The sequence below is a fragment of the Gorilla gorilla genome, chromosome 18 (assembly GCF_029281585.2).
Source record: "Gorilla gorilla gorilla isolate KB3781 chromosome 18, NHGRI_mGorGor1-v2.1_pri, whole genome shotgun sequence".
Lineage (NCBI taxonomy): Eukaryota > Metazoa > Chordata > Mammalia > Primates > Hominidae > Gorilla > Gorilla gorilla.
Window position 1 is genome coordinate 84717208 of NC_073242.2, and position 69303 is coordinate 84786510.

Below are 69303 nucleotides of genomic sequence, written 5' to 3' on the forward strand. Positions count from 1 at the left end.
GGTAGTGACGTCCAGTCTGCAGTTTGATAAAGGCACGTGAAGTTCAGGGGAGCAGCCCAGGGAGAGGATGTGAATGTGAAGTCAGGAGGCAACAGATGCTCTTTAATGCCAGTGCCTGAATATGGTCAGCTGGGCTAGGAATTAAGAGAAAAATCTAAGGACTGAGCCACACCACACAGATCGGAAGTCTCAGGTATCCCAAGGGCACTTTAGTGGGTGGTGTCCTGAAGGAGGCGGATTTCAGTTCATGGAGGTCTTATGCTATTTGTAAATCCAGCACAACTTATGCCAATGATGAATGAATTCAGGGCAGGTCAGCTGCAGTGTAACATAGGCCTATTGCCCCCTGATCAAGACAGAAAGACAGAACGAAAAGGAAGAAGGAAGGAAGGAAGGGAGGGAGGGAGGGAAAAAAGAGGAAGGAAAGAAATCAGGGAGAGAAAGAAGGAAAGGAAGGAAGGAAGGTGGGAAAGGAGAGAGAAAGAAACGGAGGAAAGGAGAAAGAAAAAAGGAAGAAATAAAATAGAAAGAGAAAGAAAAGAAAGAAGGAAGGAAGGAAGGAAAGAAAAGAGGGAGGGAGGAAACAAATATGTAGGCAAACCTCTCCTCCTTTTTTTCCTTAGTTTCCTCATTGATGCCATGGAGGTGTAGGTTCTGATAGCGTCCTCAGCGGACACAGGCCCTTGGATTCTAAATGTGTCCCAGCCCAGCTGTTGTGTGTCAGGGCCCCAGTGTCTGTGGGGAGATGGCCAGAGATGGACTCACAGCATCAGCCATTGCCTTTTACCCCATGGCCTGTGTCACCAAGTGCCATGGTAAGTGGAAGTGATGGCTCCCCAGAGATCACATTAGCTCTGATAATGCTCCAGCCTCCCGTGCAAAACTTGCCCTCAGGCCACCTGGCTGGGCAGGAAGAAGGGCTCCCAGAGAAGCCACATGGCCCCATGGCAGTGAGTCTGGGCCAGAGGTGGAGAGAGACGCCTTCCCTTTTAGCCCAGTCCCAGCCTAGTGTCCTCACTGCTGACCCCCGGTAGTCTCTGAAACCACAGATGGAGCTCCCAGACTTGCTGATTGGCCCCCGTGATGGCGTGCACATTAGGAGGAAATGCCTTCCTCCACCCTTGTAGCAAACACTTCCAGCTCCATGCCTATACCCCTTATCATCCACTGTTCCTGCCAGTGCAGACCCAACCCAATGGCTTCCTGCTGCCAGTACCTGGGGCTCTGCTGGTAGCCTTTCTCTGGCAGCAGGACAGGCTCATCCCTCTCATCAGACAGGCTGGACTTGCTGGGAAGTTGACACTCTGGGGGCGGCCTTCACGGGTAAATCTCTAGTTTTCTTGCCCCTCAAGTGAGACAACCCCAAGGTGTGCTCTATGCAGTCTCCCGAGGCCCCCACCAGGGCTGAGCACCAGTTTCCCCAGAAGCAAGTGCTCCTTAATCTACTTTCTCTTGGTTTCCTTCCCTTTGCTGTCTCACTTCTCCTCTCCCCAACGATTGCTTCCAGGATTATCTCCTAAATAAATTACTTGTATTCTAATCTTTGTTTCCAGTTGTTTCTTGAGGAATCCAATACAAAATGAAACCAATCAAAGACACCAAACCCAACAAAAGAAAGAGCACTCTTCTAGTTCTGGTGTTGTACATGTTTCTGGAGCACCATTTAAGTAACAGAATACATCACACACTGTCCTTGACGCTGGTAGGGAGGTCTCACAAATAACTGTACAGGCAAATAAACAGCAGTATAAAAGAGGAGTTTGACTCTGTTGTAGGAGGTGGTTATCAGGGAAGGCTTCACAGTGAGGGTGACTGGAGGTTTTGGAGGATGGATAGGAGTTCTCCAGGTAGAAAAAAGAATGATGGAAACAGCATATTAAAAAACCCAGAAGTGTAAAAAAGCACAAGGTATTCAGGGAACCACTAGTAGTTTAGTATCTCTCATACTACTGGAGAATAAAGCATATTTTGGAGGTGATAAAGGATTTGTAGGAAAAATGAGGAGAGAATTAGAATAGCAGGAGGTGTGGTTAAATAGCCAGAGTCTTGTCTATACTCCTCAAAGTGTTTAGGCATTATCTTGGAAAGGTTGGAGGATTTTTTAAAATTGTGGGTTATCTTTTTCTGATTGCATAAATATCAAATGCTCATTGTGGAAAAGTTGGCATATACAGAGAAGTATAGAGAAGAAAATAAAATTACCTCAAATCCAGAGTTAATTAAATCACATTTATGTGTTGGTGTGTTTCAGAGGAGTTTCAGGCAGAGGAGTGAGGTGGTCACACTTGAGTTCTAGGTAGAGCTCTGGCAGCTAGTGACGATCATGCAGCTGGAAAGATACTGAACGTGGGGTGACCAGCTAGGAGGCTGCTGCAGTGAGGGGTGATGAGGGTCCTCTGTTGTGGCTTTGCAGGGTGTTTCAGAGGTGGGATTCTCAGCACTTGAAAACTAGTTGGATGGGGTGTGGGGTAGAGGAGAGAAGGGGACCATGACTACTAGAGAGATTCTGAGTGTCTCCACTATGACTTGGTGGAGGGAACAGAGGCTGGAGGCCAGGAGACTTGGGTTCCCATTTCCACTCTGTGACTTCCAATCTGTGGGACCTTGGACAAGTCCCTTTAGCCCACAGAGCCACAGTTTCCTGACCTGATAAGTGGAAAGATGATTCTCTTCCTGCTTTCCTTACAGGATTGTCATGATGGTCCAATAGATCAAAGGAGATAAACACCTTTCATGTGTGGAAACCTACAGTTCTGAGCTCTTGTCCTCAAACGTCTGCTCAATCTTTTCCCTCACCTGCCTTCTGTCATCTTCCCCAGAAGCCAGGGGAACCCATACCCCTCTAGGTTTCCCTTCCTCTCCCCTCTGCATCCTGCCCAGAGGACATTTGTCATGATTGTCCCTCTGGTACAGATGCTCTAAACACCGCCATGCACCACCATTCTTTCATTCATTAACTCATTCACTTCACAGGCTGGTTGATGCTCTAGTACGTTCCAGGTGCCAGAACACGTGCTGTAAAAGACAGACAAGGTCCCTGTGCTCATGGAGCTCACATACCGCCCAAGGGGGGACATAAAATTAAACAACTAGGACAAATTCGGATAGCGATGTAACAAATGAATAAATAGGGTGATAAGATAGAGTGAACGTGTATTTTCAATTTGAGTGGTCGGGAAGGGACCTCTGGATTGAGACCTGAACAACTCAGGCAGAGAAAACAGCAAGTGTAAAGGTCTTGGGGTGGGTTTGAGCTTAGGATGTTTACAGAATGGAAAGGTCAGTGTGGCTGGGCTGATCCAAGCCCCACCCATCCCACTTAGCACGGCCACCTCTCTGAAGCCTCCTTGGATCAACAGGATGCTTCCCTTGCTGATTCAACTCCACCCTACTTCCACACATCTGTCGTCACAACACATCCTGACCACACTGGGTTGTGATAGACTCTATACACTGGTCTGGGAGCTCCTTGAAGGCAGGGGCTATCTCCTCTCTAGCCAGCACTGTTCACGCACACAGCAGATGATCAACATCTGCTAAAGGGATTAATACATTAATCAATAGATGAGTGAATGAATGAGAAAACGACTCTCAGGTCCAAATGGCTCACTCCTTTGCTTGTCTAATTGTTACCTTCTCAAATTCCCTGACCCCGTATGCAAACTGCAGCCCCACTGTCCCCCCATTCCCTCACCCATCATATAACGTGTGTATTTATTATGTTTCCCGTTTCCTCTGTCTCTGCCAGCAGAATGTAAACTCCATGAGGTCAGGAATCTCCGAGTTATGTTGTGCCAGTGTAATCCAAGAGCCCGGAACAGTGCCTGGCACACAGCGGGCATATGGAAGAACAAATGTGTGAAGATGTGAATGATTGAATAATTGAAAGAATAAATAGTAGTTCTCAGCCTCATAGAACACGGGTCACAACCTCAAATGACCTGCTACCCTGCCCATAAATAACAGAGATGCAGGAGTAAGTGCTGGGCTGTGACCTGTCAACATGCTAAGCCGCTCAAACAAAACTGCTCAACAGCCCGCTGGCCGCCTATTTGCAGCACTGGGCCCTGAGCCGCACATTCCCATTTCGTTGATAAAGAAACTGACCAGATAGTTTAAGTGGCCTGCTGCGGAAGACAGAGCTGGTGCTGCACCGGTCGCTGCTTCCCCAGTCCTTTTTTGGCCTCCTCTCTGACGCGACGCAGACCCCAGTTCTGGAGAGTCTGTCACTCGCTCCCCGTGGTGGGAGATCAGAGGCCTGGTGTCCTTGGGAGCGGCGAGCGGTGCTCGGCGCAGGATAGAAAGGGAGTGCGCGCCCGAGTCCCCCAGATCCCTGGGAACCCGCGCCACCCTCCCGCCCCTGCCCATCCCCGACCGCGCTGTCAGTCTCCATTAGCGCTAACAGGCTCCAGACGGAGCGGGCCGGGCGCTGGGTTAATGCAATCGGCGCGTTACCTGGGGCGCAGGCTACATTACCAGCCCGGCTCCCGCCAGGCACGGCCAGAACCAGTCAGCCCGCGCCCTGCCGGCCGCCCCGCGCCTCCAGCTCTTCCCCGGCCCCGCCCGAACGCCACACGGAGGAGCCCAGCCCCAGCCCGCGCCCTAGAGCCTGCCAAGGCGCCGCCGGTCGGGGGCCGGCAGGGCGCAAGGCACCAGGGATCCCCTCGCCGCTGGACACGTGAGTGCGCCCTGAGCGCGGGACAGGGCTAGGTCTCTGCCTGGGAGGCCCGGGCCGAGACGCGCCAGCAGAGGGCTAGCGAGTTTGTAGTGCAGTGACGTTAAGTGTCCGAGAAGGCTCCTGTGGCTGTTGAAGTGTCGCGGACCCGAGCTGGGGAGGGGGTCGGCACGCTGCCCTCAGCCTCGGTGAGTTCAATCCCAGCCATTTGGGGCAGGCGAGAGTGGGTGAACGAGGAAAAGTGCTGCAGGGTCTTCAGCCGCCCCCAGAGGGCTGTCAGAAGTGTCCAACTCTTGAGTTCCGGCGTGCCCCAACCTCTGTTTCCAAATTTTTCCAGCGGACGCGCGCCCTTTTCTGGGAACCCTGCGTCCGCTCAGCGCGCGCTCATCCCAGTGTCTAAGGCGCTCCCGGGTGGTCTTGGGAGTTGCAAGTAGGGAGGAACGGCCCGGTAACCACCTCTTTTCCCTTTATCCAAGCAGAGCCTCGGCGTGCCCCCAGGACCGGTAAAGTTCCTCTCACCAGCCGCATCCATGCTTCTGGCGCGGATGAACCCGCAGGTGCAGCCCGAGAACAACGGGGCGGACGCGGGTCCAGAGCAGCCCCTTCGGGCGCGCAAAACTGCGGAGCTGCTGGTGGTGAAGGAGCGCAACGGCGTCCAGTGCCTGCTGGCGCCCCGCGACGGCGACGCGCAGCCCCGGGAGACCTGGGGCAAGAAGATCGACTTCCTGCTGTCCGTAGTCGGCTTCGCAGTGGACCTGGCCAACGTGTGGCGCTTCCCCTACCTCTGCTACAAGAACGGCGGCGGTGAGCGCGGGGTCGGGCTGGGAATTTGAATCTGGGAGGTCCACTGTCTGCAGCGGTGGCTGGGACAGGAGCTGGAATACACACGGAAGGGAGGCGAGGAGACAGGGGCAAATCTGGGGCGCAGAAAGAACTGGACAGGGCTAACGGGGAAAAAAAAAAGATTGGAGTCCTCTGGAAGGTCATTTTCCCAGGCTCTTTGCGGAGTACCTCGAGCTCATTCCAGCGGAAGTGTCAGGGTTGGGCACCCTGGAAGCAAAACAGCAGAAGAGTGAAATCGAGTCATGACCCTAAAGTCATGATAGGGGTATGGATGGAAAGGACAGAATCTGGGGTGCCAGGTTGGGTGGGGGAGCCTGACCTTTTGATGGTCTGCTGGAAGGGAGGTGGAGGTTCCAAGAGCTCTTGAAGGGGCACCAGAAGCGGGTGGGATTTGACAACCAGGCCCACAGCGACCCTAAATCTAGCACTCCGAGCCTGAGGGCAGGAACCTTTGGGCCAGGAGCAGTGGGAATACTTCGGTTTTCTGAAGGCACCTGGGGAGGCCCTGTGGTCTTGGGGATAGAAACACACAAGAAGAAGCCAGTATCAGAAATAATGCCATTCTCAGGGAGCACAGCCCAGGTGGAATCAGGCCAGTAGGTGCCAAGAACTGGCCTGGTCCTCAAGGCAGGAGGCCCAGATGATTGGGGTGAAACCTCTACCTCCTCAAGTTCCAGCCGCATTGCAGGGAGGAGTGGGAGAGGGGCCTGAAGAAGACTCCAGTGGAACAGCCGCACTCTCTCCCCCTTCTGCTGGGTGGTCCAACTGGCCATCTGCCTGAAAATGAGAGCCTAGAGATCACCTACAGCCAATCCAGGAAGAATAACATAGAACCCCAGGCCAGGGAAGCGGCCTGGGAGTCAGGGTGCTGGCCCCTACCCCGTAGCTCCTTCCTGAGGGGCTTTTCTCCTGGGGTGCCCAGTCCTGCCACTTTTGCTGGGATGAGCTCAGAGGTACCCTGCAAAGAGTGTGGGAAAATAGACCTTTTGAGGAAGAAATGGGAGAAGCGGGACCCAGCTCTGAAAGCCTCTCTCTCTCCACTGGGCTGCACTGCTTGGCGGTAGCTGTGACTCTGGACTTAAGGGAGGTCAGAGGGAGGAAGGGCAAGAATTTGGAGCTGGGTAGAGGGAAAGCTCATGACCTGTTCACAGGCTCTAGGACTTACAACTCTGCTTCTATGTGTACTCTGGACACTTGCTTTGGGACGGGCAATACTTGGTGTTTGCAAAAAAGGAGTGGGGCCGGGCATGGTGGCTCATGCCTATAATCCTAGCACTTTGGAAGGACAAAGTGGGCAGATTGCCTGAGCTCAGGAGTTCGAGACCAGCCTGGGCAACATGGTGAGACCTCGTCTCTACTAAAAATACAAAAACTTAGCTGGGCGTAGTGGTGCACGCCTGTAATCCCAGCTACGCAGGAGGCTGAGGCAGGAGAATCACTTGAACCCGGGATGTGGAGGTTGCAGTGAGCCAAGATCACGCCACTGCACTCCAGCCTGGACCATGGATGACAGAGCAAGACTCTGTCTCAAAAAAAAGGAGTGGGATCACCATAGAGCACAGGTGGCTCAGAGCAGAGGATGCTGAGTAAGAAAGCAGTTAGCTCTTCCAACGAGAAAGTTAACCCAAGGTTGGAGCTGACAGATGGAGGTTTGCGTCCACGGTCTCCCCGACACCTCCTGAGATGGGTCCGTCATTGTCAGATACTCTGAGACCAGATAGCTGGGACAGCAGTCCTGAGCTTCAGGAGCATCTGAGGTCTGGGGCCTGATCCCTGGGGGAACAACTTGTGACTCTGCAGGCTCAATGTTTGTGTCTGGCCCTGGGATGGTCATGGGCAGAGAGAGAAAGGTGAGAAAAGGAGAAGCTAATCCAGAGGTGAAACTTTCCCACCTTTGGCGGCTGCAGCCTCTCAAGCGTTACTGGGCAGGTTTAAGCATGGCTGTTTGGGCCCAGGAAGGGAGAAAATGCAGATTCTCTGTATTTTTTAAGAGGCAGGGAGATGATGAATGAGAGACCTTAAGACCCGCCATCCCGCCTGTCCTCAGTGACCGCCCCGGCCTGCTTGTCTCTAGACAGTGGAAGGCTCTGTCATTAATCAGTAATATTTTTCTGGTTCCTCTTGGTGTGAGGCACAATGCTAGGCTCTGCAGGGGTCACGGTCACCAAGAGGCATGAACCACCACTTCTGCCTGCCAGGAGCTTTAATCACCCGAGTCTTTATTGTCATGCTGCTAGAAGTTCTTCCTATTGCTCTATGTGTTTGTTGAAACTAAAAGCATCCAGATGGCCAATTTGACAAGTCAGCTAGATGGATATTCCAGGGCTTTCATTGACACTGTGTGCTCTTTAGTCATTGCCAGCAAAATAAAGAGCACCTGTTGTATGCAGGGTACTATAAACCAGGTTCTTAGGATGCAAAATGGAGCAAACTTGTCACGAGTTCCAGTCTTTAGGTGAAGCTGACCGAGGGCACTTTCTCCCGGGCTTGCTATCTCAAAACACAGCTCACTCCAAGTTGTTTGGTGGTTTGTCTCTTTGTGGGTCTGTCTCCCAAACAGGAAAAGGCACAATGAGGGCAGAGACTGTGACTTTTTAATCTCTGTGTTTCTAATGCCCAAGATAAGGCCTAGATCACAGGAATGTGGTAGAAGGTGCCCAAGAAACTGCTGTTGAATAAGCTAATGAAATGCTCCAAGCCCTCAGAGACCTCCAACCGTATTCAGAAACAACAACAGAAACACTCAGTGGTAACTAATAAAGTGAAGCCGCATACAACAGTGGGGCAGGGGCAGCCTATTCATTAGTGGTCTTAGCTGTGGAGTCCTGGGTTCCAGTTTCTAGCTGTAAGGCTTTGGCAAGTCTCCAAGCCTCAGTTTCCTCACTTGTCAAATGGAAATAATGGTGCTCAGCTCAGAACATTGTTGTGGGGACCAAATATAATAACTCATGGAGAGCCTGGCATGGATTGTGGCCTTAGGAAAGGTGGCTGCTGATTTTTGTTAATGTCATTATGATGATGTATGAAATGGATGGAGAGACAAGTGCTTTAGACAAATGCTCTAAAGGCCTGAGGAAGGGCTGCTTAGGAAGGGCTGGGAGGAGGTGGGCTGTGGTTGAAGCTCAGCTGCTCTGGATGGGGAAGGTGCAGACAAGCGGTGAGAAGGGAGGAGATCTCCAGCTGTGTACCTGGGGCAGGAATGTACATGGAATCATCTCAGAGAACAGGAGTGCAGGCTGGCTGCAGGGCAAGCCAGGAGAGATAAGGGTGCAGGGGCAAGTTGGGGCCAGGCTGCAGAGGCCTTGAAAGCCAGGCAAAGGGGTGGGGATATTATACCAGTGAATTTTCATTTCTGGTTAGGATGTTCACAGTTGGTGTCAGAGAGCAGTGCAGCCCTCCATCTCAGACTATGAGGTAACTCCTTCTCTCACTTACCCCTCATCCCTTCAGACATGCTCAGCTAGCCCCCTCTGGGCTTTATCTCTGCGGAGGCCTCCTGGCTTCTCTGTCTTTTTGTGGATCAATTCTCATCCAGTAATTCCCAGATTAGCCCCAGAGATGAGAGTGAGTGGTCAGGAAGGTGGGTCTTTGCAGTTGCAGAAGCAGCCGTTTAAGACTGGAGTTTGAATCTGAGCTCTGCCTCTCACTGTGTGACCTCGGGCATAGTACAGCCCCTCTCTGAGCCTCAAGTTCCCAGCCATAGGTGAACATGACCTGAGATAACACCACAAGATTTATTCCTTTCCAATGCCCTGGCTCAGGGTTACACCGAAGCCAGGACTCACCCGGTCTGTTATTTAACAGCCCTCAGTGTGCTCTTCTGGTGCCAGTATTAACACTGTAACCTCTGCAATTCTGACTGTTCATGCTGGCCCAGAATGGAGGATATTTTGAAATGATGACGGTGGCAATGGTTTAGGCCCCTGGCTAATGTTTTCTGAATGAATTACTGGAAAAGATCAGCCTGTCTGAACATCTTCCCCATGGCCAGCTGCTGGGATGCACGGGCTGTAGGAGGCTCTGGGAGGGGAAAGCCACTCTCAGAAATTCCGGAGCTTTGTTCAGAACCTTCTCAAACAGCTGGTCTCCATGAGGAGGCAGTATCAGGCGGTGATTCTAGAGTTTCCCTTTGCACCTGTGATCCTGGTCTGTGCTGGTCCCTGGGGAAGAGCAGGAAGATTGACTGGGTGCTCATGTTTGCCTTTCTTCCAGGGAAGTGGCCACTGTGAATTAACCTTTGCACATGGCTACTTCTGTTTGAGTCCTGTCCTGAGGCCAGCTTAGAGCTGTGCATTGTAGAGAAATATAGTCTTTAGGTTCAGGGTCTGAGTCTAACTTTTGCTAGAAAGGTAACGACAGACAAATCACTCACCTTTGCTGATCTGAGCTTCAGTTTCCTTACACAGAAGAGGAGAATAACCACAGCACCTTCTTGCAGGGTGAGATGGCATCAGAGACAATATATGTAAACTCCTTGAAATGATGTCACATAATAGGGGCTCCATAAATGTAGTCATTAGTATTTTGTTATTGTTCAATGATATTAACTGCATGCTAGACTTAGGAGTGGGGCAGGATCCTGATTTTGGAAGTAGCAGAATTCATCCTAAGATGAAATTGATAAAAGGAAATAAGGCTGGAAAATAGTCCCACTTGGGTCTGGAGCCCAAGCATGATAGACTCAGGAATCAGGGGTTGGGCTTTGCTCCATTTCCTGACAGCCTAACCTTATCTCAAAATAGATTCCTCACCTGGAAAATGGGGTTTATAATTCCTGCATGGGGTCCCATGACCTTCTGTGATTCTGCGTCCCCAGCGGACTCTCTCCTCTCCCCAAGGAAGCTCAGAGTCTTAGGGACCCCCAGCCCTTTGGGAGCCCTTGTGGCCAAAATATCTGGGATCCTTAATACCGAGTATGAAGCAGTAGCTGCTACAGAGGTCAGGAGTCTGCAAACTCAGTGCTCTTACATCTGGCCTGGCTGCAGGGGGCTATCTACACCCCAGGCTTGCCAAGCCAGACACTGATTGTCAGCTCAGATGCACAATGAGCCAGCCAGCTGGTGTGGCACTCAGCTGACAAGTCTGTACATCCCTTGGCAGAAATGTGGTGCTCATCTGGGACCCTGATCTGAGGTCACTGGCATGATTTGGCTTGTTACTCCAAGCTTGTCAAAAGGATCTGAAAGGGGCTGTTCCTGACAAGATTGGGATTTAATAGGGATAAATGTTATATCCTGCCCTGCAGTCCCAAACCTAACTGCCTAAGTAAGGATTAGGCCACAGCACAAGTGGAGAAAGTCCCCGGGGCTTTCATTAGCTGCATCCTTCATGTGAGTCACTGCTGAGATCCATTATTTAGCCAGAAAAAATTTACTAAATGCCTATCATATGCCAGGAATATGGAGATGAGCGAAAGAAAATCCTTGCCTTTAAGGGGCTCATGATCTGCTGCAGATCTCCTAAAAGTTTGTCATTTTCCATTCCAATATTGGAGGTATTAATCCCAAATGGGGGAGGTGAGGTCCTGCTCTGTTATTTGTGGGTCATATTTCCCTCTGTGATGTAGTTCTGAGCAACCCAAACACCCTCTGATGTGTTTCTCTTAAAGAGACTAAGATGGAGGAAATGGAAACCAGAATCTTCACAGAGATTTTACTAAAGCCACAGCTTTATTAGGAAAAATCAAGTCCAGATCCTCCAAAGTGACCAGCAGATGGAGAATTACCACATGAGGAGGGGTAGCCCGGCGCCAGTTTCCCTGAATTCCACACCCATTTTTCTACTTAGAGCAGCTGGGTTTAATCCATCAGGCGAGTGGGTGTGTTCCCTCAGTGGGCCTGTTTCCAGGTCTTTCACTCAACGACAACAATCAACACAGAAGACGTCTGTGACCACATGTTTGGGGGTTTCTCCCAGCACATCAGGCAAGTAATCAAGTCTGCAGCAGACACCAGCTGAGTGCCTCCGATTCAATTCAATTCTGGTGCTGTCTACCTGGAGATAGCATCAGATCCCACAGGTTGAGGCATTCCCACAAGAATGCCCCTCACTTTGTGTTCCTATAATGAGCCCCAGGTTGTTTTACTGTGCTTCTGACCCACTGTCTATAAATCAGGGTTCCCCCCACCCCTTGCTTGGGTTTGATTAATTTGCTAGAGTGGCTCACAGAACTCAGAGGAACACTTTATTACATTTTCTGCTGTGGTTTAGATATGGTTTGTTTGTCTCCACTAAAACTCCTGTTGAAGTTTGAACCCCAGTGTGGGAGTGTTGGGAGGAGGGGCCTAGTGAGAGGTGTTTGGGTCATGAGAGTGGATCCCTTATAAATGGATTAATGTCCTTTGGAGAGGGTAAGTGAGTTCTTGCCCCACCCTCTTGGTTCCCCTCTTGCCATGTGATCTCTGTACCCCTGCTCCCCTTTCCTTTTCTGCCATGAGTGGAAGCAGCCAGAGGCCCCCACCAGATACAGCTGCCCAACCTTGAACTTTCCAGCCACCAGAATCATGAGACATATAAACCTCTTTTCTTTATAGATTCCCTAGCCTCAGGTATTCTGTTACAGCAATGCTAAACAGACCAAGGCACTCCCTCACCTTCACCTTGGGTCCCTCCAGCTGAGGTCTTACCATAGCTCTGTGTACTACTATGATACCTATCTGTCTATCTATCTATCCATCTGTCTATCTATTGATCTATTCCTGGCTCAAAATACCAATAGCCCTTGTTGTAACGTTGGGGCACTTTAGGCCTCAGAAAGCAGAACCTCTCTCTCTTTGACCTTCTCCTGCCCTCCTTCCATCTGCTCCCTTATCTCTCCAAGGTAGGATTTTTCCCTGGCTTTTCTTTCTTGGAGCTGGCAGTAACAAAATTCTCTGACCCACTTTCTAATTGTGAGTCATAAAACCCCCATTTCAGAAGGAGTCCTGCCCCAGGCCCTGGGGGAAGGAATGCTGCACAGGGAGACTGAGAAGAATCTGAACAGACAGGCCTTGCTGGGCTTTCCCACTCAGCTTATTAGTATTACATCATACTCCATTCAATCATGGTGGCCAAACCTGCCTATCCAATGACATCTCCATAGAAGGCCCAAGAGGACAGGGTTCAGGAGCTTCAGGAGAGCCAAACACATGGAGGTTCCTGAGTAGGAAATGTCTGAGGGGCCATCTCAGCTTCAGAACTCTTCTAGGGTCAGCTAAGGTTTGGCCTGGCATATCCTGTCCCCCACTCTGGCCGGTGCTTCCATTCCCTAAATCTCTTCACTGCATGCATCCCCCTCCCACTACCTTCATGCTATCCTTCATGCAGCACTACAGGGCATTCTTTCTAGGTAATGGGGCTGGCTGTGGCCTGGGGGCATCCTTTGTCCTGCATTTGCTCATGGTCAGCACTCTTGTTTGCACACAAGAGTAGAGTAGCCAGCACCACTTGGGACAGGGACATGAGGATCCCAGAGCACTGCCGCAGAGTCCTGTGTGTGGCCTCCAGCCGGCGTTCATGCTGTGCTCCACAAAGGGCCCAGCCACCCTCCACCACACAAGACAGCCTTTACTTCCTGTTTGCAGTGGACAGAGCTGCTGCACATCTGCTCTTGAGTATAATGACAAGACATGAGTCCCATTTATGGAGCACCCACTAAGTGCCTGGCACTTCACCTCTGTCATCTCTGATTATCACAGCAAACCAGTGACACAGGTATTATTATCGCATTTACAAAGGGGGAGCTAAGGCTCAGAGAAGGCACATTTAGACAAGGTCACATAGCTATACATAGCAGGGCTGAGGGACAGGATTATTTTTAGGTCCAGGCATGAAGGCCTGCCCTACCTCCATGCTTCAGAGAGCACAACTCTGCCCCCTGTCCATCTCATGGGAGCCAAGTGTGCCTGCCCACCCAGCACACTCCCCATCCGAATACCCCACCACCCTCCAATACCCGGACGGTGGAATTCCCTGCCCAAACAGCCTCAGGCACCCTTCTGGGTCTACATGAACCTCTTGCTGGGTTCCCTCTTCTGTGGTGTGGGCTGTGCTGCGGGAGGTGGGGGTGTCTGCAAGGCGGGTGGACATAGCTTGGGCACCTATGTGCAAGAGCCCTGACATGGCTAGACTGAGCTGGGAGGAAGTAGGGGCAGGGCAAACGGGTCTTCCCCTGTACCTCCACATTCCAGCCTGGAGCTCCAAGAGCTGAGAATTCCAACCTTGAACTTTATAATAGAACTATTACAAAGGTCTCTTCGTCAAAGTAGGAAGACAGAACATGTTTTATTTAACAGTTGTTGATTTGTCACCTTTAAATGTGTCGAAGTGTGAGCAGCCCTGTCTCCTGACTAAAGTTTCACCTTCTCCTGCATCCTGATGCCTATTGTGCTGTTAGGGCACCCTTGGGGTGTTGGGGAAGAGGGACAAATCTAGCTTCCCTAAGCGTGGACCAAGGTTTTCTTGGGGGCTCTGGTGCATGACACCAGCAGTGACAGCCTGTAGCTGAGCTGTGTGTATCAAGGGAACTATTCTGTGGACTGGCACTTCTTGCATATATCAGGGTGTGGCCAGAATTCACAGTTTGAGGAATCCTGTCCTCAACAAACTAGGTGTCAGGGGAGCCTCTCTCCTTCCTGAAGCTCCTCTTTGACCACACTCCCTCCACCTCCCCCGAGATCCCCAGCAGGTCTTGGCCACTGCACCCCTCACTGAACCCTTCCTCCAGGCTTTCCAGCCCTCTACCTGGGGTCCTCCTCACCTGCTGGGGGCTGCTCCAGCACATCCCACTCTAAACCTAATGACCCCGGGCTTCCCATCCTGGGTACTTGGCATTTGCACAGAGGCTTCCAGAGCCCTTCTGTACCCAGAAGAGTTTCTCTCTAACAGTGGGATGGGAGGCAGTGTGGTTGGGCCAGAGGTGATGGGACTAATGCTTTTCTTACTAAATTCATCCAAAGGCCACTGCTCAGAGTTTCTTTCATGGTCGACAGTTCTTTTTCTCATGTGGTTGTGTGAGTGTGTTGACATGCAAAAGTGTGTGTCCATTTGCATGAGTATGCACAGGTGTGCATTTGTGTGCATGCATATGGTTTTTGGAGACTCCCAGGCACTGGGCACTGAGCCCCTCATGAGGCATGCCCTGCCTGTGTTTTTCCAGGTCTGCCCTCACCAGCCCAGCACCCATGCAGCCAGGGCATTCCAAGATAAGATTCTGGCCTTGCAGTTCTGAGACTCTCGGACCCTGTGTGAGGCTGGTTGCAGCTGGCACTGCCACACATGGAGATGGAGCAGGACCACACGAGTATGGCAGTTACAAGCCTTGCAGAGCAGTAATTTTTAGGGGGTTTGCAACCAGCCTCGGTTTCCGGAGAACCACTGCAGAGCTGTTTATAAAAGAGGCAACTTCAGTTGACTTCACTCATCCCTGGAGCTCCTTCCTGACTCTTCAACCTGAAGAGTTTACTTCTGCAAGAGGAGAAGGAAACTCTCCCAGGTTTCCTTCTGCAAGAGTCCTTGGGCAAGCTAGCTGTCCTCTTTTAGAATAAGGCACTGGCCACGGGTAGCTGGCTGTTTTTTCATTCCTACTTAGCCATTTCACCACTCTTTGGTCTTCTTAATCTGTTTCCACCTGAATGAAGCTTTGGCTGGCCCACATCAAATGCACTCACAGAGAAGAGCCGCAGGCACATGCAGACCCATCATCTTCCCTCCTTTTCTCATGTTACTGTGCCTCCCGCCAGCAGAGGAAGAATAACTCCAAACTGGGCAGTTTACCTATGTGTTGGCAGTGTCACCCAGAGGTTTAGAGTTGAGGAAACTGGCCAAAGTGAGATGCCTGGTTAACTGTCTGATGCTGCTTTTCCCCTTCCTTGGCCATGCAGCAGAGTATTGAGTCGATGGGGGCAACCCACAGTGGCGAGGTCTGAGCAGCGACTCCTAGCTTTTTCCTTCCCCACATTCCCTTGGGCCACTGACTTCCATCTTCAGGCCTATCAAAGATTTTTTGTTTATTTGTTTGTTTTGTTTTCTTCTCTCTTTCTCTCTCTCTCTAAATTTTTTTTTTTTGAGTCAGCATCTCACTCTCACCCAGGCTGCAGGGCAGTGGCATGATCATAGCTCACTGAGCCTCAAACTCTGATGCCCAGGCTGTTCTTGAGTTCCTGGGCTCAAGTAAGCCTCCTGCCTTGGCCTCCCTAAGTGCTGGGACTACAGGCATGAGCCACTGTGCCTGGCCCTATTAAACAGTTTAATACACCTATCTAACTGCCCCTTGCCCTGGCTCTAGATCCTCAAGGGGAGTAGTAGTTGGCCACAAGGCAGAGTGGGGCTGAGCCAGATCCAGGTTTGAAGCCAAGCTTCATACTTGCTAGTTGGACAAGCAACTTAACCTTTCTAAGCCTCAGTTTCCTCATCTGTAAAAGGGATTGTGGTAATTCTCTCTCAGGGGTGGTTTTAAATAAATAATTATGTAAAAACTTGTGTGCAGCTTGGCATATAACAGGTGCTCAATAAACGGTACTTGTTACTTTCACCAGCCCCACTGCCTACCTCCATCTACATTAGCACACCAGCACCACCATTACTGTCAGCAATGTACATAGGGACATGGGTCAGGTGGCAAACCAGCCCTCTCTATGTGGGAGAGGGAGAAAGGAAGAGAATGAAAGGAAGAAATGAGGAAGGGGAGAAGTAGCACATGGCCACTCCAGAGACTTCCAGCCTGGAGCAGTGGCTGTAGCATTGGGCCAGCCTATGACCAATAGACCACATGGCTTAGCTGGTCCCAGATCCCCCATTTCAGAACAACCTACCCTCTGATCCTATTCAGACTCATGTCCTTCATCTAGGCTGGAATGTTCCAGAATCTGTGGGGCATGTTGGAAACAGCTCTGGAGCTCTTGAGCCAGGCAGACCTGGACCCAAATCCTAGATCCACAACTTACCAGCAGGATAAGTTCGGTCAGGTCATTTAATTTCTCCACCCCTCAGTTTCCTCATCTGAAAAATGGATATGGCCATTGCTATGTCAGAGGGTTTCTGGGTAGTGTAAGTGGGATCAAGCCCAGGTCCTGCTTGATACACAGGAGATGTTCATTTCCCAGTAGTTTTACCTTTTCCCCCTTTCTGCCCTGCCCCCCACCACTGATCCATCTTCTACTCACAAGGGACTAGGTCTCTCAGCATTAGGGCCCACACTTCATGCTTCCTACTTAGGAGAGGCACCCTGAGAAACAAGTGGAGACTAATAGTCTGAGTAGCTGAGTGAGTTTGACCCTAGGTATCATGTGACTTTGCCACAGTTCTTTGCTATCTTGAAACCTTAGTTTCCATATCTGTAAAATGGAAATAATAATGATCTTTGATCTTTGTGGTGAGGATTGAATGAAAGTGCTTGGAGCTCAGAAGGGGACGAGCAAGTGTGAGCTGCTGGTATCTATTGTTAATATTGCTAATGTTAGCATTGTTAAAGTATTTCCTGTTTTCTTGATGTGGGTAGGTCAGAGAGTATTTGGTTTCCAGGGTTACAACACCTTAGCTAAAGGCCAGTGGTAACAGGAGTTTGGATCTGGCCTGGCCACCTCCAGCTGCGCGTGGAAAGGAGCTGGTGTGTTGCTTTGGGCACACTTGCAAGCTGGGGCTCATATGACATGTGTCCCAGTGAGTCACCTTGCAGAGTCAGAATCCACTAAGCACATCCCGGACTGCCAGGGTGTACTGAGAATTGTCTCTGCAACTCAGACGCGTCTAAGTCCACCAGGAATTCTCCCAGGAATTAATTGCTGCCTGGTGCCCAGGGACCCCATCAAGTTTCTGTGATGTTCTGGGTGGGTAACTTCCCTGGTCAGAGACTTGAACCTCTGCCCCTTTGCTTCAGCCGCCTGTAACAGTGGGGACCTAGTGGGTCGCAAGGCCGGAATGTGAATCTGGCTTCCATCACCTACCAGCAGCACCAAAAGGAGCCTTTAGACTCCCTTCTCTGCCCCTCAGTTTGCCCTGGGGGTACGTAATGACCCTGACTGGTTATTATGTTTGCAGGCTGTTGTGAAACTCTAAGAAGAATCCAGTGAGATCATGTTTGGGAAAGCCACATATACCCCTATGTGATAGGATACCAGCAAAATTAGAAACTCCGTCATGTAAATTTAGGCACTGTCTCTTTTTCTCTCGTCTCAATTTTCTTGCCTGTAAAAGGAAGGGTTTGGGTTAGATTGGCATTCCCAGAGTGATGATTCATAAAAGAAAAAGTTCAGTGTTTAAATAAATCTGGTAAAGGCTACACCTGTGATCCCCCTCCTGGCACATCACAGCATGCACTTGTGTATCAAAGGCTAGGAGAAGCCTGCAAGAAGCAAAACTATTTTGTTTTGCTTAACCTAGATTTTACTAATTTGACCACAGAACCTCACTATTATGGTTATGATTATTACTACCACAAATATTCTTACTCTTATGATAATTAGTATTGATTGCTGCGCATCACCTTTGGAAACAGCCAGCTGGCAGATGCCCGGGATCTTTGCAGCTCTTGCAGACACGGATCCAAGACTGGGAGGGGCAGGGGTCTGTCAGGTCACACTCTGCCCCTGTGTCCTCCAGGTGCCTTCTTGATCCCGTACACACTGTTCCTTATCATCGCGGGGATGCCCCTGTTCTACATGGAGCTGGCTCTGGGACAGTACAACCGGGAGGGGGCTGCCACCGTTTGGAAAATCTGCCCATTCTTCAAAGGTAAAGAAGTGGTGGGAGAAAGTTTCACGGTTGTTCATAAAGGCTTCCCTGTTGCCCTTGGGGAATCTGCTCCAGTGGTGAGATCTAAGGTAGACCTCCTGTCATGTGGGATTCATAGGTATTGACAAGGTCAACAGTGTCCCCCATTCCAAGTTACATGGAGAGCATTCAGTGTGTTGGGAATAGCATTAGCATAGAAATTCTGGAAACCTGGGTTCTAATCCAGCTTAACTGCTGAGTACCCAGAGAATCTATTTCCTGTATGGGAAATTTTTACGTAAGTATCAGAAGTACCCAGCACATACACCACTACTCTCTCCTTTTGCTCCCATGGCAGGCGTTAGAAGTTGATCATGGATCTTTTTGAGCCCAGCCGGAAAGCTGATTCAAAATCCTTAGTACAATAGCCACAACTAGTTGATTGCAGCTGAAATATAACATGAAGCCTACTTGCATTTGGGACTAAGAACACATCTGCAGAAAGTAGCCAGAGCAACTGCTATTTCCTGGCCCCTATACAGCTGGGAGAAGGGCATGGAGGAAGAGTTAGTCTCTCCCAAGCACTGGTTGGAGAACTGGGCACAGATGGCAACGAGGGCCAGTGTGACTCCCATGAGCCTCTTCTCCGCTGGCACATGCCTCCTGAGTACCTCCTGTGTACTCAGTCCTGTGGGAGATACAGCTGGTGCAAGAGTCTTAGAAGACATATGCATTCGTTACTTTTTTTGTTGTTAATTGTCAGAAATTCAACTCAAACTGGCTTCAGTATAAAAGAGAATTGACTTCTGTTACAGTAAAGTCCGGGGATTGGCTTCAGGTATAGATAGATCCAGATGCCCAAATAATGTTGTCTGGAATCTATCGCTCTTTTTTGTGTTTCAGATCTGTTGTTTTCTGTTAGCATCAGTCTCAGGTAAATTCTTCTCAAGTACCTGCAAAGATGGCCATCAGCAACCCCAGGCTTAAATTTTACCAAGTTTAAATTTTACCAAAAGCAAACAAGTAAACAAACAAAAACCCTTATAGAGTCATAGCTTCCTTAAAGGTCCCAGAGAAGATTCTCATTGGTTTAACTTGAGTCATATGCCCATCTAGTAACCAATCACTGTGGCTGTGAGGAAGCAGTGCTCTGATTGGCCAGGCATACATCTCGCGATGGAGGAAGAGTGGGGAGTAGCCTCACCAACACCTCACAGGCTAATCATAGCTTAAGGCTAATTCCTTGAAAAGCAATGTTGGGCAGGTAAACAATACATCTACCCTAGAAAAAAGCTATGGAACTACCCCTAAAGGAGCTTGTGATACATTGAGGAACACTATACTGGCACCCGAAGCAGGTGGTTGAGAGTAGGACCCAGAAAGCACACAGGGCTGAAGTTCCAATCAGGGAGTGCTTGCTTGGGTTTCCCTAGAAGCAGTTCGGAGACAAGGATATAAGTGTAAAGAGTTAGTGCGGGAAGTGATCCTTAGGGAGCAGCAACTGGGGATAGGGAAGGGGAGGCAGCCACAAAGGGTGTGCACCAAGTCAGTGCCACTCTGGGCAGGGAGCTCAGTCCCATCAGGGGAGAATGTGAACACCTGTCAGTGTTATCCTGCCCAGGGGGCGAGGGAGCTGGATACTCACGATCCAGCTCCTAACGTGGCTGCCCACTGGGAGCAAGCAGGTGGTGAGTGGGCAGGGGAGCTCCAGTGGAAAGAGAGAGCTCTCGGGCAAAGAGATGGCAGGGGCCTATGGACTCTGGCAATCTGCTATAGCACTTTTCCTCAATCCCCGGGCCACGGACCAATAACCGTGCAGTCGGTGGCCTGTTAGGAACCGGGCCACACAGCAGGAGGTGAGCAGCGGGTAAGTGAAGCTTCATCTGTATTTACAGCTGCTCCCCATCGCTCGCATGACCGCCTGAGCTCCGCCTCCTGTCAGATCAGCCGCTGCACTAGATTCTCATATGAGCGCAACCCCTACTGTGAACTGCGCATGCGAGGGATCTAGGTTGTGTGACTCTTATGGGAATCTAACTAACGCCTGATGACCTGAGGTGGAACGGTTTCCTCTTGAAACTACCCCCACCCCAAAATCTGTGGAAAAATTGTCTTCCATGCGACAGGTCACTGGTGCTGAAAAGGTTGGGGACCGCTGTTCTGCAGGAAACGAGAGACAGAGGGAATGGGAGTGCAGTGGTGGAGCCACACCCAAGGAGAGGTGGCTGTGGGGCTGGGCCTGGGAGACTCCTACCTTACCCCCTGTCCCCGCCCAGGCGTTGGCTATGCTGTCATCCTGATCGCCCTGTACGTTGGCTTCTACTACAACGTCATCATCGCCTGGTCACTCTACTACCTCTTCTCCTCCTTCACCCTCAACCTGCCCTGGACCGACTGTGGCCACACCTGGAACAGCCCCAACTGTACCGACCCCAAGCTCCTCAATGGCTCCGTGCTTGGCAACCACACCAAGTACTCCAAGTACAAGTTCACGCCGGCAGCCGAGTTTTATGAGTAAGTCACAGACCCCTTGTGCTGGGCCTGTTGAGGCCAGTGCTTGGTATGACCTGAGCCAAATACTAAGGAAAGTCACAGACCAAGGAGACGCATGCCGTCAGGATATTAATGTTTACTGAGCAGCCACTGGCCTGATGCTGGGTGAGGGGCTGAGGACACAGCCACGGTCGAGGTAGTTGGAGAAGCTTGCGTTCTGGGGCAGGGAAGTGGAGGCGGGCAAGATAATACACAAATAAACAGGTAAGGGAGTGAGAATGTTTTAGAGTGTGTATGCACTTCAGGGAATGCAACACTTTCTGGGGTGTGTAACTGCTCTTAAAGAACTGAAACCAGGTATGTGGGAAAAATCAATCATGGAGGGAAAATGACGGTTGCGTGGGTAGTCAGGAAAGGCCTCTCTGAGGAGGTGACATAGGAACTGATGATGTCAGAGAAGGGAAGAGCTGGGGCTCCAGGGCAGGCGATGAGCTGCAGGTTGAACCCAAGTTGATTTGACCCTGAAGCTGTAGTCTGACTCACCCTGGGCTGCTGTCCTTCTGGAGTTCCCATGGGGGAACATAATCAGAGCTTGGAGAAAATTCAAGAAGTGGGAAGCAGGCCAGCTGTATGCAGCTCTGAGAAATTATTTGGACCGTGTGTGCACGAGAAGCACTGGCCATTGGTGCAAGACAGAATATCATTTAAAAAAAGAAACTTTTATGTTGAAATACCGTTATACATTAAAAGTAGTAAAAATAGTTCATATACCCATCACCCAGTTTCCCCTAATGTTGACAACTTACATAACCATGGTCCAAGTTTGAAACCAGAAAATTAACATTGATACACTGTTAGCTAACAAGCTGCAGGCCTTACTTGAATTTCACCAGTTTTCCCACTCATGTTCTTTTCAGGTATTTAGTTGCCATGTTTCTTTAATCTTCTCCAATCTTTGCTCTTCCTTGATTTTCATGACCTTGACACTTGAAAAGTACGGCCAGTTACTTTGTGAAATATTGATTTGAGTTTGTTTGTTGTTTTCTCATAATTAAACTGTGGTTATGCATTTTGGCGAGATTACCCTAGGAATGATGCTGTGCCCTCCTCAGTGCATTCCATCAGGGGGTGGGGAGACATGCTGTCAATATCTTGTTACTCGTGATGTTAACCTTGCACACTTGGTTAAGGTGGAGACTGCCAGCTTCCTCCTGTGTAGAGAAAGTTATTTTCCTTTTTCAAGTAATGTGTCTTTTAAGGACATACACTGAGTTTATGCAAATGTCTTGATTCTCATCATACTTTTGTCCACATTTCTTAGCATTCGTTGATGATTCTTGCAAGTAAGGACTATTACCATGATGTTTATCTAGTTATAATTTCCTATTTCCATCATTTCTTCTATTTTATTTTATTTTTTTTTGTTTTTTGAGACAGAGTCTCGGTCTGTTGCCCAGGCTGGAGTGCAGTGGCACCATCTCAGCTCACTGCAACTTCCACTTCCCACATTTAAGTGATTCTCCTGCCTCAGCCTCCTGAGTAGCCGGGATTACAAGTGTGCACCACCATGCCTGGCTAATTTTTGTATTTTTAATAGAGATGGGGTTTCACCATGTTGGCCAGGCTGGTCTCAAACTCCTGGCCTCAGGTGATCCACCCATTTTGGCCTCCCAAAGTGCTGGGATTACAGGCGTGAGCCACCACCCCAGCTTATCATTCCTTCTAGATTAATTGGAATTCTTCTTTAAGGAAGAATTGTCCCTTCTCCCCTGTTTATTTATTTTTTCAGTTATTCATTTATATCAGTATGGGCTCCTGGATATTTATTTTATTCTGTAGTCTTAATTCATAACTATTGTTGTTGTTATTATTATTATTTATTTCAACTTTCATTTTAGATTTGGGGGTACACAAGTAGGTTGTTACATGGGTACATTGCATGATGCTGAGGTTTGGGGTGTGATTGAACCTGCCACCCAGGTAATGAGCATAGTACCCAATAGGTACTTTCTCAACTCTTGTCCCCTCCCCTCACTCCTCACTCTTGTTGTCCCCATTGTGTACTGTTCCTTTCTTTATGTCCATGTGTACTCAATATTTAGCTTCCACTTATAAGCAAGAACATGCAGTATTTGGTTTTCTGTTCCTGGATTAATTTACTTAGGATAATGGCCTCCAGCTACATCCATGTCCCTGCAAAGGACATGATTTTGTCCTTTTTGTGGCTGCATATTATTCCATGGTATATATGTACCACACTTTCTTTTTCTTTTTCTTTTTTTTTTTGAGACCGAGTCTCTCTCTGTCACTCAGGCTGGAGTGCAGTGGTGTGATCTCGGCTCACTGCAACCTCTGTGTCCCAGGTTCAAGTGATTCTCCTGCCTCAGCCTCCTGAGTAGCTGGGATTACAGGCACCCACCACCACGCCTGGCTAATTTTTGAATTTTTAGTAGAGACAGGGTTTCACCATGTTGGCTAGGCTGGTGTCAAACTCCTGACCTCAGGTGATCCACCTGCCTCGGCCTCCCAAAGTGCTGGGATTACAGGCATGAGCCATCGCACCCAGCCACCACATTTTCTTTATCCAATCCATCATTGATGGGCACCTAGGTTGATGACATGTCTTTGCTATTTTGAGTAGGGCTGCAATGAACATCCACGTGCAGGTGTCTTTTTGGTAGAATGATTCATCTTCCTTTGGGTAGATGCCCAGTAGTGGGATTGCTGGGTCGAATGGTGGTTCTATTTTTAGTTCTTAGAGAAATCTCCAAACTGCTTTCCACATTGGCTTAACTAATTTGCATTCCCACCAACAGTGTATAAGCATTCCCTTTTCTTGGCAGCCTTGCCAGCATCTGTTATTTTTTGATTTTTTAAATAATAGCCATTCTGTTGGGTGTGAGCTTATAACCATCACTATTTAATTTGTGGCTTCCCTGAATCCTCTCAGCCTCTACTTCATCCATTTATGTCCTTGAGGAGGGCGATGACTGACTTGTTTTCAGCCACCTGATTTAAAATGTTTGCATAGCACTCTGTTCACAATGTAGTATCCATTGTCTTCATCCCTCAGGCGTGGGTCAGTTCCATTTTATCATTCCCTACACAAACATGCTAGCAGGTAAGCAGAAAGTACCTGATACAACTTGTGGGGCAGACAGGATAGATTCCACCTGAACTCCACCCTCAGGGCATTCATGGTCTAGAGCAGAGGTCCCCAAACTTTTCTGCTTAAGATCATAGAGTAAATATTGCAGAATTTGCAGACCACATATGTTCCTGTTGCATGTTCTTTGTTTTATTTTACCTCTGGAAATTAAAACCATTCTTAGCTCACAAGTCGTACCTAAACAGTCCATAGCTCAGATTTGGCCTGGGGGCCGTGGTGTGCTGATTCCTGGCCTAGTGCAAGATTTCCCAATAAAACTTCCCGCCATGATAGAAATGGTCTATATCTGTGCAATCCACCAGAGTACCCACTTGCCACAGGTGGTTACCGAGCAGTTGAAATGTGGCTAGTATGACTGATGAGCTATATTTCTAATTTAATTTTAATTTATTTACCTTTAAATAGACATATGTGGCCAGTTGCTACTGTATTGGGCAGTGCAAAAAAGAGTGGGGAAAAAAAAAACATATTCACAAACAACAAAACTTTAGGGCCCCTCTCCTTCAGTCCTATGGATTCCCCAAGCCCAGAACCTGGGAATGAGTCCAGATTATCTTGAGATTGGGGTTATCCTGGGACCAACTCTTTCCCTGCCATCTTGGTGCAGCAGGGCCAGGGGGATTTAGTTTGGTTGAAAGAGACCTCTGGAAAGTCTACTGCCTCCTGGGGCTCAGGGGAGTCAGTGTTCTCAGGATCCAGGAAATACCCTCAATGGTTCACTGCAGAGAATTTGCTAAGGGTCCTGTACCTGCATCCACCTGTCTCCACCCATGATTCCCATGGACTTCTAACAGGCATATGTAAAAATTATGTGTTTTAGAATTTTTCTTGGAGAGGGTCTGCAGTTGTCATCAAATTCTCAAATACCTCTCCAGCCCTCCCAGAGGGTCTGAATCACTGCTGTCGCTGAACGTCAGCATCTGCTGTAAGAAACCTGTCTTCCTCACCATCACATTAATAGCTAACCTCTTACCATGTGTATAAGGTTTTCTGCTAACTTCCTCCTATGTATTATTTTGATTTAAGCCTCACCCACCTAATGAGGTTTTTGTAACTCTTATCCTCATCACACTCTTGGGGAGGCTTCATTTCACAGTTGAGACAGTACAGTCCACAACCACACAACTATTACTGCACAGAGCCAAGATTTGGACCCAGCCAGTGTGCATTTGCAAGACCCTGAGAATGCGCATCTCCCATTTTGCACTGTAGGGGCTTACTACAGTGCAAACACTGTAACCCCAGCCCTGCCTGGCAGGGAAACTTCACAGCATGCACCCTTAACCTCTGTGTTATATTGGCCTCTACCCATTATACATGTTTGTTATTATGCAGAAATATTGTCATGGTCACACATCACATTTACCCAGCTTGGATTGTATTCCAGCCATAGTTCAAAGCACCCTTTCTATACTACATTTTAGTCCTGACCACTGTGGTCTAAAATTATTTTTATGAATGGGAAAACAGGCACAAATCAGTAAGTGACTTGTCCGAGCTCATAGAGTTTATAAGTGGCATTAAAAGTCGGTTTGGATCCAGGCAGTCTATCTCCAAAGCCCAAGCTCTTAGCCCAGGGTTCAAAACCTTGACTGCACATCAGAATCACCTGAAGAGCATGGATGCCTGGATTCTACATCCAGAGATTCTGATTTCATTGGTCCGGGTACAACCAGGGCACAGAAATTTCCATCAATAGCTCCCCCTGCAATTCTAACATCCAGCCAACGTTGGAAGCCCTTGTTTACACACTGCGCTCTTCTGTCTTGGAGTAGGACTCCTGCTGGAGTCAGGCTGACATCTCTATAGTCTCATGTCATGGAAAATCTAGGGCCTCCTTCACTCTTCTGAGGAGGAGTATGGCCTCAGAAAATTCCCGAACCATCAGAGAGCTTGCAGGTGGGGGTTTTAGGCCTTTCTGTCTTATGAACATGCTTTGGAGGGGAAGGTGGTAAAGATAGTGGAGCAGAGTGCTGCCGACACATGTGATTGGTTGCACCCTCTCCCCCTCATCCTCCCATAAAGGAAAAAGCGTGATTTTTCTTTTTGCTCTTGGCAACCCTTGTTTTACAAATTAAAATGGGAAATGATAGCTTTGCCTCTAGTCCAGTTAGCATTTGATTCCTCTGCTGATGTCTTCATGGCTAGTATGTTGGCCCCAGCAGAGACACCCAGCCAGAGGGGGAGGTGAGATAGGTTTTGAGACCCTACTTACTTTAATTACAGCCCTAAGCTTCCTCCAGGCTCAGCTATAAGGAGAGTGGTGGGAAAAGATGGCATCCTCAGGCTGAAATGGTTGGGGGATGCAGGTAGAACTGAATGCAGAGTTGTTTTTTGTTGGTTTGTTTGTTTGTTTTAAAAAAGACGGGGTCTTGCTCTGTCACCCAGTGGCACAGTCTCGGCTCAATGCAGCCTTGACCTCCCGGGCTCAAGTAATCCTCCCACCTCAGCATCCCAAGTAGCTGGGACTATAAGCATGTACCACCATGCCTGGCTAACTTTTTATATTTTTTGTAGAGATGGGGTTTCATCATGTTTCACAGGCTGGTCTTGAACTCCTGGGCTCAGGTGATCCGCCCACCTCCACCTCCCAAAGTGAGGGGATTACAGGTGTGAGCCACCTCACCCGGCCTACAGGGCTTATTTTGGGAGGCTTCTGCCCTACAGATCTTCCCTCTTTTTTCCTCTCCTTAACCTTCCCTCCACTAACCATGCAAACCTTCATTGCTACTGTCAGCCAAGCACTGAGGATCTCCTCACATCCAAATCCCATTTAATCTTCACAGTTCACGGAGGTGGAAATTATTCCCATTTTACAGATAAGAGAGTGGAGGCTCGGGTTTTAGGTAAGTGGCAGAGCTGGGAGTGCAGGGGCCTCTGCAAGTAGACAGGAGTTCTTCTCACGCCGCCCTTGCCCTTTCTTGCCTGGAGCCTGCCTCTGTGCTTTGTAATGCACAGCACTGTCATCAGCTGCCTCTGGACTTTTTTTTTTAGTGGCATGCTGCCCTTTTGTCTAAATGTTTCTGCTTGAAAAACATCCCCTCAACTCAGTTTGGGGACCCACTGAGTGGGACTCCTAGTGCCAACCCTGAAGAAACAAAATTTTTTCTCTTTCTGCCAACCTCCTGGCCAATTTTGTTACCATCCCATACTCATTTAGGCTGACGGACTGAGCATATCATTCAAGGGAACAAAACTGCTATTCTCCCCAGGCTCCAGGCCTGAAGCCAAGCAGCCCCACAGCTAAAAGAAACTCTGCAGCTCTGTAACATTATCTGTAAAAGGCCACCTTTGGTGAACATGTGCCTGGCAATAGAAAACTTCCACCCCATGCCGGTCCCTGGTGAGGAAGAAAAGTCTCCCTCCAGCCTAGTATTAATCATCTGTGCTAAATATCAAGTGAGAAATTGAGCTTTTTTCGTGTGTAGACTTCGGAAAGCCTGGACAGTACACTTAACGATGATTCATTTTCATTAAACTTCTGGAAAACTAAAACTGACGTAAGTTTCTTGTACTAAACCCCAAGGCTTGGGCCTGCTGGGGGAAGGAGGCTGCATTCTCATTGATTTTCTTGGGTGTAAGCTTGGGAGTCCAGATCTTTTCACTGATGAAATACCTAGACAACCTCTGCAACCCTGAAAGTGGACTTTGAATGCATGGGACATCAGCTGGGCCTGTTGGGGGGCATTTCAACCATGAGATTGGACACCAGAGGCATTTTGGCAAGTTTCAGGGCAAGGATGATTGGTTCCATGCCTTTTTATTCCCATTATTTGGATAGTCAAGTCAACCAAATGACAATTGACACAATTCAACACCTGTCCCAGAAAGGCACAGGAAGAAGCGGAATTAAGCATCAGATAGGGTCAGTACATGCCTCTGGTTTTCTATTTTTTTTTTTTTTTGGTGGGGGCAGATTCTCACTCTGTCACCCAGGCTGGAGGGCAGTGGCTCAATCTTGGCTATTGCAATCTCCACCTCCCGGGTTCAAGTGATTCTCCTGCCTCAGCCTCCCAAGTAGCTGGGACTACAGGGGTGTGCCACCACACCCAGCTAATTTTTGTATTTTTAGCAGAGAGGCGGTTTCACCATGTTGACCAGACTGATCTGGGACTCCTGATCTCAAGTGATCTACCCGCCTTGGCCTCCCAACATGCTGGGATTGAAGGCATGAGCCACCACACCCAGCCTGGTCCTCTGTCTTTTTAAATATGCGTACGCCTCTTCTTTTTCTCTCTCTCTTAGGACATAGCAGAGGGGTCTAAGTCAGGGGATCGTTTTGAGTTAGGACTAACAGGATGAGAAGTTAGCCAGACAGACAAGTTGAGCTCGGACGTGTGTTCTGGCTGAAGGAACAGAAGGTGCCAAGGCCCAGAGCCATGGATGCACCCTATAACTGGGGACTGACAAGTAGCTTGCTGCTGCTGGAGTGAAAGGCAGGGTGTGGCAAGGCCAGGGATGAACTTGGCACGGGATGGACTGTGGAAGGCCTCAGATTCTGAGAGACTTTCATTGTTATCCTCCGGACCTCGATGCTTTCGACTTTTTCGGTTGGATGATTCTTTGTTGGGGGACAGGGGTGCACACTGTCTTGTGTATCTGTGATGTTTAGCAGCATCCCTGGCCTCTACCCTCTAGATACCAGCAGCATCTCCCTCCTCTCCAGATGTAACAACCAAAAATATCTCTCTAGACATGCCAAATGTCTCTGGAAGGCAGGGGCAAAGTTGCCTCCAGTGAGAACCACTGTTTTAGGTGCTAAGAAGCCTCTGAGGCTTTGGAGGCAGGAGAGTGGCAAGGTTAGAACAGCACTTTGGATGGATGGTTCTGCAGTGGCACAGACAGTGGATTTAAGGGGGCTGACAGGAGGCAGAGAGACTGGGTTTGGGAGAGGGTGGGAGTCATTTACAGTAGCTCTGGAAGGACAGTGTATTAGTAAGGGTTCTCTAGAGGGACAGACTAATGATATAGATCTCATATGAGTTTATTAAGGAGTATCGACTCACACAATAACAAGGTGATGTCCCACAATAGGCTGTCTGCAAGCTGAGGAGCAAGGAAGCCAGTCCAAGTCCCGAAGCTGAAGAACTTGGAATCCGATGTTCGAGGGTAGCAAGCATCCAGCATGGGAGTAAGATGCAGGCCAGAAGACTAAACCAGTCTAGTCTTTCCATGTTCTTCTGCCTGCTTTTGTTCTGGCTTCACTGGCAGCTGACTAGATGGTGCCCACCCAGACTGAGGGTGGGCCTGCCTTTCCAGGTTCACTGACTTAAATGTTAATGTCCTTTGGCAACACACTCCCAGACACACCCAGGAACAGTACTTTGCATCCTTCAATCCAATCAAGTTGACACTCAATATTATCCATCACAGACAGAATGTGGGTCTGGCCTGGGATGGGTACCATGGGGGTGGGGGTGGAGGGAGCAACCAAGAGACAGGATTAGCGGGGACCAGACACGGCAACTGATTGCATGGGGAAGATGATGCAGGGTGAGAGTTTAAGGCCACAACAGCTGGCCTGGGAGCTGCAGGGATGGGAGCCATTCTGGGGAGGGGGCATTGGTCTGGGTAGACCTTGATGACCCACCCAAGTCTGCTCATTCATTCACGCATGCTCACATCCCCTCTCCCCATTGCTCCCTCCCCTACACCTGTGCACCTCCTGTCAGCTTTCTGGCCAGCAGAGAAGGCACCTGCCACCTTCACAGCGGAGTCTCCCCAGCCGACCCCCTCTACTGAGTTTTCTGGGTACCCTTGACTCTCTTGCTGACACCTGCTGCTCCTTGAAGCCTAGGACTCAAACATAATGATCATTATAATTACCATTTATTGAGCATTTCCTGGGTATTATTATCTGATATTCTGTAACTCAGCCCTCATCACAGCCCTTTCACTGAAAAGAGAAATACTCAGTGATGGGAAATGCTTACACGCACTACTGTCCCCTTGCCTGTGATCCCCAGGGGGCTGGAGCCATCACCTGCTTCTCCACAGCCATGCCACCAGCCCCCGGCACACTGCCTGGCTCAGAGCAGAGGTGCAGAGAGAGTTTGTGGAATCGATGAAAGGATTCGGGTCACACAGGAGCTGGTGGTAAGGGCTAGGATGGGAAGCCAGGTCTGTCTGACCCCAGAGCTCAGACAATTTCTGTGCCACATTTTTATGTTTTCCTTCATATTCTTTCAAATAACATACATCTATTTTGAGTGGATAAATGATGAAAGAGTGAATGAAACAGCATCGCTGGTGGTCTTCAGCCTTTCTTTCACCTGCCTGGAAACAAATTTTAATTCCTACCCAAGGGTAAGCTAAGTAAGTTTCCAGACTCAGAGTATATGTTTTCCTTACAAGCCTGGAATCTTCCTGCATCATTCAGGATGATTCCAGCAAGGGCTGTCTGTCATCTGCCTCTGGCAGACAGACAATTGATCTTATCCCCTGCAGGTGTGTACAATGTTGCCATTAATGTGTGTTTTGGAATTAAAGCCACCTTCCAGGGAAGGACGATATATTAAGCTGTTTGCCTTTAACACTTTAGTGTAAATTTGTTTTGTTTTGTTTTGTTTTTGAGATGGAGTCTCGCTCTGTTGCCCAGGCTGGAGTGCAGTGACAAGATCTCCGCTCACTGCAATCTCCATCTCCCAGGTTCAAGCAATTCTCATGCTTCAATCTCCCAAGTAGCTGGGATTACAGGCATGCACTACCACACCCAGCTAATTTTTGTATTTTTAGTAGAGACAGGGTTTCGCCATGTTGACCAGGCCGGTCTCGAACTCCTGACCTCAGGTGATCTGCCTGCCTTGGCCTCCCAAAGTGCTGGAATTATAGACATGAGCCACCATGCCTGGCTATATAAATCTATTAAGCAGCTGCTTTCTGAATGGACCTCTAGTTGAGCGCAAATGCCTATAGAATGAGACAGGGAAGTTTCCATATGGGAAAATGTGTGGTGCCCTGGGCAGTATGAAAGATCTGGGCAAAAGGGTTAGAAATTTGCCACAAGTGATGGGAGGAGTTGCTAAGAGAAAGATTGAGAGTGTGTGGGAGACTGACCCTCTTTCCTTACTCGTTCTCCTTGGGGTGATCCTCGGATCTCATTTTCTATAGTAGAGGGATTGTTGGGTTTAGCAAGAAAGGCTGGGAGCATTTATCTGTTTCTAATCCTATGATCTCTCATGAGCTAACAGGTCTAACTGCCAGTTCTGGGCTTAGCACTGGGGACCAGGAATGGTTAATTCACCTCCTCATCCTGGGAGACCCTTGTATATAGTTAGCCCTGACCTTGCAGGAACAGGCAGGCTCTCCTTGCAACTGATTCAAGAGCCACAGGAACTGGAAGAGTTGAAAGATGCCTATCAAGGATGATTGGGGGGCCTCCCAGGAGAGGCGACACTGGATCTGGGCTTTGAAGGGTGTTGGGCAATGTGCAGCTGACTGTTGCCTCTGAGTGTGAGGCACAGAGAAGAACCCAGTGGGAACTCGTTTTGGGGGCCCCTGCAGCTCCCTTGAACCTCCCAACATGTGTCATGCTTTACTGTGAATTTGAGTGCAGTGTTGCCTCCCATGCTACAATACAAGCCCACCAAGGCAGAGTCAGGACGGTGCACGAGCAGTTCCTGTGTGTGTCCGAGGCCCAGATGGGCTGGCTCACAGCGGGCCTTCAGTGACAAATGAACGATTAGGGTGCAGAGCAAATACCACACCAAGTTGTTCCCATTTCTGCTTGCTTTGCCTTGCAAGGGTGCAGAGTGGTCAGGGGAATCCTTCTCTCCTGGGACCTGCTGTACTGTTTCAGCAGTCAGTCTTATTTGACCTTTCCTTAGCTCCTAACCAACTTTGATTAGATTCTCATTAGCAAACGGTCATTTTGTTTTCAATTCTCTTTATCATTTCTTCATTGTAGATTGTACAAGGACCCCAATATTCTCAGACCACCTTGGATTGTTTGTTTTTCTTACTTAAAAAAAACCAGGCCTGGCGCAGTGGCTCATGCCTGTAATCCCAGCACTTTGGGAGGCCAAGGCAGGAGGATAGCCTGAGGTCAGGAGTTCAAGACCAGCCTGGCGAACATGGTGAAACCCTATCTCTACTAAAAATACAAAAATTTAGCTGGGTATGATGGTGGGCTTCTGTAATCCCAGGTATTCAGGAGGCTGAGGTATGAGAATCACTTGAACTTGGGAGGCGGAGGTTTCAGTGAGCCGTCATCGCACCATTGCACTCCAGCCTGGGCAACAGTAGTGAAACTCCATTTCAAAAAAACAAACAAACAAACAAACAAAAAAAGAAACAAAACAAAACGAAAAAAACCCAAACACTTTATTGATAGCTAACATATTACAAAGGAGTGACTATCATCAAGCGACAACTCAGAAAATGTTACCCGTTGAACACATCCAGTAACCTCACCCAGCTCAGGAAAGAGCATGATGACTGTCCTGAAGTCCTCATCATGTCCTCTCCCAGTCAGTAACCCCCTCACCCCCATCCCAGGGTACATCTCTCCTGACTTCTAATCCTTTAGGTCAGTTTTGCCTGTTGTTGAATTTTATATGACTGGAGTCAGACGGAAGTGCTCTTCTGGCTTTGACTTCTTTCTCTCAGCAGTGTGTGCTAAAGCCATCCCTCTGGAGGTAATTGCTGTATAATACTCCACTTAGGCCAGGTGTGGTGGCTCACACCTATAATCTCAGCACTTTGAGAGCCTGGAGCAGTTGGATCATTTGAGCCCAGGAGTTCAAGAACAGTCTGGGCAACATGGCAAAACCCAGTCTCTACCAAAAGAATACAAAAATTAGCCAGGCATGGTGATGTATACCTATATTCCCAGCTACTTGGGAGGCTGAGGTGGGAGGACCACCTGAGCCTGGGGAGGCTGAGTCTGCGGTGAGCCGTGATGGTGCCACTGCACTCCAGCCTGGGCAACAGAGTGAGAGCCTGTCTCAAAAAAAAAAAAAAACAAACAAACAAAAAAAAAAAAACAACAAAACTCCACTTTATAAATATATCCTAATTTATCCATTCCACTGTTGATGGATGTTTGAGTACTTTGTGATTTGGGGTTATTATGAATAATACTGCCATAAACATTCTAGAACATGTCTTTTGGTGAACATGTGTACAATATTCTATTGAGTCAATACCTAGGACACAGGATAAGCATATCTTTAGCTTTAGTAGCTATTCCCCAATAGGAGAAATGTTCACTCTTGTCTCAGTCTCTAGACTAGGTATTCTCAGATTCAGCAATATGGACCTTTTGGGCAGGATCATTTTTTGTTATTGGAGACTGTCCTGTACATTGCAGTATGTTTAGCAGCACCCGTAGTCTCTATGTCAGTAGCACCACCTCTCCTCAAGTCATGACAATCAAAAACATCTCAGATATTGCCAAATATCCTCCGGGGTGGGGGTCAGGGACAAAACAGTCTTCCCTCCTGCTGAGAACTGCTCTTTATAGTGTGAGTTCTGTGAAGACAGGAACCTTCCCTATTTATTACTCCAAGGCCAGGCGAGCAATAGGCACTTAAGAGATTTTTGTCTTTTAAAAGCAGCCATGAGCCTGGAATCTCCCCAGATGATTTGCCTCTTCTAGGACAGAGTGGTCCTGGGCACAGGCCATGGCTGACCAGGTCAGGCCCATGTGGTGCATGGCAGTGGCTAGGGCCCCTGAGTTAGGGGAGAGTGGCCAGGTCCTGTCTCCATCAGCATGCATTTGCAGGGACTGGTCTGTGGTCATGGCCTCTGTCGTCCTCCCTGACGACATTTACCCTGGTCCCCTCCCCTCTCCTCTGGGCAGGCGTGGTGTCCTGCACCTTCACGAGAGCAGCGGGATTCATGACATCGGCCTGCCCCAGTGGCAGCTCTTGCTCTGTCTGATGGTCGTCGTCATCGTCTTGTATTTTAGCCTCTGGAAAGGGGTGAAGACATCCGGAAAGGTAATATCTCTTTGTTTCTCTTTCAGTTGGGTGACCAACCTTGGGGGGTGTGATTATTTCTAGCAATAATTATGTAGCTGGTGGACAAAAAAGATGGAGCTGGAAGTGCAAGGCCTGGGTTCGAGTCCCTGTTCTGCCACTGACTTGGACAAATCCCTTCCCTTCCTTTCCTTTCCCTTCCCCAAATCTGTGTCTCCACCACAATAGGTTGAAGGGGTATAAGTGGATCAGAGTTCCTCATATTTTCCTGCCAAAACCTCCCTAATAGCAGAGAACAGGGACTGGGATACCGCCAAGGGCCTCAGGACAAAGTCTAGGGATACTATCAACATGCCCTTGATAAATCTTGAATCTTGACCTAAATCTTCATGCAAATGTTGCATCCTACTCTGGAATATGACCATAAGATCAATAAATCCCCCCTCTGAATTTTTGAGAAAAAAGGATGCTCTAGAAGATATTCAGATGTATGCTGGATTATGTGTTTCCTCGGATACAGAAATAAGTGCCCCCAGGGTTCCAGGTGCCTTGGAGAGAAGAGCATAGGTTTAGATGACCCATGAGGGCCAGTCTGGAGTTGGCATTCTGAACTTGGGTGACACTGTCCTCCTATAGTCAGCCTCTCATGGGTGGGGAATATTCAGGAGATGGCTCCTGTTGATTTTTAGCCCATGGAACATCATGGGAACAATAACCCCATTTGGACTCTACAGGGTCTATTTAGAAGCTTGACTATTAAAGAGGATGTGGATGGGAAATTTTCTTTCCAGTGTTCTGGTGAGCTAATGCTGTGCAACAAACCACCCCAAAATGTAGTGACTCAAAATAACAACCATTTTATTGTCTCTCACAATTCTATGGGTTGATTAGGATCAGCTGGGTGGTTCTTCTGCTCCATGTGATATTCCCTGGACTACATGGCTTCACTGGGCTGGAATATTCTAGGTGGTGCATACACATTGCTAGCATTTGGCACTAGCTGGGAGCTAAGTTGGAGCTGCCAACCAGAGCATCTTGGGATGTTTCCATATAGCCTTTCTGTGGTGCTTGGGCTTCTCACAGCATGGCGGCTGAGTTCCAAGAACATGTCCCAAGCAGACAAGCCCCAGTGATGTACAAGTAGCTCTTCCAGTCACTGCTTGCATCATTCTTGCTATTGTCCCGGTGGCCAAAACAAGTGTTGAGGTAAAACCCACTGTCCATATGGGAGGGGATTACACACAGGTGTGAGTTCATTGGGGGCCACAGCGCAGCAGTCTACCTTAATCAGGTGGGTGTCAATTTGGAAGAATCCTCATTAGGCAACTGATTTTGGAAAGGGGGGGTGCACCAGAGTTCTCTCTGATACTCTTAGAGTTCTTGGTCATGCCATTGAGAGCAAAGAAAGTAGCAGGGGAGCAGCAGCCAGTAGAGATGAAATCCATCAAGAACTGAAGAGAGAACTTCTATCAGCATGTTGGGGACACAGTGTCTACCCTAAGAAAGCACTCAAACAAAATGCAGACCAGGGCTTGGAGAAAGTCTAGTGTTGAGCAAAACCAGGATAGGACCACTACCATTCTGATGCCTGGCACCTAGTAGGTCTTCAGTAAATATTTATTGGGTGATTGAAGGATGGGTGGGTATATAAATTTGGGGAACTTCATTAAGTATTCTTTTGAATTTAGTTCAAAATATCAACATAGGAGACCTACTATGTACCCGGCTTGATGCTAGTACTAGTGATGCAAGAATAAGACAGGTTCCTTCTTCAATTGCTTTAGTCTATGTGTATTACAGGCAGGTTATGGATCAACCAATGTCACTAGCTTCTTGGGTCTCTATCCAGAGAACCTATGTGTGTGTCCCCATTTAATAAAAACCTGTGGTCACAAACTATGTGCACTTTTATATATCTTGCTATTTTTTAAGCTTAACTTTACCTTGAAGGCAATTTCACATCCAGTAGTCGAATTACATTTCAATAGAAATACAAACTGTGGGTTTCAAAACTGTAATTAAATCAGCTTAATGGGTCATCACATACACTTTTCAAAAATGAAACAGTCTAGATAATAAGAGATCATTGCACATAGTAAAGTAAGAGCTGTCTCTTGGAATTTTTGTTTCAGTTACAGCAATCTCTAAGTTTATGTGTAGTTTGTCTTGATATTGAAGGTATTTCCTAGCGTGAGTTGTGGTCAAAAAGTGTGAGATGCTGCATTAGTGGAGAAAGGAAGCTCTTTCAACTGAAAGTGTCTCCAAAGACCATAGAGAAGGTGGCATTCGAGCTGGGTCTACAAGGTCAGGCGCAGGTAGAGGTGGGGTGGAAGGAAGGGATTCTTAGCAGAAGGAACTACATGAGCAAAACCATAGAGATGTGGAAGCCCCAGGCCAGCCTTGTCTAGCACTCTGTGTGCCTTTCCTGGGTACCAGGAGCAGAGTTCTCCTGGCGTCTGCAGGCACAGATAGAGACCATGAGGGGAGACAGGGCTCACCCCTGTGAACTGCAGAAGATATATGAGCTTTATACTGCTTCTGGCCTTGGCATAGGACCACCACAAACTTCTAATATTGCACCCCAAGATTGGGTTCCCCAATGCCATCACCAAAGAGGGTAGAGCCTACCCCGCCTAGTTTAGCTTCTGACTAGAGTGGAGTATATGTTGTCTGCAGGCAGGCTGATGCGAAAAAGACCGGGAGGAGTGAGGCTGAGCATGCTCAGTTCTTTCCAAAATACACCTTCAGAGAAGGTAATGACGGGTGAACCAGAGTGTTACACTAGGAAAGCCCCCATGTAGAAACACAATGAGAGAGGAATATGAGTCCCCTCTGCATGTGTCATCCGAAACCACAGCCCACATTTTGCATAAGTCCCTCAGTGTTCTGACCACTAAGCAGGCATGCCACAGGCAGTCCATGGAGAGGAGATTTTTAGAATGGGGAGCTTCACTTAGGAAATTACTGTGCTCTGTCTTTAATTGTTTTTATAAACTGACTTATGAGAAACCAAGAGTGTTGCTTATTTCTTTCTAGACTGAACCTGGAACAGGACATTGAGCCTTTCTTAGCAGGCTTCCATAGTCTCAGAGCTGGCCTCAAATGAATTGCAAATGTTCATACCTCCGGTCTTGGCAAGTGAAGGTTGTGCTGGTCCTGGCTTGCTTTAGTGACTTGATTGGACTCAATTATAATGAACAGCATCATTCACACATGAGTGAGGCATAGACTAAAATGTTTGTAGCTTGGTGTTTTCTTCAGTAACATCAGTGCATACCCCACACCCCATAAATCTCCCTTTTTAAAATCACAAATTCTAAATCAGTAAAGGGTAAATTAATGCAGATTTATAGTGGTAAAGTGCGGACATTTATCATCTCTGTTTTCAAGTCAACCTTAGAGTAGGTCCTGGGCAGTGTTTTTCAAACTCTCATGGGTGTAAGAATCACTGAAATGGCTTGCTGAAACTCAGATTGCTGGGTCCCTCTTTGAGAGAGTCTGATTCAGTGGGGATGAGGTGAGAATTTGCATTTCTGACAAGCACCTAGGTGATGCTGATGCTGCTGGTCTATGGAGCTCATTTTGATCTAGGCAGCCCTTTTCTCGATGCCTGGATTCATAGCAAGGCTTGCACAACTTCAGTGACAAGCACCTCACCACCTTCCTGGGCAGTTCTTTCCCTTGAGAGAGCTCTATCAATTTGAAAATTCCTTCTTTTATGGAGCCAAGGTCCTCATTTTGATTGTGAGCCATTGGCTTGAATTTGGTACCCTGGAACCACACAAATTATCCATAGAAATACCAGCAGGTATGGATTTAAAGTGATAGAAAGCAGTGACCTCCCTTAGGGACTAAGGACATTTGCCAAGACCAATGGGCTGCTCATTGCTTTCTTGATGTTGTGCTCAAAATTGGACCAAGTCTAGGTTCTTATGGCCAGAGCTGTGTTGCAAGTTGAAATGCTGAGAGCTGAGAAGCCTGGGGTGGAGATGACAGAGCCCAAGCCTTTCTTCTGTTTACCCATTGTGCATTCAGGGCACATTTGAGCATGAGTGAACTGTTGGCCAAAGACCCAGGAATCCTTCTTTCAACACAAGATCTTAGGCAGCTGAAGTAACACCCACTGCCAATTCTGAGAATCTTCAACAAGACTCAGATGGTTTAGCTTTGAACACATGGGCACAGACAAAACAAGTTCCCTGCTTTCTTGATGCTTGAACTATACTCAGGGTCTCAGCTCAGTCATGGCCTGATGTATTCCTTAGGGAAACTGAATCCATGGCCAACAAACATGGCCAATGCAGGACCACCTCCAGGCCCCATGGGAGATTCCCTGGAGTCAGAGGTCAAGGTACTGTTTTCTGATGGGAGGAGTATAGTCTCACCTGGTTTGCTGGGCTGGGCATTGCAGCGGGGCTGCAGCTATTGACATGAGTTTTAGGAGACCAGAGCAGTTAGGACCAGTCTCAAGGAGATGTGAGAGCCCCTTCTTGTGCCTTTTGCCAAGGGCTTACACCTATTTGTCCCAGATCAGGAGACTGAATACAAGATTGATTAACGTAAGGTCACCCAGATGCAACAGCTTCACTTTCCAGGGCATGTTTCCCTCCTTATTTGTTATGCAATTTGTCCTTCCTGTTCTTGCCTTCCTGAAAGAAAACAAGTGGAAATCCCATTTCCATAAAGACCTTCTTAGAACAAGGGAGTGATGGAGAAACAAGTGGATAACATGAAACAGAGGAGGCTTTCCCGATTCCTTCTGAGCCCAGAAGATGTGACTACCACTATGCATTTACTCGCTCCCATGCTGACCCAGTTACTCATTCATTCACTTGTTCATGCATTTATTCTTTGACTTGACTTAGTTGTCCACTAACTTTCTGATTTATCACTTACCCACTCATTCATCCATCCATCCATCCATCTACTCACCCCTCCACCCACCTAATCATCTTATCCATCCTTTTAACCAGCTACCCAATCATAATCCAGCCATCCACTCATCCATCCATTTACCTAACAATCCAATCATTCACCTACACCACTGCCCAGTCCAATCATTCGTACAATAAACATTTATTTGGACTCACATGTGCCGGGTTCTGGGGATTCAGGTTTGAAAAATATTGGATTTTACTTCTAAGGGGCTCATGATCTAGTGGGAAAGACAAGTAAAGAAAGAGGATAAATCCCCATCCTTAAACATAAGTATGAGAAGCATATGGCTTTATTTTCTATATCTCCATTTTTTGTTTAGAGCCCATATCTTTTTAGCCTGGCAAAGAACTTTCGTGTTTCAAGGTTTCCACTTTCCCCTTAGGGATATGTGAAGATTCCTGGGGCTACGTAGTTCCAGGGATTTGAGGGGTGGAACCATCTGGCATTTAAGTTATAGGCCTTCTCATGTTTCAGCTGAGTCCTCCTTGAATCTGACTACCTTGACCTTAGCCTGATTTTTCACTTGGGGCACAGCCTTCTTTCAGCAAGGCTACCCATGGCTGCCTCTGCCTAAAGTGGTGATTTCTCACCTTGGCTGCACAATTTTATCATCTGGGGAGCTTTAAAAAAAAATACTCATTTCAGGCCCACCCCTGACCAACTAAGTCAGAAACTCCAAGAATAGAATCTGAGCTTTAACATTTTTACCTATAACTTCCCCCAGGGTATTTGAATGTGTAGCCAAGGGTGAGAAGGGACAGCAAGGAAACCTATATAACACCCCCATCCCTGCCTCTACCTTTCTTTTCTGTTCCTCCAACCCGGACAAGGGGATGGGGTGTTTCTTTTTAGTTTGGAGTAATCTCTTCCTTTGTGTGTTTCTGAATAAGGTACGTTGTCTGTGTCCCACATCTGTTCCCACTAAGATAAAGAATGGTCAGAGGTTCTGCTTTCTGCCCAGCCACATCCCTTCCTAGGCAATGTGCTTAGGAAAGAAAATATGCTTAAAGGGGGGTAAAGAAAAAAAGGAAGAGATAAACATAAAGGAGAGAGTGGAGGAGAGGGAGATGAGGGAGGGGAGAGCAAGAAGAGGGAGGGAGGATGGGAAGAGAGAAAAAGAGAGTGGGGGAGGGGAGAGGGAGAGAGAGAGAGAGAGAGAGAGAGAGAGAGAGAGAGAGAGAGAGAGACTGAGATTTCTAAATATCCTGCCAGTCAGATAGGTGCATGCAGCAACCAGTAGCAATGGTGTGATGGACACAGGACTGATGGGGAATGGGGAGAGCACAAAGGTGGGTGTACTTACTTCTGTCTGGTTCATGAACCACACCTTGATCTAGGCAATCCTTTGCCAATGCCTGTATTCATAGCAACACTCGCACAACTTCAATGACAGGTACCTCACCACCTCTCTAGGCTCTTTTCCTTTAGAGAGCTCTATATATGGGAAAGTTCTTCATTTTATGGAGTCAGGAGTCTTTCCTTGAAGGAGTCAGGAGAGGTGGCTTTGTAGATGAGGAGGCATCTGGTGCTATAAGGACCTAGTCTTTGCCCTTGGCTTTCATCATAGTGCTATCCCCACTGCGGCTGACTCTCACCCTGGGTTCTGAGCTTCTCTAGGGTGTGACCTGTGTCTGTTTGCTGGTCTAGCCCTGGATTCTGGCTCAGGGCCTTGCCTAGAGCTGGAACTTGTAGCATGTGCTTTGGGTAAAGGAAGGTGGGAAAGAGCATGACTGGCTCCCTGGGAAAGGGCTCTGTGCCCCACCAGCCCGCCACGGGATTGGGGCCAGAGCGAGGCTCTCACCTGAACTTATCCATTGCCCAGGTGGTGTGGATCACAGCCACGCTGCCTTACTTCGTGCTGTTCGTGCTCCTGGTCCATGGCGTCACGCTGCCCGGAGCCTCCAATGGCATCAATGCCTACCTGCACATCGACTTCTACCGCTTGAAAGAGGCCACGGTCAGTGCTCAGTGACCACCAAGCCTTGGGCCAGGCTTGTGGGAGGGTTTTCAGGAGAAGGTGATGATGGAAAATCTGGTCCCAGCTCTGCCACAAATGTGCAGTGTAGCCTTGGACAGGATCCTTCCCTGTCTGAGGTGCAGCTTCCCCATCTGACCAATGCGGATTTGCACCTGACAGTCTCCATAAGCCCACCCATGTCTGGAGGCCTGGGATTCTGTGGTTCCATCTGGTGGTCTTCACAGACTACTCTTTTTGAGGAGAGAAATTCCCTGTGAAGAGGACATGATGTCCTGGGACCTTGCTCTTGCCTTGTGCCCACAGCTCCCTAGCCCACCCCAGCCATTCCCTGCCCTCTTTCTAATCTTGGATCCCCAAACCTAGTCTTTGCCACCATCCTGTGATGTCAGCACAAGGATAGTCTTAGCCACCAGGGAGGCCCTGCCAACTCTCTTCCCCAACACCCTCATCCAGCCACTCACCCTGTCCAGAGGCCCAAACTATGGTGAAAGTGGGTGAATTTGGTAGTGGAGTCCAGTGCAGAGCAGTGATGGTGGGAGCAGAGACAATCACAGAGGTACTCAGTACCTTGAGCATCTTCACATAACTGCTGAGATTACTTCCAGCCTCCTCTTGCAGGGCCCGTCAGTGAGTACACCTCAACATGCTATCTTACAATTTTCCAGGGTTTCTTTATTTGAACCCATAATAATCCTGGCAGGCCCCAGCAGCACAGGATGAAAAGGGATGCATCCCAATACACATCTCCATAGTTGTAATGCTCCAACACACTGCAATGTTATAGACCGGTAACCAAGAGAAAACCTATTTTCATAGTAGCAGCCAGGAAGATAACAGAGCATAAGACATGAATCAGCCTCGTAAATTGCAAAATAAGTCAGACTTCTATTTGTTCTGTGACTGTTTATGCCAAACCTTTCAGATGTGTAGAAGCTAAGCCCTCAGTGCAGTCTCAAGGGGCAGATCTGTCTTCCCCCATCAGATCATGCTGCCCTCTGTTTGCACAGGCATCTCTGAAATCTGAATTGCAAGGCTGGGCGCGGTGGCTCACGCCTGTAATCCCAGCACTTTGGGAGGCTGAGGCGGGCGGATCACTTGAGGTCAGGAGTTCAAGACCAGCCTGGCCAACATGGGGAAACTCCGTCTCTACTAAAAGTACAAAAATTAGCGGGGCACGGTGGCACGTACTTGTAATCCCAGCTACTCAGGATGCTTGAACCCAGGGGGTGGAAGTTGCAGTGAGCCAAGATCATGTCACTGCACTCCAGCCTGGGTGACAGAGTGAGACCCTGCTTAAAAAAAAAAAAATCTGAATTGCAGCTTAGTCTGAGTGGGTGAGGTATAATTATCCCCATTATACAGATGAGGAAACAGACAGAGAGAAGTGAACTTGACCAGGGCTAGAACATGAGGCAGACAAGGTGGAAAGGAATTCAGATCTTCAGGCCTCCAGCCATGTGCTTTTATCACCCAATGGATGAAATAAGTAAGCCCCATTGGCCCCCAAGGAGTCACCATTGTCTATGGCTTGTAGAAGCCTCCTAGGAATGGTCCTCGCTTTCTGAAAATGCCATCTCCGTAACTCCTAAGATGGCCATAACCCTCTGTTCTTGCCCCATTCACACTCTAGCCTAGAACTTTTCATTTTGTTAACTTTCTTTGAAAATCAGGGCGTGAAATTCAGTGAATGAGTTCCTACAGGGTGAGCTCACTCACGACTACCCAAGGCTGGGAGATGCTAGAGAGGCCCAGCCTCTCTCTGCAGTTGTTTTGTACAGGATGCAGGGGAGGGAGTTGTCAGGGCTGCCCATCTCTGGTTCAGACCATGTTTCCTCTGGTCTCAGAGCATCCCCAGGGTTTCTCAGCCCTTCCAGAGTAGTGAGGTGTTCCAGTGTTGTAGGAAGCAGAGGCTGATGGCTTTTGTCTGCTGGTTTCAGGTATGGATTGATGCCGCAACTCAGATATTTTTTTCCTTGGGGGCTGGATTTGGAGTATTGATTGCATTTGCCAGTTACAACAAATTTGACAACAACTGTTACAGGTAAGATTCTTCTCAGAATTCTGAGAAGCTCTAAATCCTGGGGATTGACTCTTGTGGGCTCTGGTCTGGAAGCCAACTCTCCCTGGGCAAGCCAAATTTTCTTCCTGTGAACCATCCTGGACATTCTATAAACTGTGACATGGCCTCTGAGGGTCCTGATGACCACATTTCATTTCAGGATGCCTCTTAAACAAATGTGAGGTGTGGAACTGGGAAAATTGAGGTTACCACCACTGAGAGATGGGTAGTTATGACAGAGGAGAACTGTGAAGATTTCAGTGTGGACTCTGTCCATCAGATGCCCAGGCAGGCAGGGGTGGAATATCGCAGCTGCTGAGGGCCTGGCAGGGTCAGAAGTGAGACTGCAGGGGAGACTGAGACTCAGAAGACCATGATCTAGCTCAGTTCAGGAAGCGCTCAATGCTACCTCCTGCTGGCCCAGTGCTGTGGGGACTTCAGGCACAGGCACAAATTTGGGTCCACTTCCATTACACTCCATCCAAGGCTTAAGGCAGAATCACAGTGTCTTGGATACATGACAGAGTCCAGTGAATTCATACCAGCGGGACAGGCTACAGGGAGGTAAGGAAATGGGGTGATCAGCCCCCTGATAGAAGACAAGCCAGTGCATGGAGGTGAATTTGAGATGAGCCTTGGAGGATAGTTAGGATTATGCTAGGCAGACGTGGAGTGGACTGCATGCACTGGGGGAGAAGGGGGACAACACAGGCAAATGCAAGGAAGTGGTTTGTTTATGGACCAATTTATGGTTTGTTCAGAGTACACCTTGGGAGTCATGGAAGATAAATATATAAGGAAGGTTGGGTCTTCTTAGCAAAGCTCTTGAATGACAGGATGAGGAGTTGGGAGGCACTGGGGAGCAGCCATGGAAGGTTTGTTGAAGGAGGCTGGTGACTCAATTCTCTGGCAGGAGTAGACTCTGGTATCAGGCTGTTGCATCCATAAGCAGTTAGCCTACTTCCTGCACCAGTGATGGTGACGCCCTGTATCCATGTGGCAGCAAGAGCCGCTGAAGCGAGGATGGCCTTTGAGGCTGGGGCCAGGCTGCATGTTCTGTAGCCAGTCCAGCAGTCAAAACACAGGGTTGAGGGTGTCAAGGGACTTGACCTCACTGTGCTTCTTCCCCCAGGGATGCCCTGCTGACCAGCAGCATCAACTGTATCACCAGCTTCGTCTCTGGGTTCGCCATCTTCTCCATCCTTGGTTACATGGCCCATGAACACAAGGTCAACATTGAGGATGTGGCCACAGAAGGTGGGTGGGCAGCCCACCTGGGCCCCAGCCCACTGAGGCGGGAGCTGAGAAGCCCACCTTATTCTTGGCTGCATGGCTCTTCCGTGGCTGTAGGAACACTGGGTTGTCCATGGAGGTGTCCAAACCACCCATGTGATTGACTTTCCTTTGAGGTTATTAGTGGGAATTCCAGGCAGTCACAGTCCCCATGCGTGTAGGAGAACCTTCCTCTGAGTCAGGGTGGAAGGAACGGATTTTGGACTGTCCTCTCTGTACCAGCCCTGGGCTAAGCACTTGACATACCTCCACTTAGTTCTCACAAGGCTGCCGGGCAAGTGTCGATAGACTCACTTTACGAATGGGAAGACTGAGATGCAAGCTAAATACACTGTCCAGCGTCACCCAGCTAGTGAGCAATTGTGCAATAGTATTCACACCCCAATCAATCCAGCTCTGGAGCTTGTGTCCTTCCCTGCAGCTTCCCATATCCTTATGGCCACAGAGAAGCTGAGACCTGGGGAAGGGCTACCTCTAATGCACTCCGAGGACCCCAAGCTTTAGTGAGTAAGAGTGGATCCCTTATAGAGTATAGGAGGTGGGGTTTGCAGCATGTAGCCTGTAGCTGTCCAGGCAGGGAACTGCTCTCCAGACTGGCTGTTGGGGGTCAACCTCTCCGATGCACAGGTGAGCTGTAAGTTCATGCTGACTTCATCTGTTATCTCTAGACCTGTGTTCTGTCCGCCCACACATGACCGAACAATTGGGCCCCCAGATACTCCCCTATCATGTGCAGCTCAGACCAATGGTTTCAGCCATTGATGAGGTCCTTGATGTTTCTTACAGGAGCTGGCCTAGTGTTCATCCTGTATCCAGAGGCCATTTCTACCCTGTCTGGATCTACATTCTGGGCTGTTGTGTTTTTCGTCATGCTCCTGGCGCTGGGCCTTGACAGCTCAGTGAGTGACCCTGCTTAGGATACCTGTCCCCCATCCCACTGGGCCTGACCCCCTTCCCCAACACACAGTGCTGGGCCTGAAGTTCCCACTATTCAAACACCAGGTTAACAGTTGTTTCCAGAAGGCCCTATTTAAATGCAGACAAAAAAAGTGAGTCCTCACTCAAAAAGATAAGACTTAGGCCAAAGCCAAGAACCATAGGAACCCCTTTGACATCTTGGAAATGCAAAAGAAGAGGCTTCAGATAAGCCAGCCCCACACTGTCCTCTTGCAGGTGGGGAAATGATTCAGAGGCAACACAGATAAAATCTTGTGCTCTAAACAAGCATTTTCTCATTATATTTTATTATCAATAATCAATAGGCCAGGCATGGTGGCTCACGCCTATAATCCCAGGGCTGTGGAAGGCCGAGGTGGAAGGATTGCTTGAGGCCAGGATGTCAAGACCAGACTGGGCAACATAGGGAGACCCCCGTCTCTGTAAAAAATTTAAAAAATTAGCTGAGCATGGTGTTGTATGCCTGTAGCCCTAGCTACTCAGGAGGCTGAGGTGGGAGGATCACATGAGCCCAGGAGTTGGAGGTTGCAATGAGCTATGATTATACCACTGCACTTCAACCTGGGTAGAGTGAGACCTGGTTTCTAAAAAACACCTCAAAACCCAAACAAACAAACAAAAACATTTTGAACCCAGTAGTTTCTTACATCCTTTTATTTTATCCAAATGTAAGATTGGATTTACTGACATCTTTTTAAATCTATGTCTACCCTTAGTACCTCATGCCTGGACATTTGCAAAAAATCTTAATGGAAGGGCTGGCACTTGGTTTTCCTCCCACTGCCTTTTGCTTTCAATCAGCAGATCTGCCAGGAGCAGGGAGTTGAGAAGGATTTTGAGGCTGCTTCTGGGCTTATAATGAAGAATACTGATTTTGATTAACAGTGTCTGCCAAGAGGAGGGGAGAGGAGAGGAGAGTGGTAGCTTGCATGCTTCTTGTCTGCCCTCACATTGTCCTCATAAGGAAGCAATCTGCCCATAGCAGTGGGATATGAGACCCTTTCAGACTCTAAGAGTCTGGAGTCTGAAGTGACCACTTTGCTTGATCATTAGAAAGGCAGCCAAAAATCCTTATCAAAAACTGCTGCCTGAAGTTCCCATCACTAGAAGCTCTTCTGCAGGAGTTGTTTCCAGAGACACTTATTGACATGTAAACGTATGACATGGGTTTTGGTGTTTTACTGCTTTCACTCCACTATCAGCTTATCTGTACCCACTCAGGCTGAGTGAGTGGCAGGAGACAGGTAGCTGTTGAGTAGGGGAGACAGGTGTTGACTTAACCCTCACCTTCTCCCACGTAGTTTCTGAGTTCTGAGTTTGCCTGAGAACAGGATAGAAATGGGACGAGAGGATGGCAAAGGCAGGACGTGCTGATTTCTCGAGAGAGGCAAGGCAGCCTACATGAGTCCTGGGCTGCAGGAGGCTCTAGGAACCCTGGGGCCTGAGACTGAGGTCCAGGGAGACCCTAATTCTTGCACCCCACCCCTCCTGGTTCCCTCCAGATGGGAGGCATGGAGGCTGTCATCACGGGCCTGGCAGATGACTTCCAGGTCCTGAAGCGACACCGGAAACTCTTCACATTTGGCGTCACCTTCAGCACTTTCCTTCTCGCCCTGTTCTGCATAACCAAGGTGAGTAGGGGCTGGGCTCTGGGTCACCTGGGGGCCTCTGAGGCCGCATTTCAATAAAGTCAAACATTCCTAGCCTTAGAACTGGGGCTGAGCTCAGGGAGAACAATGCAGGATCCAGCATCCTCAATTCAGCGGCCTGACCCACTAGGGTTAGGCCCAGTAGTCTTCTTCCATCTCTGATGCTGAGGATTCCATTCAGCCCTGTTAATTGCTTATTGACTTGAGGGGCAGCAAAAGTCCCTTTGGAACCCATCCAACTCTTTATTGGCTGGAACTGAGGTGACTGTAACGTCAATACAACAGCACCACAGCCCTATGCCCTGGGTTTTCAAATAGGGCTCCGAGCAAGTGGGACAGGGGGCAGGTAAGAGTTGACAGACACAACAATCCGTTCCCATGTTTGACCAAAGAGGGCCTCTTGGCTTCTTCTCTCCCTGTGCCAGGGTGGAATTTATGTCCTGACCCTCCTGGACACCTTTGCTGCGGGCACCTCCATCCTTTTTGCTGTCCTCATGGAAGCCATCGGAGTTTCCTGGTTTTATGGTATGTGAGTGTGTGGAAAAGCCTCAGCTCCCAGTCCTCCTAGAATCCTGCACCTGGAGGTGCAGAGAGGCCTTCCATTTCCAGGACAGCCACCTAAAATTCCAGAGTCCAACAAGTCACTTATTGGGAACAAATCTCAATCCTCGGCTCATCTTTGGATGAACCTGCCCTTAACAGGAGGCTGCAAAGGCCCCTGAGCATCAACTCCTAAAAGAGGAACCCTTAGGAAAATGCTGACCCCCGAGTCATATAATTCATCCTACCAGGGGGTTGTCAGATTTAGCAAACACAACACGGGTTGCCTAGTTAAACTTGAATTTCAGATAAATAACAAATAATTATTTAGTATAAGTATAGTTCAAATATTGCATCGGACATACTTACACTAATTTTTTTCATTATTTATGTGAAATTCAAACTTAACTGGGTATCTTGTATTTTTTCTGGCAAACTTATTCTGGAACGGAACTGAGAATATTTTACAAACCCTTAAATGTGTTAATTGTTTGTTTTTCCCCCCCAAGTGTCACACCAACATGTTAGTCCTGTTCTCACTCTGCTGCCAGTCAGAAAGAGATTCAATGGAAGAGTCTGGGCTTTCCTATCAGATTGAAGTCAGGGAATGTGCTGTATTCATAGTTGGTGTTATTTTCAGAGCAAGAGTAACCAAGAGGAAAGAGCTGGGCTTTGGAGTCAGGCCAACTGGCTCTGGAATTTGGGGCAAATCCCCTCACCTCTTTGAGCCCAGGTTTCCCTCTGACAGGTGAATTGGGGTGGCACATGAAAGGGGATACTGTCCTAGAGTTTGTCCTCTCCCTCATTCTGCATTACAAAGTGACCATCCCCGAGTCTCCCTAGTTCCAGGGTATCAGCATCTTGCCTCACTGCCCTGCTCTCCACCTGGGGCCAGAACCTCATGGGAGGACCTGACCCTGGCTGTCATGGGGGCCACAGTAACAGGCCTGCCCTGTGTGTGTACAGGAGTGGACAGGTTCAGCAACGACATCCAGCAGATGATGGGGTTCAGGCCGGGTCTGTACTGGAGACTGTGCTGGAAGTTCGTCAGTCCTGCCTTCCTCCTGGTATGTAGTGTCTGCAGGGAAGCCCTGCATGTGGGGAGGGGGCTGTGTCCAGGATGGAGCTGGGTGAGGATATTTGCTTCTTAGGGGAGGAGGCTCTGGGATCCAGAGGCCCTGGTCATGCAGAGGGGCCACTTGGGATGCTTGGCCCTGTGGATAACGTGGTAGACATCCACCTTACTAGGGGGTTCTCCAGCTGGGGCCAGGTCCCCGGGGGCTGTTATGCCTTCTCCAAAGTCACCTTCTGTTCTTCCTCTTTTCTTGCTCCCTGTCATATCTGCCTCCTTTTGATTATCACTTGCTTCTTGAATTCTTTCTTATTTCTCCATCTCTTTCTCTTTTCCCCTCCTTCCTTATTTCCTCCCTTTGCTGTGATGCTCACTTCTCCTCATTTCTCTCCCACCTTTCTTCCACCTCCTTCTCTCTTTCCTTTCTTGTCTCTCTTCTGTCCTGTCTTCCTTTCTCTCCCTTCTCTGCCCATCTCTAGTTCGTGGTTGTGGTCAGCATCATCAACTTCAAGCCACTCACCTACGACGACTACATCTTCCCGCCCTGGGCCAACTGGGTGGGGTGGGGCATCGCCCTGTCCTCCATGGTCCTGGTGCCCATCTACATCATCTATAAGTTCCTCAGCACGCAGGGCTCTCTTTGGGAGGTGAGCTCTGGTCCTCCCCAGGGGAACAGGGTGGGAGGGGGCTGAGGGGGAAGATGGGATGACTCTCATTCCTGTTGGGGTGGGGGAAGGGACAGGACAACACAGACACTAGGGTCAAACGGACCCACCTCATTGGCCAGGTTATTTTCCCCCATGAGCCTCAGTTTCCACATCTGTATATTGAGGATAATATTACGTACCCCAAAACAAAAAGGAAGTACTTAGCACAGTGTCTGGCGCACAGGAGGTGTTCAGTACGTGTTACTTGGGGGTGAGCTCAGCCCTGGAGTTCACTAAGGATTGATTAGACAGACTGCCTGAACCCAGCTCACTGTGATGTCTCTGTCTAAGATTTGTCGTTTCCCAAGATGTCCCAGCTCTCCCCATCCAAGCCCACTGTGATCTGCTCCTTCTGGTTTTCACCTGCCTCTTTCCAGAACCTAATAATCTGATCAGCCTAAACCAGAGATTTCTGAACTATTTCTTTCTATGCATTCTGCATATATGTCAATATTTATACATATGTATATATGTACATGTGTGTATATACATACATATATATATACACACACACACACACACATTTATATAAATATTTAGGAAACTGCCCTTTATTCTGAAATTATGTCACTCCTATTTGATTAAAATACCCTTTCTTTCATAAACTAATAGTGATAATCTTTTCCTCATATCCTTACTTTACAAAACAAAGATGATTTCATTCCTTCATTCCTTTATCCACTCACTTGGAAGGTATTTATTGGGACGCAGATATATGCTGGGTAGTATTCGAGGCACTAGACAAAAATTCCTGCCCTTACAGAGTTCACATTCTAATCAAGGGCAGGTAAACAAAATGAGGATGGAAGGCATCCTTGGGAGCCACGCGGAAACTCAAGGAAGGGAGTAACAGACAGACAGTCCCCACCCTCATTCTTTGTGATACATTTCCTGTCTGTGAAATCCCTAAGTCTGGTTCCGGGTCACTGGGAGGATCAGTGTTCAGTGACCTCATTCTAGACATGGGAACTGGGACCTAAGCCTTCTATTCTCCACACTTTGGGAGTGGAGAGGCTTCCCGCTATCAGTGATCAATTGTTGGTTCAGAACACATGGCTTGAGACCCCACAAGTGCCTCCACTGCAGGAGGGCTTTCCTGATTCCCTGCAGGGCCAGAGGCTTCCTTCCACACTCCCTGCTGCACTTTCTCCATTCTGGGTCTGAGATGATGTGTGTGTTTGTTCATTGCCAGTCCCTTACATGGGCGGTAAGCTCCCCCAAAGTAGAGACTGTGTGGGTCTCCTTCAAGTCTGGATCCACAGGGCCTAGCCCCATGTCTGACCACAGTAGGCAGCTCAAGAAACAGTGTCTGGATGAGTGACTCAATGGACCAGCTCCACAAACAAGGCTGGAGGTGTCTTGTACAGACCCCAAATGCTATCCATGTGGGGCTGCAGGATCAAATAGCAGGTGGCCCTCATCTGGGGGTGCAGCCAGGCTGCCAGAAGGGTGTCCCTGAGCCAAGCTGAGGCCTCCTCCCCTTCTCTTCCTTTCAGAGACTGGCCTATGGCATCACGCCAGAGAACGAGCACCACCTGGTGGCTCAGAGGGACGTCAGACAGTTCCAGGTGGGTGAAGCCTAGACCCCTGGGGTGGAGATTACAAGGGCGGGCCCTGGCTGTTCCCTGCTGTGCACTGCCCAAGGCTAGACATCACATCCAGAAAACCCAGAAACCCAGTGTGAGCTGCCTTTTCCCCTTGGAAACATCGGGATGGGGGACAGGGAGGCTCCCCTGGAGCCCATGGCCTCAGGCTTGCCCTGTGACTTTGGGGAGGTTCTGCTGCCCTTTCTGGGCCTCTGTGACAATTGGGGAATCAACTTCCATGTTCCCTGAGGTCCATGAAGGAAGGGGGTGTTTTTCTGCCTCCTCTCTACCTCCTGCTGCCCCCGCCAGCTGGCCCTTGCTCCTTTCTGTCCCCACCATGTCATCAAGTCCTCGCTGTCTTTCTCTGCAGTTGCAACACTGGCTGGCCATCTGAGCCTGCCTGGAGGAGAAGGAGGAACCCCCATGCCAATGTCCAGGTCACAGGCATCCGCTGCGCTCCCACCCCGGACACCATCTTGGGATTCTGCCCCTGGAAGTTGTCCTTTCTGATCCTCTCTTCTTTTCCCATTTACAAATGATTTCGTGACTGTAGTTTTTGTTCACCTTCTGTGCATCTGGCCTGGGGGCTGTTAGCTCAGAGGAGAGGAGCAAACAGGAAAATGACTTCTGTTCTGTCCCCGCTGTTTTGGGGGAAGTCTCTCCCACTTTGGGATCCTGCCGAAGCTAGGTTCATGAGGTCGGAAATCCCCACCACATTTGCCTAGACTTTGGGCACAGAAGTTCTTAGTCCACCAAATCAGAGAGAGGATGGGCTTTTGATCAGATACCCCCCCAAAAAAAACAAAAACAAAAACTAAAGCAAAAATCAAACAAAATCTGGCTGAGTTTAGTGGGGTGGTTGGGGAAGGTACATAGACCCTCCTCTTGCCCACCCTAGACAGCCCTCTCATGTGTGAACCTCAGCCTGGGAGTTAGATTTATTTGTCTCTAAAATGAAGTCAGTGGATAGATGCTTTGAGGGATTTTGAGTAGAAACATTCATAGTTAATTTTCACTCTGGCCAATCTGAGTTTGATGTGTGTGTTCTGGAACATTCCTCCAGCTTTTGGTGGTCAGATGGCCCAGAGATATGGGGGCCAGGAGGAAGAGGGTAAATGAACCACAGTGAGCAGGTTCTGGGAGGTACCTACATCAGACAAGCTGGTGGTGGAGGCCACATGGCAAGCCACATCTACTGAGGCCTCATGCTGCTCTTGCTCTGTAAGACACGGAGCCCAGAAACCCATCTGCACTTCCTGAGACCTGCCTGGGGAAACGGGGGCAGGGACCAAGTGAGGCCTCATGTGTGTCTTCACCGTGCTGTCCTCACAAGGCCAGGTGGGTGCCCAAAGGGAGCCTGACAGGCTGTTGTGTTAATTTATTGTTCTTGCACACCTGCACAGCCTCCCTCTGGGGATCCCACCTGGAGTGGACCAGGGCTCTTGAGAAATGGAGAGTTGGCTGCAAAAACTCTCATGCACTAGATGTGGCACCTTGGAGGGCAGGGTGAGACAAGCAGCCCAGAAATACTCTCTCAAGTGGAGGGGAGAATTTTGAGACTGGATGGGACAGTTTGGTGGTTTCAGAGAATTTCTAGGTTTCTACCTGGAGCTACTTCTGATACAAACTTGCACTTGGTGCCCTCTGGTGGTGGTTAGTTTTAGTTCCGTAAGAGGAATGATTCCTAGTTTGCTAAATTGGTGGCATCTTTGGGAGGGGTTTCTGTTTATGGTTAGAGTCTCTTACACCCTTGTTGGAGGGATTCTTATTCTGACTGTGGGAGCTCCTGTTGCAGGATCTTGGGAAAAAATAAAGAAGCCGCTGCATTCGCACGTCAAGAAGGTGCTTTGCCTCAAATTGGGGTGTGTTGAACCTGGTGGTTCCTGCATGAAGAGGATTATGAGGGGACCAGGGTGGGGCAGGGAGATGGTTTTGTCTCCCAGGGTCCTGAGGTTTCCTTGCTGGGTCGGGGTCCTCAGGTCATTCTATAGAGAAAAGAGGGAAAATCAGGAGACTTTGAATCTTTCCGTATAAAAAGTTCAGCTGAATGCCTGAGACAGCCCAGGTGGCAGGTGTCTTGGAGCCCTGTGAACAGTGAGGCTTAAGAATGGAGAACAATCAGGTCGGGGTCTGGGCCCCATTAGTGACTTTATATCCTCCCATAAAAGGTAACTTCTTCCTAGGTGTTACCATTTTTCTTTTCGTTTTTGTTTTTGTTTGTTTGTTTGTTTTTTGTAATAAAGCACTTTTATGCACATTACCTGCCATCTGCCCGGTGAGGACTGCAGGGCTATAGCTTCTATCTCCCCATTTCCCAGGTGAGAGAACCAAGGCCCAGCATTTTAGTCACTCTTGCTCAAGGTTTTTTAGCAACTAACAGAGCGAGTTGGGCCTTCAATTCACATCCACTGACTCTCATCCCAGATTATTTTGAATATTCCCTGCACAATAGGGTTCACCCCACCCAGGGCTGTCATTTTTAAAAAACTCATTCAAACAGCAAAGGAAAATTTCTTAGCAAAAGAACAATGTGTTGGAGGATGGGAAGGGGCGAGAGAATGCCATTTATTTTCCTCTAGCTGGTTTCCAGAGAGGAAATTATTTAGCTGCTCTCTTTTGATGAAAATAATCACTCTTTGGAATAGTTGGATGTGAAAAGCTGAGTCTACTTGGTTGAAATGAGAGCAAACAGTCAGCAAAGCCTTGTGCATTAGAGCAGGGTCGTGCTTCCGAGAGAGCCTGCCATTTCCTCTTTGCCATCTGCATGTGGCGCCTTCTGCCTCCAGACATTTGTCCCGGGGTGAATCGGAGATGTGGTGCTAGCTGAACCAACACCAAACCAACGCAATGGTGCTGCCTTGCGGCGGAAGTTGGCTCCTGAATCTGGGATGGGAACCTGGCTCCAAGCCTGGGTCCCCTGGGAGGGTGGGGGCACCCAGAAAGCCCTTGGAAGTTCTCGGGGAGGTGCTTGGAGACCATTTGGGTTTACCTTTCCACCCACATTTAATGGAGAGAGAGTATGGGCTTTATGTTAAGTCATCTTTGACTTCCTTTTTGTAGCTTGTTTTTAATAGCAGAGGTCACCCGGGACAAGGGTGCTGTGTACTGTATATGACACTTGACGCTTTTGATATTCTGTCAGGTTTTTAAAGAATTATTATTTTTCATGAAATGTAAAATATCGGTTTGAGAACATCACATTTACATCTACTCAATGTCGAGTTATTTAGCACCCACCTTTTAGCTTTCATTCTAGATGAAAATGAGACAAGGGAGAAGGAGAGCTACCAACTCTTGCCAGATATCCTGCTGAACAGAAATCCCTGGAGCTGCCTTAATTCTCAAAAGGAGTTACCGCTCAGATGGGAGCCAGTTCCTGCTATATGATCTGTTTTCCAGCCTCGCTAATGTGAGACTGAAGCATTCTTACCAAAGAAATCATTTCCTAGTAAAGAAGCCCATTGAACTCACTTTATTTGTTTATTTCCTTCAAAAGCCACAGAAGAGAGAAAAACAGAGAAGGTGTGTAGTGTGGCGGAAAAAGCACAGCATATAGTTTTACAGACTTGGGTCTGCAGCTGACTAGCTGGGTGGCCTGGGGATAGTGGCTTCATCTTTTGGGGCTTCAAGATTCTTTATCTTTAAAATCAGGGGTTATATCAGATCATCAAAGTTCCCATTCCATTAAAGAAAACCCTGCATGTATCCATAATGATGCTTTCCTGTTAAATTTACAATGAAGGAAACACATCACTTAACTGTAAGAATTTTCCAAAATGAACTGATGACCAGTGATCTCTCTATCAGAGAAATGTCAGATTTCTAGCCTCCAGAACTTTGATTTTTCCGGACATTCAATAGTTCCTCTTTCTCAGATATTTTCAACTGATGCCAGAAACACTTGGTATTTGTTTTTAATCCAACCCTTTTGTTTTGAGGCTTTGGAGGGTAACATGTTGTCATACCCTGTGAGTCCCAGGATCCACAGCAGAGTCTCAGAAGCCACTGAAACATTGGTGAATGTGAAGTCACTTTTAGGGTGCCTGCCCTCATCCCTCTGTCTCTCTGCTTCCGTGTAAATAAAGACTGTTTCAATTGTGTCCTCTCTGTGTCATGGACTGTTCCAATGTCATGCAGATTTCTGTGTCTGATTTGGATTTTAAAAGTTGTTCTCTTTGTGGAATATAAGTGTACAGAATAATAAAGAATGTTTCCTGGGCTGTGTATCTGGTAGCAGAGTTCTGAATGTTTTCTTCCATGAAGGTGGAATGCTACAAATTATGTAAGGGAGGTGGGTGTGTCTATGATCAGCTTCCAACTAGTAAAGAAGAGCGTCTGGTCATAGTGACCCACCTTTTAATCAAATAACTCTTTTTATAACCTGTGGAAAAGGAGATTGGAAGGAGTTAAATCTGTAATCTTAGCTTTGAGATTAACATATATTTTTAAATAAAAAGAGGGCACCAAGTGATACCAGGTTTAGTTTAGTTTAGTTTTCATTTCTAAGGCTGTTTCAAGGAGCTCAGAACCTCCTGTTGGATTGAATTAAATCCACAATTTGGTGCGTGTGTGAATTTTTCTGGGGAGAGGGATACATTCACATTTAGACCTTAGAAGATCTAAGTCTTTGTTTGGGGAAGATGTAAGCTGAGTATTGTCATTGTTTGGAGAAGATGTGAACTTATAGGTAATTATTTTTAATGCAAGCCAGCAAGTAGATAGTGATATCAATATAAAAGAGGTGTTGTCAAATAACTGTTCAGTCAATGTCTTCAAATATCTAAAGGCTGTCAGAGAGTGTGTGGTGGGCCCAAGTGCTGAAATGGTGCCAATGGTAGGAGGTCCAGGAAAACAGCTTGCAAGATTCTACCAGAATAGAGAATGGGCTGTTGCTGGAAGTGGTAACTCCAGCTCTAGAGATACGCAAGCAGATAGCAGGCAGTGTCTCCTGGGGATGCAATGTCAGGTGGAATTGGGGGGAGGGAGGTTGCACAACCTCTAAGATTCCTTCCATTTGGAGTTCCTAGGGTTTTTTTTTTTTCTTTTTTCTTCTTTTTTTTTTTTTTTTTTTTTTGACAGTCATAAGCCTGCCTTGTACAGCAGCACTGGGAGATGCAAATACATTCATGCCAAGGACCCTGGGGTAGGAGTGGTTTGGCCTCACAAATTAGAGTTGGGCAGATATCCCAGAGAGGCTATTATCATTCTGATCATTTTGTTTCAACCCAGAATTGGAGTTGGGCTTTATTATAGTGAATCAAACAGAAGGCAGCTGCACTTCTGGCATTCCCTTGTGCCTGACGAGATCTGGTAAGCAGTGGTCCTGTGGGAGGAGGGGAGGGAGGCTGGTCCAGAGAAGGAAAAGGCAGCTGTTTTGTGGGGGTGATGGAGAGTCTGGTGGCCCAGGCTTCCACCCTGTCCCCTAGGCTGACAACACAGTAGGAGAAGTCGGAGCAGCACAGATAAGCCTCACCTTAGGCACTTAGTGGGCTTCTGAATTTTCCCCAATTTAATTGCACCCCCTCCTACTTCTGGAGATTGGATAGCTTCATTTTTATCTCCTCCCCAAAGGCACTGATACACGTAGTCTCTATCTGGGGCTCAATTTGTTCCTCTGTACAGTGGATCGGGAGTGGTCAGAACTAGGTGTTCATGAATGGGTTTCAAAATTTTTCAGAATCTTCTGAGATTAAATTCAAACTTTTGTTTGAATGAATTTGTGCTCAATTTTGGGGAAAAAGGATCCATACATTCATCAAGTTTTCAAATATTTAAAACCCACAAGTATATATTACTTTTGGGGGCCTCTCTCTTCTGATGATACATGGCATCGGTCTCTGCCCTTCACCCCAAACTAAATGAGGATGACAATAGACCTTATTTCTGAATCTCAGTCACCCCGCGTTATGTTGACTTCGTTTTTTTGTCTGTTTGTTTCTGAGACAGGGTCTCACTCTGTCGCCCAGGCTGGAGTACAGTGGTGCGATGACAGCTCACAGCAGTCTTGACCTCCTGGGCTCAAAGTGATCCTCCCACCTCAGCCTCCTGAGTAGACGGGATTACAAGTGCATGCCACCACAGTTGGCTAATTTTATTTTTGGTAGAAACAGTGACTCCCTAGATTGCCCAGGCTGGTCTCAAACTCCTGACCTCAAGCAAACCTCCTGCCTTAGCTTCCTGAGTAGCTGGGATCACAGGTGCGGGCCACTGGGCCTGGCTTGACTTTTCATATCAATCATCCCACAGCAAATACCTCATTTTATCCCGTGACAATGAGCCTGCAAGATAGGCAGCAACAGGAACACCGTGCCCACTGGACAGATGAGCCAACTGAGGCTGGAGCTGAGAAGTGACCCGCCTAAGGTCACGCAGATACTGAAGGGCAAAGTCAGGTCCCCTCATGCCTGGGTCAATGCTCTTCACATTATATTCACTGCCCTATGGAAATAAGGTAGAGTGGGGACCAGACCAGTCCTGACAGGTACCACAGAACTGTGGGAAGAGACTGCAGGGCTATAAGGACTTGGTCACCTAACAGGAGCTTGTTGCAGGGTGCTGGGAACATTGCTTCGTCACACAGTCTCAAACAGGACTGGAAGGATCAATGCTGTTAGGGATCAATGCTCTGGAAAAGTTCTGGCCCCCCAATGTCCACTTGAGACCAACTACTCTGATGTGATGATTGAGTCATGTTGGAAAAGTCATTGCTAAGCCTTGGCTCTCCCGGCTGTGAAATGAGAATGTTGGATTGGGTGATTCTCTAAAGTCCTTTCTGTTTCTGACTCTATGAGATACACTCAGGGAGCCGGCATGAAGTTGATGGGCTAATTCATATGAAGATGTAAGTGACTACTTTGTCAGGCAGACAGTGACAGATAAAGGTGGGAGTCGCTGGTTCATCCTATAAGTTTAGTGCAGGGCTTGGTAAACTTTCTGTAAAGGTCTCTGTCACAACTTCTCAGCTGCTGTTGTAGCATGAAAGTAACCTTATTTATAAGTATCAGGTGGTGGGTTGGATTTGGCCTGAGGTCTGTGGTTTGCAGACCTCTGGTTAGGTGGAAAGAGTGAAGGGTCTGGAGTTGTACTAGACCTGGGTTTGAGTCTCAGCTTTACCACTGACTGCTGTGAAATCTTGGACAAGTTATGTAAAACTTCCGAAGGCTTTCTTGTTTCTGAAGAGTGAGAATAAGATTCCCACGAGAGAGTTTTCAGGAAGGTGAAACAAGGAGGTGATGTACACTTACAGCAACTCTCTGGGGCTGCAGTACCTGGATTCAAGCCCTGGTTCCATCACTCCACAGTGTGAATCCCTGGGCAAGCCACATAACTTCCCTTTGCCTCCGTTTATCATTGATAAATGGGAAAGACAGTAGTGACCCCTGCTAGGGTCATGGGGAGAATTAAATGTTAATATTGTATTCAGAATAGTACCACCTACACAGTTTATCCTTTTGTATATTTGGTTCATGTCAGCTATAGGATGAATGTATATTTCCTCCTTTCATCATCTCTGCCCATTTCAAAGGCATCCCAGCTACCACTGTGTTTTCATGAAGCCAAATCAGTGTCTGTTTCCTCGTCCTCTTGGATCCCCTCCTTAGGATGGTGCCCTCCTTAGGATGATGTCCTTGAATTTGGGTCTGGGTAGCCAAATCCAAGTTTCCCTGGGCCTGAGTGCATGCAACCACCTGGGCAGGAAGTTCAAGCTTCTGGAAATCCCAGGCTCCACAGACCTTGGCTTCTGCAGGAACCGGCTTCCCTGTAAGCCCTCAGCTGTCAGCCCCCATTAGACCACTGGCATGGGAGATATTACTCTAGGCTGGCCCTGGTCTTGGCCATGACCTGGAAAGGGAGGAGACCAGAGGGAGACTCCTCAAAGAGCTGGCAACTGTCTGGGTCCTGGAGTCCTGCTTATCAGCTACCAGCTTTGCCAGCCTCAGGCCTGGGGAAACCTGGGTCGGGTCAGACTAGCAGGGCATGAGGGTAAGGGTTGGGCTGCAGTACATCAAGGAGGACCACCCTGTCCCCAGAGAAGGCCCAGCAAGGGTCACAGCCTGGAATGCCCAGGAGCCACAAAGCCACCATCTCTGCAGCGGAGGGTACTTGTTAGGTGGGGAGCACTCCACACACCCCTGCAGCTCCAGGCTGCAATCCAGACCCCAGCCCAGGAGGGGCAGACAGGAGTCAGAAGAAGAGAGGCCTAACACAGCAGTAGCACCTGGTCACAGTCAGCCCAGCAACAGGGCACCTGCCTGCCGTCCACCTCGAGCCATTCCCAGGACCCTGCTAAACCTCTTTTCTTGCACCACGGCAACCAAACTGCCTCCCTGTAGTCACCTTTGAGCCCTGACCCACATCTGCAGTCACTTGGTGGTAACAATCCCCTATCATGGGGAGAAGGGACAGGGTAGGGCTGGCATTCGAGGCATACCCACTCACATAAGGAGAGCATTGCAGCTCTGGCCTGTCAAATGGACTGCAGAGCCAAACCAGGGAGTGTCAGACACAAGATTAGGGGATCTGGGCTCCACAGTTACATTTGTGGAACCCTTGCCCTTGAGTTTTGGAATTGGAAGGACAACACAGCACAAAGAGTGTGTGGCTTCATTAAAACAGCTGAGAGGATGAGGCCACATCCCGGCCACACAAGCCCTGGAGTTCCAGGAGGACCAAGGCTTTAGGAGCATCAGCACCTTGGACAAGGCCAATTGGCTGATCTGCCTTTAATTAGCAAACAGGTTGGTTTACCTTGTGTCAGTTACTATTCTGAGCGCTTTACAAATATCAGTCACTGAACCCTCTTAATGACTCCATGAGATAGCATGATTATTCGCATTTATAAATGGGGGAAACTGAGACACAAAGAGCTGAAATAACTAGTTGTTGGAACTGGGATTTGAACCCGGTAAGTTGGGCTCCAGTCTATGTCTTTAACCATTGATCTGCCCCCTTCCCTGGTTCCCCGCCACATGGACATGACATGGTCAGGCTGGTGTGCACATGAGTCCTCCTCTACTTCCATCCCTTCTTCAATTGCAAATGCATAATACTAAATAAATAACTTATGTGTATACATATGTAAGTTGTACACATATATGTAATTTAACACACATATATGTGTTATACACATATATGCCTATTTTTAACAAAAATATGTAAATGTAAATATATATGTATACGTGTGTGTGTGTGTGTGTGTGTGTGTGTGTGTGTATATATATATTTAAGTGCCTACAATGTGGTAGGAAGCAAACAACTTGCTCTAGATCACATAGTAAGAGGGAATTCAGTTTGGACAGAGGCTCCCTATCTCCTAGGAAAAGTATCTATCCTGGCCTTCTCCAGAAGCCCCCCAATCCTGTACTCTCTGGTTCTTTATGCCAAATACAGGTTTAGTCTGGGCTCACTAGCCAAAAGCAAAAAGATTAGGCACATATATGTTAGGATGCAAGTGACTGCATCTAACAGAAATGTAACTATAGTTTCTTCATAAATGGGCTTTTCTTATCCTCTGGTAACAAACAGGCAATGGGTCAGGGAAAAGGTGTTGAGCAGGAAGAAGATGGAGAAGTAACTTTGGTCCTAGAGAAGGACTTCAACAGGGGCCCCTGCCTGGATGTGTCCAGAAGCCCCAGATGGCTCTGGAGCTGCTTTAAAAAGTAATAAAAAAATTGGATGCCTTCCAGCTTCTTGTTCCACTATCCATAGCATGTGGTGCTCATCCTCATGGAGAAAAGATGGTGAAGCCACCTGCAGATGCCTTGCCCACCTTTCAGGCAGGAGGAAGGGGGAGGGAGAGAAAAGGTAAAGGCAGAAGACAGTTGAGTCATCTCTTGTCACGCTGGAGGAGCATGGCTTCCCTGGAACCCCTCCACAGTCTGTCTACACCCCATTGGCCAAATGTGTGCAACACAGAACCCGTGACTATAAGAGAGTCTGGAGAAGTAAGAACTTTTGCTGGGTACGTTGCTGCACTGAACAGAATTATGGTTCCCTTAGGGAGAGGATGGGAAGGACATTGAGGAGATGCTGATCGCTGCCTCCCTCTCTGCAGCTTCCTCACCCCAGGTTTCCTCATCTGCTGAGAACAAGAGGGTCCCTGTGGAAAGCACCCTGGACAGAAAGGCCACAGATAAGGGCATCTATGTTCTATGGTCTGATATTAGTTACTCCCTTGGGCTCAAGTTGTGGGGACTCAGGACTCAGGTCTTGCAGGAGGAAGACAGACAGACCTGGGGTTGGCATTCACAGAGGCACCACTGAGCTGGCGGGTAGATATGTCCATTGAGCAGAGTATTTCTGCCCATTCTACGTTCCCTCTCCCCTTCCCTGGCCTGACAGGTGCGTTAGTAACAACGGAGGGAGATTTCTAATTGATAATATGAGCACTATGACCACCAGGTGGCACCAACACACACTTCTGCGGCTAAGCAGAGGCTGAACCCAGACCCTTCTCAGAGCCTGTCTGAATCCTCAACACTCTATGGAACCAGGGGAGTGAAAAGCAGTTTTGAATGAATGAAAAGATTCATTTTGTTTTGTTACTATCATATCTTGGTTGCACTCATTCGTTCATTCATTTATTCATTGATCAGAATCATACATGGTCCCACTATGTTCCAGGAAAGAACAATGGAAAACAGAGAAGGAATATTCCTGCCCGGGAGGAGCTCTCAGTCTAATGGGGAGAGGGATTGTGTGTTGATAAGGAAACATTTATTGAGCACCTATTGCATGCTCATGGAAGGCCCTTTAGTGGCTCCTCATTTCCTTCGAGGTAAATTCAAGTCCTCAACCTCTCTGTCTTCATCTCACCCCACCTCTCTGCACCATCACCCTTCACTAGCTGCACATAATCCAAGCACACCCTGTCTCCCTGAGCCTCAGCCTTTGGCTCTTCCCCCTCTTTCGTCTCTCTGAACCTGGATAACTTCTGTTTGTCACTCAAGATATCAGACCCTAAAAAATGCCTTTCCTAACCTATCCATCACCACATTTGCCACATTTATTGAAATGATCTTTCAGGGGACCAGCAACTTTTGAGACAGGAGGCAATAACTGCTTATTCATATTTGTATGCCTGGTGCTTAGACAAGGATCTGGCACATGTAAGCCTTAAGGGGATGGTTGGGTTTATAGAGATGAATGAGACAAGGTCATCTCATAACCTAGCAGAGAAATCATGCACAGAGCCCCATGTGGGGAGATCAGAGAGGGCTCCCCATAGCAGGTGGTGCTAGAGTTGCATCTTAGGGAAATTCCAGGTCATGAGAATAGTGAAAGTGGAAGCACAGAGGCATGAATCAGTAGCAGAGAGTACAAGATCTGCAGAAACTTGCAGGGTCCAAGCAGAGGGGCTGTAGAAGAGCGTAAAATTCAGAATATGAGAGACATCCTGTGCTGAGATAAGGCAGTGGAACTTTTTCCAGAAGACAAAAGGGAGCCAAGGGTTTTAGATAGGTGGAATGATATAATCATAATTGGGTGTAGATGGTGCATTAGTGAACGATTGTGGTGTAGCGAACTACCCCCAAACTTATAAAGACAACCATATATTTAACTCGTAAATCTGTGGCCCATCTAGGAAGTTCTGCAGATACTGACCAAGCTCCGCATCTTGATTGGGTTTCCTCATGTGTCTGTAGCTGGCAGGCCAGTTGGAAACTGGCTGGTCTTAGATCGCCTCCCCTGGGATGTTTTCCTTCCATGCAGTGTCTCATTCCCCAGGGAAATCATGTGGGTTCAAGGGAATGAGTGGACATGAGTAAGGCCTCTTAAGGCCTTGGCTGAGAACTGGCTCAGGCACCGTCACGTCTGCCATACATTGTTTTGAAACCACATGCAAAAGCTGATATATAGAGAGATGAAAACAATTGTGGCCATTCAGATGGCTCACTCTGCCGCTGTAGTGGGGAGAGTAGTGATAGAGAGACCAATTAGGAATCTTACACCAGCCCAGGTGGGAGGCAAAGGGTGGGTTTAAAACAAAGATTTTATTTTTTTAAGTTCAAATTTAACTTTTAATTAACATATAGTATTAGGTTCTTTCAAATGTAATTGCAGTTTTTGTACTGTTGAAATGTACTGTTTGATATTGGAATACATCCTTAAATAAATGTGGTTATGCTACACATGATTTTAATGCACATATTTCGCTTTATTTTTTTTTGCTAATGACTTATTACTTGCTGTTTATTTCATATTTATTTTAGGCTATGGAAATAACGTTAGACAAAAAGCAAATTTGAATGGTTTTTTTTTAGTTGAAAATGGGTTGTAAAGCAGTGGAGACAACTCACAACATCAGCAACACATTTGGCCCAGGAACTGCTAATGAACATATGGTGCAGTGGTAGTTCAAGAAGTTTTGCAAAGGAGACATGAACCTTGAAGACCAGGAGTGTAGTGACCAGCCATCAGAAGTTAACACTGACCAATTGAGAACAATCATCGAAGCTGATCCTCTTACAGTTACAGGAGAAGTTGCTGAAGAATTCAACTTGACCATTCTATGATCGTTCGGCATTTGATGCAAATTGGAAAGGTGAAAAACCTCAATAAGTGGGTTCTTAATGAGCTGAGCAAAAATTAAAAAAAAGTATTTTTGAAGTGTCATCTTATTCTATGCAACAACAATGAACCATTTCTCAACTGGATTATGACATGTGATGAAAAGTGGATTTTATACGGCAACTAGCCGTATAAACTAGCCCTTCCCAGCCCTTCCCAGCCAGGGCTGGTTGGACTTAGAAGAAGCTCCAAAGCACTTCACAAAGCCAAACTTGCACCAAAAAACAAAAGGTCATGGTCACTGTTTGGTGATCTGCTGCCAGTCTGATCCACTACCGTTTTCTGAATCCCAGTGAAACCATTATATCTGAGAAGTATGCTCAGCAAATCGATGAGATGCGCTGAAAACTGCAATGCCTGCGACCAGCACTGGTCAACAGAAAGGGTCCAATTCTCCACAACAACCAACTGCACATCGCACAACCAACACTTCAAAAGTTGAATGAATTGGGCTATGAAGTTTTGCCTCATCCGCCATATTTACCTGACCTCTAGCCAACTGTCTACCATTTCTTCAAGGATCTTGACAACTTTTTGCAGAGAAAATGCTTCCACAACCAGCAGGATGCAGAAAATGCTTTCCAAGAGTTCATCGAATCCCGAAGCATGGATTTTTATTCTACAGGAATAAACAAACTTATTTCTCATTGGCAAAAATGTATTAATTGTAATGGTTTTTATTTTGATTAATAAATATGTTTGAGCCTAGTTATAATGATTTAAAATTCACAATCCAAAACCACAATTACTTTTGCACCAACCTAATAATTGTACATATTTATGGGGGCACGTAGTGATGTTTCACTACACATAATGTACAGTGATCAGATCAGGGTAATTAGAATAGCTATCATCTCAAACATTTAATATTTCTTTGTGTTGGGAATATTCAGTATTCTCCTAGCTATTTGGAACTGCATAGTACATTATTGTTAACTATAGTCATCCTAAAGTGCTATAGAACATTAGAATGTATTCCTCTTATTTAACTGTAATTTTTGTCTCCCTTAACAAATTTCTCACTGTCTTTGCCTTTCCCTACCCTTCCCAGCCTCTAGCATCCTCTGTTCTAGTTTTTTCTTTTATGAGATCAACTTTTTAAAGCTTCTCAGTATGAGTGAGACCAAGCTTTGTTTGACTTTATGTTCCTAAAACAAAGGTTTTAATAAAACAATACAAAAGGTTGGGCAGGCCAAAGGTACCTCAACATTAAAGGCCCCCAAAGAAGTCTGATCTATTTACCCTAAAAGCCAGAAAGGAAAGATTACAATGAGAAACCCGACCAAAAATTGCTTGGGGCTATGATTAGGCAGGTTAATCAACTGACAAAAGGGCCAAGGTCCCTTTGCTAAACACCTTGCTAGAAACCCAAGCTTTGTGCACAAGAGTGGGTGAAATGGTCAGGAGTTGGAGAAGAGAAACTCCAGGGCTCCTTGACACCAAAGCCCCTATGTGCTGTGGTGAAGCCCCGATGTGGGCTATATACAGAATTGTATACAGAATATACAATTGTAAAGGCTGATAGGGTTATGAAAGTTGGAATATTTGAACAGGCTTTATGTAAGAAAGCAGTGTCTCCTTTGCCTGAGTGTTTTGTGGGAATGATATTGTCTGGCTGGAGAACACTTCCCTTACCTAGTATTATAAAACTGAAATCTGTTGATATAGTCCTAATGGAGACTACAGTTAGGAATAGAAGAGTTGAGGGAATTAAGGTGAATATTTGGATGAAAATTAATATGTTTGGGCAGGCTTTATGTGAAGTGCTTGCATCTCCTTAACATGATTGTATTATGGGACTAGACATTGTATCTGACTGGGGAATGTTTCCCCTACCTAGTACTGTAAAACGGAAGGCATATATATCCAACCTCCAAGCAATATTAATTGAACACACTAAATGAGAACCAGTAAGATTGTCTGAGGGCAGACAGTGTAGACTGGAAGCTGGAGCACTGGTAGGAACAAATTCTCAGCGTGATAGTCCTGGCGGGGGCGAGGGGAAGGGACATAAACCGGGACTGATGGCAAAAGCCTGTGAGTGCCTCCCAGTGATGAACACTGGGACTTTGAACTAGAGAATTTCCACCTGAGGGTCAATTATTACCTTGTGATTGGACATTAATTGAAGCTACGTCAGTGACTGAAGGATATAAAATGATCTTAAATCCTGAAATACCCATGATATCTTGGGTGATGTCACAGAAACACCCTACTGGGGTTAGGGGGAAGGCAGTGTTCAAAGGTATTCCATGAAAATGAGTTCAATGGAAATAGAATTCAATGGAAATGGTTTATACAGGATCATGCTATCTAGGAGTGCAAGGAGGAGACACTCACAAACAGAGAGCCTCTTTCACCCTAGGACTGATTCCAGAGCTATGTGAGGAGCTTCTGAATTATATTAGTTGTACAGTGCCCTATAAACCATTCTTAACTGAGCACTAAGAGCTGCTTGTTCTGTGGACAGCAATTCCAAGGTGAACGAACATCCTGTTTGGAAGGCCACCACTTTGTTTGAAGAAGGCAAAAACAAATCAGCTCAATGGGTTGCATTGCATGCTGTTTACCTAGCATGATGGAAGAATTGAACAGTGGGAAAAGCCCCCATGTTGGGGCCAGTGGCCTGGCCACACACTCAGGCAAGAGGGCAATGGAAACCTGGCCTAGTAAAAGGATGTTCACATGGGGCACGGTCCTACGGGAATTTGAGGGGTGCATTAAAGTAGGACATGTCAATGCCCTTCAGAAGAATTGCTTTCCAGATTTGAAAGGTAGTTGGAATTGGCAAATAGATGTCCCTGTGTGCTTGCTTAAGGTGGCCACCTGGCTCCATGAAATGAACGGACACTGGGGTAGGGCAGCAATGCAGCTGGAATGAATCTAGGCATATTCCTTTTGCATCCTCTGAGGCACAAAATGCCAATAAGAACTGCTCTGTTTGCCAGCAGGAGACAGAGATTCCAGAGGGCTATGTGGCAGACCCTGGTGGGAAGGCCCTGAACATAGCTGGCAAGTGAGACTGATGGTGGTAGCCCTGGCATGGGGGGGCTACAAAGGGGCTTGACCAGAATAGATGCTGTCTCTAGACTGGGTTTTGCTTACCTGGTGGAAGATGCAAATACTCAGAATGCCATAAAAGAACTGGAATAGAAGATATTGCACCAATTTGGATGGCAGATTCACATTTCTTCAGGCCAAGAAATACACAATATAGCCTATAATGTCCAACAATGGGCAGAGAGATCTCCTCCTCAGAATAATAGTTTGATAGAAAATTGGAACAGACAACTAAAACATTGGTTGTCTGAAATGGAGGGAGATAAATGCATGAAAGGCTGGCTAGCACACCTTCACAAGTGTATGCTCACACTCAGCAGGAGGAGATGAAGAAGTGCCCCCACTAGATAGATTCCTCTGTTTTCCTGGTGGATCTGGGAAGGAGGAGATGGGGAGAATGCTGGTGTGACTATGCAATCCTTAGTAGGGAAAGAATATGCTGATATTATGACTTTTTTTTTATCTTCTTCACACTATATCAACTTTTTTTTTCTTTTTCCTATCTGATGCAGTGGTTATAGAACCAGGGCTGATTCCAACAACAAAAAAGTGTAAATTCCTAAGGGCCTGATGGGGCAGACTGTGCTCTGATCCCATCTGTGAAAATTGGGGTTCATAGTAAATGCATTTATATTTTACCAGGTGGTAGAAACACCCCACTAGTTCTGCACCTGTGTAACTTTACCCTATCTGAATGGGAGTGGACTAAGTGGGAGGCACTTGCTAGACTAGCATTGCTGCCTGCAATCTGGACCAGCACAGTGGCCAAAACTAATGTACCTTCCAAAAGTTGGAAAGTTTAGGCAAAAATGGGGAGAAGGAGGAAGAGTAGCTGAGGGCAAAGGAATGAATAAATGGGTTGTGTAATGAGGGAAATCCAATATATATTAACATCTCAAAAGAGGCTCAGAGCAAGTGATGATATTGTCTCTTAGCTCAATTATACAGATGCCTAAAAGGCTAAAGCTGTATGTTTGCAGAGTCCAGTCTTGCTTTTGGAACCCAACAAGATCTCTCCAATAAAGCTATCAACCCAAGTGCTCTCTCAATGGGAGACATTTTCATACAATACAGTGATGAAGTGAGACTAATTATTAATGATGGAATGGGATTCTAGTAATGTGCCAGTATTTTTTTGAGTTCTATATTGTTTGCTGTAAAGGGTTTCTGGCCAGAGTGACCCAGAGGGATGGGCTGTGACATCATAAGAAACACGTATTAGGGCCCTGGCCTCAGCCAGGGACCCCTGCAGTCTGGAACATCCAACAAAAGAAACACAGGCACAGCACCAGTGATAGGAGGGGCCTCCTCCAAGGTCCAGGAGTGTACCTGGTAAGGGGGTTACCTTTCTCCTCCATTGCAATGCAGAGTATGGCTGCAAATGAAAGGAAATACAGAGAAGCCACGCTGCTAAGAGCCTATCTACTACCCATTACCCTTAAGCCACTGTGTATCTTTTAAGATCTAGTGGATCATAGCCTAAACTACATCAAAAATATTTTGCTATTATGCCCTCCTGTGAAACCAAGGGCAAGAATTTAGCCACAAATAAAGACCCTGAACAGAACCTTGACCTTCTGAAAACACCCAGAAGCCAACTGACAATACTCAACTTACACCACAGTAAAATGAACACAAACCCTCCCAGATGAGAAAGAATCGGTGCAAGAACTCTGGCAACTCAAAAAGCCAGAGCGTCCCCTTACCTCCAAATGAGTCCACTACATTTCCAGGAATGGCTCTTAACCAGACTGAAATGACAGGCATAGAACTCAGAATGCAGATGGCAAGAAAGCTCATCAAGATTTAGGAGAAAGTTGAAACCTAACCCAAGGAATCCAGTAAAACAATCCAAGACCTGAAAGACAAAATAGCCATTTTAACAAAGAACCAAACTGAACTTCCAGAGCTAAAAAATTCACTACAATAATTACATAATATAAGTAAAAGTATTATCAACAGAATAGACCAAGATGAGGAAAGAATCTCAGAGCTCAAAGGCCAGTACTTCACATCGACACAGTCAGACAAGAGAATTAAATCGTTCATTGATTACACATGATAATGGATGATACACAAGCTTCATTCCCATCTATAATTTTATCTAGTACCATTATTCAATTTAGATATATTGCATAGGATGTGCCAACAATCACTTTTATAACCATTCCATGATTTTGCTTGGGTAATCCCTTTTAATGGTGAACTTCAGGTCACAACAGTAACTATCAGTTCAACTACACCAAAGTTTCCGAAGACAATGGCTTCTCCACCCAAGCAGGTTGTATATAAATTCCAGATAGAACCTGGCATCACCCTGAAGGAATTCTAACTTCACACTGTTGGGGAAATTTACTAAGATGGCTTCAGAGTAGACTAACTTTACACAGCACATTAAAAAAAAAGACATTTATTCAGCATCACGATCAGACTATTACATTAGCAATCAACAGCATGGGTGCAAAAAAAAAATCTACATTAAAACCCTTTGCTGGAATGCTTTACACTTTCCACAGAACAGAAACTAAAATAACCTGTTACACAATTAGTCACAAATACAGTCCTCGAGTTTTTTGCCCATACACATGAGTATTTGTCTAAAACATGTCTTCTTTGTAGCAGCTAGGCCCTGCCACCACTGTGCTTGGCTGAGTTCACAAATCTGTTGTAACCTGTAGCTTCCCTGTCACTTCTCTGTCTCTCCTCTCCTGCTAAGCTTTGTTTCCTAATTAAAATCTTCAATGAACAAAACTTCCAAGAAGTATGTAAAGAGACCAAATCTGCAATTCATTGGCATTCCTGAGAGAAAAAAAGAGAATAAGCAACCTTGCAAAATATATGTGGGGATATAGTCCATGAAAATTTCTCTAATCTCACTAGAGAGGTTAACATGCAAATTCAGGAAATACAGAGAACCCGCTAGATGCTATACAACATGACCATCCTCAAGGAACATAGTCATCAGATTCACCAACATCAACCCAAAAGAAAAAATCTTAAAGGCAGCTAGAGAGAAAGGTCAAGTCACATACAGAGAGAACCCCATCAGGCTAGCAGCAGACGTATCAGCAGAAATCTTACACCCCAGAAAATATTGGGGGTCTATT

General features: G+C 47.5%; 1 protein-coding gene across 3 annotated transcripts; it reads left to right on the top strand.

Moving 5' to 3' along the window:
* The first annotated feature begins 4421 nt into the window (after window positions 1-4421).
* Window positions 4422-54792, top strand: SLC6A2 (solute carrier family 6 member 2). Of its 3 annotated transcripts, none has more exons than XM_004057663.4 (15): window positions 4422-4678; window positions 5155-5479; window positions 18095-18226; window positions 20482-20719; window positions 33670-33808; window positions 40548-40682; window positions 42641-42744; window positions 43895-44019; window positions 44842-44954; window positions 46515-46643; window positions 47087-47186; window positions 48168-48268; window positions 48753-48920; window positions 50477-50548; window positions 50937-54792. In XM_004057663.4, exons 2-15 carry the CDS (start codon window positions 5206-5208, stop codon window positions 50958-50960), a joined length of 1854 nt encoding a protein of 617 aa, XP_004057711.2. In that variant the 5' UTR covers window positions 4422-4678; window positions 5155-5205; the 3' UTR covers window positions 50961-54792. The 3 variants fall into 3 exon arrangements, with proteins under 3 accessions (XP_004057711.2, XP_063556284.1, XP_063556282.1); XM_063700214.1 differs by lacking the exon at window positions 4422-4678 and adding an exon at window positions 4758-4863 and having other exon boundaries at window positions 50937-54786; XM_063700212.1 differs by lacking the exon at window positions 4422-4678 and having other exon boundaries at window positions 4921-5479; window positions 50937-54786.
* Window positions 54793-69303: the final 14511 nt, after the last annotated feature.

Excerpts from the sequence above, each read along its gene's own strand:
- SLC6A2 (XM_004057663.4), top strand. The coding sequence starts at position 5,206 with ATGCTTCTGGCGCGGATGAACCCGCAGGTGCAGCCCGAGAACAACGGG. Across the intron at positions 33,809-40,547 it reads GGGTGAAGACATCCGGAAAG|GTGGTGTGGATCACAGCCAC; the intron begins GTAATATCTCTT and ends TCCATTGCCCAG. Across the intron at positions 40,683-42,640 it reads ACCGCTTGAAAGAGGCCACG|GTATGGATTGATGCCGCAAC; the intron begins GTCAGTGCTCAG and ends TGCTGGTTTCAG.